Source organism: Saimiri boliviensis, chromosome 9 (assembly GCF_048565385.1).
Source record: "Saimiri boliviensis isolate mSaiBol1 chromosome 9, mSaiBol1.pri, whole genome shotgun sequence".
NCBI lineage: Eukaryota > Metazoa > Chordata > Mammalia > Primates > Cebidae > Saimiri > Saimiri boliviensis.
This window is the reverse complement of record NC_133457.1, coordinates 126,406,946-126,458,209: the sequence shown is the minus strand read 5'-3', so window position 1 is coordinate 126,458,209 and position 51,264 is coordinate 126,406,946. Positions and strand designations below refer to the sequence as shown.

The window sequence follows — 51,264 nt, the reverse complement described above, 5'->3', positions numbered from 1 at the left end:
TGCGTTCCGTGCGTGGTGGACGCGTCCGACGGCTCCGGAGCCCGGGTCGTCGCCAGCCGTGCGGCCGCTGCGCCGCGGGCTCCCCAGCCTGGTTTACCTGTCGTCAGCTCGGGCAGCTGTGGACAGACTTGGGTGTGCGCCTGTGCGTCTCCCCGGGAGGCCGACCCCGGGGGCTCTGCTCAGCCGTGGGCAGGGCGGGCGTGAGGTCAGCTCCGCTGGTAAAGGCTTTGCCAAGGCGGCCGCATGGACCTCGCCTCCACCCCGGTTTCCAGTCCTCCCTCCGGCCCAAGGGCTCTCAAGCGTTTCCAGTCTGCTGGGAATACTGTTCTCTCTCACTGGGTTTCAATTGCGTTTCTCTAACTGCCACGTAGAGCTGGGGCGTCGAATCGGGAGTTTATCGGCCGTTCTAGCTTCTTCTGCGGAGTGTCTGTTGTCTTCTGTCAGGGGTTCGAATCTCTATTTCCATTTCGGAGGTAATTCCGTGGTAGTCGGGAAGTTTTCCACAGAGTCTGCTCCACGTGGCCCTGAGGAGACGCATCTTCTGCTCGATTTCAGGGAACGTTCTAGAAATGCCAGCCAGGTTCTGCCTGCTGAGGGCGTCCCCCAGGCCTTCTGCACCCGGGCCCGTGTTCTGTCCACATGGGGTGGGAGGCTTGAGAGGGAAGCTGAGGCTGCCACGGAGCATCGCGGCTTTGCCCGCCTTGCAGGCCGGCTGGCGTCTGCTTCGCGTACTTGGAAGCTCTGTTGCGTGACGTTCTGGGCTGCCGGGCTCTCACGGCGGGCGCCCCTCACCGCGTCAGGGCCCCCCTGTCCCCGCGGCGTTGCTTCCACGCTCTCAAGTCCACTTTTCTCAAGATAATGTAGATGCTCCAGCCGTCTTTCGAGAGACGTTTCAAAGGACGTTTTCTAGCGTCTCATTTTAACCTGAATGCAACGTTTCATTTCTTGCAGACGACACGTAACTACCATCCTCGTCGCCCAGAAAGCTCCTCGCGTCCCCGTGTAGCCAAAACCCTCTGTGCTCCAGGAAGCCGCTGGCGCGATTCCAAGCGCTGCCGATCATTTCCGTTATGTTCTAGAACTTCATGAAGGTGGAACATGCGCCTTTGCGGATGGCCTCTGCCACGCAGCGTGGCGTTTGGGGTTGCTGACAAAGAGCCGAACTCTGTAAAATATTTTTAGAGATTTATTTTGAGCCAAATATGAGTGGCCATGACCCGCGACGCAGGCTCTGGGGGTCCTGAGAGCAGGTGCCAAGGTCGTCGGGGCACAGCTTGGTTTTACTTATTTTGGGGAGGTGTGAGACATCAATCAAACACATTTAAGAAATACATCGGTTTGGTTCAGAGACACGGGATGACTCAGAGCAGGGGCTTCCAGGCTGCAGGTGAATTTAGACATTTTCTGGTGCACAGACCTGAATGACAATGGTTGAGTTTATCTGGAGACCTGGGGTCAACAGAAGGGAATGTTCAGGTTACGGTAAAGGATTGTGGAGACCAGGTTTCAGTGTGCAGAGGAAGCTCTCAGATAGCAGACTTGAGAGAGAGCAGCTTGTAAGATATTTTTATTGCGTGTAAAAGTGTGCCTGGCTCGTAGCTGATCATCTCCTGGATCTGGGAAGGAAGGAAACGGGGAAGGGGAGTCGCTATGGGATGTGGGTTCTTCCCACCAGAGACTCTGTGGACAATTTTGAGGTATGTCAGGGAAATAGATTTTGGAGTAAAACATTTTGATTTCTTCCCTTGTCTCATAATGTTATGCCACAGTCAGGCTGGAAAGTCAATCATGATATACAGGGTCAGATGAAACCCAGCTGGTGAGTTTATGGTTTGTGGGGCATGACCCCCTACGCCCCTTGGATAGGAATTTGAGCAAGATCGAACACATCAGAGCTTGGTTGTCTGGGTATTTGTCCACGCTGCTGAATGTGTGTAACCCTCTCAACTTCATGGATACGCTGCTGTGTGTTGAGCAATTGATGGACACATGGTTGCTTCCAGTCTGGACGTGCTCTGAGTCAGCAGCCACGCACAGGCTTCCTGCGGACACCAGTTTTCATTTCTTTGGGGCAAATACCGAGTAGAGTTGCTGGGGCATAGGCGGGTTGTACTTTTCTTCTTCCTGTTTTGGAGACGGAGTCTTGCTCTGCTGCCCAGGCTGGAGTGCATTGGTGCCGTCTGGCTCACTGCAACCTCCGCCTCCCAGCTTCAAGTGTTTCTCCTGTCTCAGCCTCCTGAGTAGCTGGGATTGGAGGTGCACGCCACCACACCCAGCTAATTTCTGTATTTTTAGTAGAGACGGGGTTTCTCCATGTTGGCCAGGCTGGTCTCGAACTCCTGACCTCAGGGGATCCACCCGCCTCGGCCTCCCACAGTGCTGGGATCACAGGGGTGAGCCTCCAGGCCCAGGCCCTTCCGTTTTCTTCCTTTTGGAAAGTGTAGTTCTAGCTTTGGTGTTCAGGTGGATTCTTTGAATGAACGGTTGCGTTTGGCGTGGGATGAGGGTGCGGGCCGTTTCAGCACTGTTCCCGTGGAGGTGCCCGGAGACAGTGTCACGAGCGTGCTGCCCGGCTCTGTGGCCATCGCTGGCCCAGGACTGCCGCGTCACAGCTGGAAGTGGAAAGCTGCGTGGCGTCTTTAAATGCCATTTGGAGAATTCGTCCTCCGTCAGTGGAAGGTGCAGCAGTCTCTGCTACAGCGGGAGGTCTCTAGGCCATCTCTGTTGCTTTTTGTTGTCTTTTGAAGAAAGCTTTTTATTTTGACAGTATTACTTTTTCCTTTTTTTTGAGACAGAGTCTCTCTCTGTTGCCCAGGCTGGAGTGCACCTGCAGCCCTAATGTTTTCTTCAACATGGTGGAAATATGTTCCTTCCCTTCTGTGGGAGAAAACTGGTATAGTCAGCTGCTCTGGGAGCTCCACGTTCCCTGGTGACTGCTCCTAACTCAAAACAAGCATTTATGTTTTCCAAGAGCTTAGGATATTGATCTGAAAAACGCCTCCCACCTCCAAAGAAGAAATGTGCCCCACCTTGCCTTCAGGAATTCTGCCCTCCCATGCGCCAGCCACGCTGGAATGATCTAGAATTTCAGCTCTAGATTGCCACAGACATGGGTTGTCTGGGGTGAAGGGCTTGATTATTTGGCCCAGAGTAAACTTTGCTAAATTTTACACGTACGGTGGGATTTTCCCAGGTACTGGTACAATCTCTGATATCAGATTTCCCCTTTTTTGCAGAATTCTTCCTCCAGTGGTATTTTCAGAGAAGATCTTGTGTGTGACAGCTTCTGACGCTGTTTGGGATTCAGAACGCGTTTTTGCCTTATTCCCTTAAGTGATGAGTCTCCTGGATGTGAGGCGTGGGTGTGTTCCCATCAGCCCGGCAAGGACACCATCCCCGCCCCTCCTCTGCCGGCCCCTGGTTCCTCTGCAGTTGGGCTGCAGGCTTACCCCAGAAAGATTTCTATTGACTTATTTTCCCGCATGTCAGCCTTGCACTGGGGCTGTGCTCTCTTCTCTGTGTCTATTTTAGTATATGTACTGAAGATTTAAAAAAAATTTTTTTTCACTGTCATTATTAGCTATTGCACCGAGGGACCTCAGGGCACATTAAACGATTTATTCCATTTGACGTTCTGGGCCCTTTTAATGTGAGATCCTAAATCTTTCTCGAATGCACAGATCCTCAGGAAGCCAGGTATCTCAACCTTTCCCCTCTGCTGTTTCTTTCCTGGCAGTGCCCATCGTGTGGTGCCAACACTTAGAGTTTCTGTTCCTTTCCTCTTTCCCCGAAGCCTCCCTGGAGACGTCCCAAACCTGATCTTACAGCTCCGCTTTTTAAATTTCTCTTTTTATGTTCTATACACACATATTCCAGTTGGTTTTCCTTTCTATCTGCAATTCTGGCTTCATGTTACTGATATCCCTCTGTGCTGCTTTAAAGAGATTAAGATTTTTAAAGATTAATAGACCCAAGTGAACAAACGTAAATTCTTCTCTGCCTGGCGTGGATTCCCCGGTTCGTCTCTCTCAATGCTTTTGATCTCAGATACCTCAGTTTCCCCTGTGAACACCTCCCTCAACGTGGATGACAGCGTCGTGCGTGCGTGAACGTGTCAGTATGTGCGTGTACGGGTGTGTCTGCAAATGCATGCCTCACGTGTGTGTACATGGATCTGGCGAGGAGATAAGTCTCGTTTCCTGTGGGCTACCGTCACACACGCGTGCATCCAGACACGCACACGCACGCACACACGCATGCACGCACACATGCACACACGCACACACACACTTGAACGCACACATGCACACACGCACACACATGTACACGCATGGATGCACACATGCACACGTGCACACACACGTGCACACACGCACCCACATGCACACATACGTGCACACACGCACACACTTGCACGCACACACGCACACACGCACACACGTGCACACGCATGGATGCACATGCACACGTGCACACACGTGCACACACGCACCCACATGCACACATACGTGCACACACACGCATGCACGCACACATGCACACACACACACTTGCACGCACACATGCACACACGCACACACGTGCACACACAGTGGCCTGTGTCATCCCCAGGCGTCCACAGTTTCTGTGTTCAGATCCTGGCGTCTGGCCGGGCAGGAGCCTCTGCTAGTGGCCATCTCGTTTTCAGGAGTCTTTGTGGAGACTATTCTGGAAATGTTGATGTTTGAACCCATTTCACCTGGGCCTGCAGCTCTGTTGGTGTAAAATGGGTCACAGGCCTCTGGTTTTCAGCCTTTTCTTCATCTGTGGTTTTGTCCTCTCTGCCCAGGGCCGTGGTGGCCCTCGGTTTGCTGGCCAGGCGCTGGGGATTTTCCGACCTTCACTGCGCCCTGGCAGGCGTGGCGGCCACCTTCTTCCCTGTGTCTGGCCCACGGGTGGCCCACCCTCCCTTTCCCCTCCTGCCTCAGGGAGGAGCCAGAAGAGGCTCTACTCTTGCAGCTCGGCTTGGCCGTGGGACCGACGTCTGGCCACGGGGATGCAGCTGACAGTGGCAAGGACACTTCTGGGACATGCCAGCCCTTCTCCCTCTTCTTCCTGTGACCGGAACGTGACGTGACAGTGGAAAACCGGGGCGGTGTCCCGTGTGGAGGACGCAGAGCCATGGAGGAAAAGAGGCCTCTCCGTGGCTCTGTGAGGGTCACTGCCAGACCGTGAGAGCCTGCGACATCTTATCCTGTTGTTATTGTTACTCGAAGCCACCTCGAGCCCTACACAATCAATACATTTAATCACTTTTTGGGAGGTGGCAACGTGTTCAGCTTCAATGTCTGCTTCCCAGACGAGGAGAGCTGCGGTCTTTGTCACGAGCACAAACTGACGTCTCCCAGCGGGACCCCTGTTAACAATGTTGCTCTCCACCCAGCATGACCCCTGCCCCTTCCCCCAGGGAGGTGTGACTCTTGGGAGCAGCAGCAGCCATCTTGTGACGAAGGGCACCTACATCCCAAGGACGGCCACACAGACTGGGATTCCCGCCATGTCCTGTCCTGCCCACAGGACTTTACATGTGATGGCAAAACCTGATTTAGGGAAGCCGATGACGGTGCAGCTGAACGCGGTGCTAACGCAAGCACGCTGCTGCAGGGTTTTTCTATTTAAAATTCTTTGAGTTGGAATCTTTCTTAAAACCTGTGTTTACGGTGGGTACGGTGACTCACTCCCGTAACCCCAGCACTTTGGGAGTCCAAGGAGGGCGGATCGCTTGAGCTCAGGAGTTGAAGACCAGCCTGGGCAATGTGGCAAAACCCTGTCTCTATTTTAAAAAGTATAAAAACTTAGCTGGGCTTGGTGGCACACACCTGTGGTTCCAGCTACTCAAAAGTGAGGCGGGAGGATCACTTGAGCCCCGGGTGGCACAGAGGTGGCATTATTTAGCTTGCTATTGTCGGCTATTTTTCTAACTTCATCACAGTTGGTTGGTTCTGAACAGCACGATCCTTTGGAATGTGAGGTTTCTTTGTGGCCGAGTTCAGGGTTAGTGTGTGGCTATTCCATACATGCGAGGAGAATTTTTCTCATTGGGCATGGAGTTCTGTACGATGAGGGGCTGTATTATGCAATCGCTTCTGTGCCCTTCCCCAAGACACGTACTGAATCTGCAGGGCACCGGCTTCCCCCGCCATCTGCCCTGGTGTGTGCGCACGCTTGGGTCCACGTGTCCCAGCTCTGCCGTCCCCACCGCCCTGGTCCTTGGTGGATGAGGGGACTGGCAGCCATCCTTCACCCCCAGGTGCAGATGGCAACGGCGCAGGCTCTACAGTTGGGGCTGGGTTTCCTCGGCTCCCGTTTCTGACACTGGCTGGGCCACAGCCATCCTCTGAGGGTGGACACGCCTCACCTGGTGTCGCTGCGGGCACAGTGCCCCCCACCCCTGCTGTGCATTGCCCCAGGCCTGCACGGGCCTGCCTTCCTGTGGGCTGTGCCCATCACGGAGCCATTCTTCCCAGCTCCCCACCTTGCAGGTGGCTCTCAGCGGGGCTGTGAAGGGCTGGAGCTTCCAGGGTTGCTCTTGGGGACTCAGGCAGAGCCACCTGGCATTGCCCGCAGACCTGGGAAGGGCACGTTGGATATGCACGGCTGCACAGCCCCTTCGAGCCACTCGCCCATTCCGCCCTGTGACTCCAGCATGAGCCGGTGACTCCATGACCTCCTCACAACACCCATGACCCCACTGGCCTGGGCCTGGCACCAGATCAGCCTTGCCTCACACCACCTTCATGGCTGGCCCCTGCTGAGTATCCTGGGTGGCATGGGCATGGGGGTGAACCGGGGGCAGCACCTAAGGCCATGAGCTCTGGGCTAAACCAAGCATCCCCCTGATTACCTCCTGGAGCCCCCAATGTGTAGGGCTGAAACCGGGCTGCCTCTGGAGGGGAGAGCCTTGGCTGTGAAGGGAGCGGGGGAGGCATTGCCAGGAACCCAGCACTCTCCAGAGCATGAGTGTCAGCTCAGTTCCTGGGGCTCCTACTTTGCCCGGAGTGATGTGGTGGAGGTCGGCCAGGTCTCGGGGCGGCTGCCTTCCTGGAAGCAGAGGCGCGCTGCCCTCACCTCTGATCCATACTCAGCTCCACTGCACAGGCTGGGGCAGGTGTGGCTTCAGGAGCCAGTCCCCAAGCTGCCTGGGCACCAGCTGGCCCTGCCTTTACTGTGCCATTTTAATTGGCCTCTGGCATAAAGTCAGTTTCCTGAAGACGCCTGGACCCCCTTTTCGAGGCTGAGCATTGTCTTCAGCATCAGCAGTGGGTGGGGTTCGGGCAGCTGGGGGGCTGGTCCTGCCGGCCAGGCTGCCTCCTCCTGGCTGCGAGCTCATGTGGTCTTCATGAGCCACCCAGTCCCTTCATCAAATTGGAGAGCCCCAAGAGAGGGGGTCCTTTGGAAGGTTCTGGATGCCCTGTGGGTCTGGGCTTGATTCCAGCCCACTCTCGCCTCACCACAAAGGCTGCTGACTCCGCTGCTCAAAGAGCCTTCTCAGCTCAGCAGGGGACATTTAATTCCCAGCCCTGGAGAAGCCAAATGAGCCCAACCAAGCTGTGTCACTGGTCACACAACTGAAGCCAACTTAGCTCCTGGACAGACACCAAGTGACCTAGGTGTCCTCCCTGCAGGACACAGGGGCTGGCTTAGGTTGTTGCTCTCAACAGCTGTCTGATGCCTGCAATGAAGGCTAGAACTCAGCTCCAGATGCGGCTTTACCTGCACCTCCTTTGGCCAAATGCTCTCCTTCTCCCTCAGAGCAAAATCTGCCTTGATGCCCCTGACTTCTTTGACCTCTGCCTTGTCCACAGACCCTGGGAATTTCTGGTGGTCTGTTTGTATTCTCATGCTGCACTGGGGGCTGCTTCCGGGCCTCAGTCAGGGCTTGGCTCCCGTCCTGCTGACCCTGCCTCTCACTGTATTTGGTCTCCAGGTCTGGTCGGGTCCTGGAACAGGTGAGTCACGGATGAAGCGTTTGCTCTGAAGCTGTTTGGCGCTCACCTCTTTGGGGTACACTCTTGTTCCTTCTGTCAATATCAAGGGCCTCTCTTTGATCCATTTTAATACCTTTCCCCCTGTCCTCAATGACACGCATTCCCTCTTCACTTCTGGCACCTTTCTTGCTTAGCTGCTTAGGTGGGAAGGGGACTAGGTCCTGAATGCTCGTTTGGAAAGGAAGGAGAAGTTCCCATATCACCTCCATGGGCTACAGGGCCCAGGAGCCCACGTGTGTGTGCTGAGCTGCCCCCATGCTGTTTGGGATGCAGTGGGGATGAGGCGGGAAGTCCAGGCTCGCAGAGCGCCCGTGATGGCTGGAGAGACCTGGGCCGAGGTGCTGAGGAGCACGCAGGTCAGAAGCCCGCTGAGGGATGACCTCGCCCTGAGACCCTAAGGACCAGGGGCTGGTGGTGCCAAGTCTCAAAGTAATGTCCCTGCACGAGGAACTCCGCACAGGGCCGGGCAGGTGAGGGACGGCTGCTCACACACAGGATCTGAACTCCTTGGGCAGGGGACCCAGGAGAGGATGAGGCAGGCAGGGCCCTGCTGTGCCGAGGCGCAGGCGTTGGGGCTGGACGGGAGTGCTGCTCTGAGGGAGGAGCCAGCATGCAGGGGACCGGAGGGCCAGCAGGTGGGCCGCTGTCTGCGTGAGGCACAGAGTGAGGAGGGCCCCGGGTCAGGCTCTGAAGAGGCCCAGAGAAAGGGGCAGAGCAGCCGCTGGGCCTGCTGCCCTCCCGACCCGGAATCTCCGTCAGCCTGGCTCCTCCCCTTCTCCACTGGGGCTGGGGCTCCAGGGCCTCAAGGCGGGGCGCACAGAGCCAAGGTGGGGGACACCCTCTCAGGAAATGACTCCCGCCTCACGTGGATGGGCGAGTACTCGGTGCTTTATCTGAACGTGGAAATGCTACAAAGCCAAGGGCGTGGGGTGGGCCGGGGCCGCTCCTTCCCTCTCCTTCCACCTGCAGGCTCTCGCTGGGTTTTTGTCCCGGCTTCTCCAGGATGTGGTTGCTCCTGGTGTCTAGACAAACCCAGAGAGGAAGGCACAGGGTTCCGCGGGGCAGTGCAGAAAATGTCCTGGCAGGAGGGAAGGGCAGACAGACCTGAGAGGCTGAGTCAGCTGGGCACTGGCTCAGGGCCAGCGTCCGGCACTGTGGCCACCCCGAGCGCCCACGTCCTGGGTTTCCACACACCGTGTCCAGCAGGCCCGGGGGAGGCAGGATTGTGGGCAGAGTGGTGGGTGGGCCGTTCTCTGATGCGTCTGTGGAGGAGCAGCAAGGCTGCTCATCCCTAGCCCTGGAGTCTGACCTGACCCTCGGGCAGCTGCTCTCTGGCCCCATCCTGACCAGGAGCCCCTGGGTCTCCCGCCTGTGCTCCGGGGCCCTCCGAGCCCCGGCAGTCACCTGGCTCAAAGGCACTGGCCCTGCCACAGGCTCCAGGTCTCACACCCAGCACCATGCTCTGGCTCCTGAAGCTACGAGGCTGGAGCTGTGCTGCGCCCACCTGTGCCCTGTCTCCACACCTGCTCCCTGTCCCCACACCTCTGCCCTATCCCCACGCCTGCTCCCTGTCCCCACGCCTGCTCCCTGTTCCCACGCCTGTTCCTCGTCCCCACACCTGCTCCCTGTCCCCCGCCTGCACCGTCCCCACGCCTGCTCCATCCCCATGCCTGCTCCCTGTCCCCACGCCTGCTCCCTGACCCCATGCCTGCTCCGTCCCCACGCCTGCTCCCTGACCCCACGCCTGCTCCCTGTCCCCACGCCTGCTCCCTGACCCCATGCCTGCTCCGTCCCCATGCCTGCTCCCTGTCCCCACGCCTGCTCCCTGTCCCCCGCCTGCACCGTCCCCACACCTCTGCCCTGTCCCCACGCCTGCTCCCTGTCCCCACGCCTGCTCTCAGACCAGCCCTCAGCTAAGTTTGGACACAGGGGCCACCTGCCCAGGCTTCCTGAAGAAGGCAGAGGTTACCTGGTGCGGCCATCGCCCCCACCCTGCCTCTCTCAGCCACACGCCCGGGGCCACGCAGGCCCCTCCTGGGACTCCTGTGAGCCCTCCCACCGCTTGCCCAAGCGTCCACTGTGCGAATACCTGAGCTCCGCCCTCCCTGCTGTGCTAACCCTGGTCAGGGCCTCTTCTGCCCCAGGCTGCGACCCTGCAGCTCCTGGCGCACCGGTCCGTCTCCGGGGCCCCACACTCCCGTTGCTCCCACGGGGTCCACAGTCGACCCTGCTTTTCCTGGGGCTGCCCGCCTGCCTGTGCTGCGCCCTGTGCTCCCAGCACTGCACCCTGGACGACAGCACGAGACCCCACCCATTGGCCCTTCAGTAGCTCCTCTTTCCCGAATGTCCTCAGCTCTGGCAGGTACAGGCAGCAGGGGCTCACCTGCGGCTCCCAGCGGCCCTGGGTCCTAGCCCCTCTGCCGCCCAGGGCTGCCCGTCTGACTAACAGCTCTGGGCTCCCCTGCAAGGGAAGGGAAGTGTATGAAGTCAGAGGAACGCAGAGGCTCGGGCCCTGTCCTGACGGGGGAAGAGGGGGCAGGGCCCTCCCTGGGCACAGGCAGCAGGTGCAGTCCTAGGATGGAGGCTGAGAGCTGCGGGTGGGGGCAGCAGTGTGCCGGGTCCCTGTGCCCCACACAGGTGCCTCCTGGGCTCCATGACGGAAGTTGGGGGATGGCCAGGCAGGGAGGCATCGGGTGGGGGCCCCGTGACGGTGCCTGTCACCCTTGGCTACACAGGTGGGTACAGAAGGGACCATTTATTCTGAGCAGTGATGCGCCCCGCATCTGCCAGGCTGTAACCAGGCCACCGTGGGCAGCTCCCAAGGCCAGGGCAGGGGCTCCCACAACCCAGGGGGCTCCCTCCTGGTTGCTCCCAGTTTCCTGAGACGTCTGTGGGGTAAGGGGTAGGATTCAGCTGATGCCCGAGCAGAGCAGAGACGCCCCCGCTGCTGCCCCGGCCGGTGCAGAACTCAGCTCTCGTGCAGCCGGGTCACCCCCTGGTCCGTCCTCCACACGGACGCCCCTCTCTGGCTCCAACTCCCCGAATCAGCCTCTCCTCCATCTCAGCGTCCAGGCCACGACCTAGCACTGGACTCACGGAGCCTGCAGCTCTGCGCTGAGTGGGGAGAGGCGGGGACGCAGCAGCCGGGAGGACGGGAGGCGGGGAGAGGGAGGGAGGGGGATGGGAGGGAGGCTGGGCACTCGTGGGCGGCCCTAAGCAGGCAGCTCATGTTTCCTGAAGACTGAGAAGGGGTCACCTTGAGGTTCCCGGGAGGCCAGGCCGAGGCCAACCTCTGCACCATGGCTGGCTTTGCGTAGGCTCAGGAGAGCCCAGTGTCCCCGCCCCAGCACCCCAGAGGCTGGACAGTGGCGTCTCCAGCAGGGGCTGCTGTGGTGACACGGAGCGAGGCCCCAGCCCCAGGACCAAGGGACAGCTGGGCCCCACCCCCCACACTCCCTCCGTGTACTGGGGAGGCCGGGAGCCCAGTACCTCTGCCCTCAAGGTGGCGGCCACCACGCCCCCGTTCTCCAGGAAGCAGGGCCTCACGGCGGGTGCCAGGGGACCCCGGGGGAGCAGTACCCGGCTCCAGCTTCTGTTCCAAGATGGGCATGGGGGGCCTGGTGTTCTCGTGGAAGAAGGAGTCGAACTTTGACACGTGTGCTGTGGGGAGGAGGGGTATCAGCAAGACGCAGTGGGGGCCGGGGGTGCGAGGCCTCTGCAGGCCAGGCCGGGACACCCGGCGCAGGCGTGCAAACGGTGGGGAAGGTGGCCTCCCCCGGTCTGGCCAGTGGAGGACAGACAGGTGTGCTGGGCACAGGTGCAGGGCCGCCGGCCTCACTCACCCTGGATGGCGGACTCACAGGCCCGGCTCACGAGCTGGTAGACGGCAGCGAGGGACGCGGGCTCGCCCTGCAAGGGAAGACGGAGCAGCTCTGGGACCCGCGTGGCCCGCGCCTTCCCGGGAGGACCCGAGCTGAGCCCGAGGACTCCGCGTCGCGCACCTTCTCGCCTCGTTCTCCTTTGGGCCCCGGCAGCCCCTGATGAGGAGGGAGGAGAAGAGAAGTCAGCAGAGACGGCCCGAGGCCACGGGCGAGCAGTGCGGCGGCCCTGGGGGGTGCCGGCCGGGGCGGTGCGACCTCACGGGGCCGGCGGAGCCTAAGCCCCATCCCGGACTCCCCGATCCCAGGAGCCCGGGGGCCTCCCCCGCACCCCGGCGCGGGCGCGGGCGCGGTTCTGCCTCGGAGTCCCGAACTTGCGCCGCAAAGGACCGGCCTCGGGCCGCAGATTCCGTCCCCGGGGAGACACCGCGGAGCGCAGACCCTCCCCGCGCCGGGCACCGCCCCGCCGTCCGTCCCGTCCCCCGCCGCCCCCGCAGCGCCCCCGGAACCTGGAGCGCCCTGAGCGGGGCCCACGGGGCTGCTGCGGGCACGGCGGCCCCCACGTCCGTCCCCCACGCCTCGGAGCCGCAGCCGCCTGCCCTCCGCCAGCTCCGTCCGGGGTGGGGCCGGGGGAGCTGCGGAACCCGCCCCAGCTCGGAAGCGGCCTCCATCAGCGAATGGGAAGTCCCTGGGCGGCCAACAGGAAGTGTCCCTGGGCGGTCAACAGGAAGTCCCTGAGCAGTCAACAAAAGTCCCTGAGTGGTCAACAGGAAGTCCCTGGGCGGCCAACAGGAAGTGTCCCTGGGTGGTCAACAGGGAGTCCCTGAGCGGTCAACAGAAGTCCCTGAGCGGTCAACAGAAGTCCCTGAGTGGTCAACAGGAAGTCCCTGGGCAGCCAACAGGAAGTGTCTGAGCGGTCAACAGGAAGTGTCCCTGAGCAGTCAACAGGAAGTCCTGGGCAGTCCGGTCAACAGGAAGTCCTGGGCGGTCAACAGGAAGTGTCCCTGGGTGGTCAACAGGAAGTCCTGGGCGGTCAACAGGAAGTCCCTGGGTGGTCAACAGGAAGTCCCAGGGTGGTCAACAGAAAGTCCCTGAGTGGTAAACAGGAGGTTCCAGGCAGGCAACAGGAAGTCCTGGGTGGTCAACAGGAAGTTCCTGGTCCGTCAACAGGAAGTGTCCCTGGGCGCTCAGCAGGAAGCGTCGAATGTGGGACTTGTACCCTCCGCTCTCCCGCCTCTGGCTGGCTGGTGGGTGTTGGCCGTGGACTTACTGTGGGTCCCACAGCCCCTGGGGGTCCTCGGTCTCCAGTAGTGCCCCTGGCTCCCGCCATGCCCTGGAAGCCCTACAGAGACACAGAAGTCGGGGTGTGGCTTGGGTCCCCAGCACATCTGCTCTCAATTTAGCCCTGGTTCCCAGACATCCCGGGGTCCCCCTAACCTGACAAGGGCGAACCCCCGGCTGGCCCCAGCCTCCCTCAGGCCGTTCCTCCGACAGGCTGTGCCTCCCCTGCCTCCAGGCCCCGCCTCCCCCTGCCCTGCAGTTCTCCGGTGCTGTCAGCACCCACGCCGCTCTAAATGTCCCCAGCTGTGCCAGCTGCCTCAGCGTGACTGCAAGGTGGGCTTCCCCCGAGAGAGATGCTTGCAGGGAGGCAACTTGGCCTGCCCCGCACCCAGCCCGAGGCTGCTGCCAGGAGACCCCCTCCAAGGTCTCCCAGGAACTGAGTTCACAGCACAGAGCACTGGGAAGCAGGCCCCAGCCTTCCAGCAGAGACCCCAGCCCCAGGACCAGGGGACACAGAGCGAGCCCCCAGCTCTGTGGAGGGCTGGGGCTGCTGAGCCCTGACACCCTCTCCAGAGACCAGGAGGAAAAAGCAAGTCCCACAGGAGAGATCAGCAGGGACCGGGGCCACATCCCCGCAGCCAGCCTGGCCCGCCTGCCCTCCCCAGGACACCCAGGAGCCCTGGCCCTCCCGGCACCATGGAGCCTCATGTGCCTGCCGATCTGCCCCGTGGGTGCCAGATAAACCCTCGCCTGGGGGCAAGCAATGCTCCTGGGCAGACACCCACCCAGCCACCAGGCTCTGCAGAAAGTTCCAGCAGAACCAACTCCCTCCCTGGCCACTTCCTGGGGCGGCGTGGGTGGCAGCTGGTGTTCAGACTGGCCTCTGCCTGGCCCCTGGAACCTAGGAGCCCTGGGTGGGGGTGGGCTCACGGGAGGTCGGTGCTTACCCTGGGGCCAGGGGGTCCAGGAAGACCAGCAGTTCCCTCCAGGCCCCTCATTCCCTGATGGCAAATGAAGGGGCTAGCTGGGTGCGCTTTGTGATTGTACCCACCCTTCCCATGGTGACAGCCCCCCAGCAGCACCCAACACACCCTGTGAGCACCCCACCATGGTGATGGCTCTTGCCTGGGGTGGGCTGGAGCCCCCCTGCCTTCTGGCCATGCCACAGGCTGAAGGGGGTGAGGCACGGGGTAAGGCAGGCACCCCGGAGGAAGCACTTCCCCCTCCCCGCCCCATAGCCCCCATCTCCAAGACCCACCAGGCCAGGCTCTCCCACCCCGACAAAGCCCTCCAAGCCCACAGCCAGCACCTTTGGTCCCTGAAGGCCAACTCTCCCGGGGATGCCTTGGTGGCCGGGGTGGCCCTGGGAGAGAACAGAAGGGCCAGCCAGGCAGGGCCAAGGTCACATCCAGAAGAGATGGCCCTTCCTGTGAGCCTCACCCCGACACCTGTGCCCCCCCTGCACAGAGGCCTCTCTTTTCTCTTCCCCACCTCCATCCCTGTCCTTCCCCCACCCGTGGCTCCCTGGTCCCAGCCATGCTACCTGTAAGCCTGGGAGCCCGTGGTCCCCCTTCTCTCCTTTGACCCCTGGTGGACCCTGGAGCAGAAGATAGGCTGGGCAGCAAAGCAGAGGGGGCACAGGGCAGGGCGGCGGGGGCGGGGGTGGCACCTACCACAGGCCCCTGGACTGTGCGGCCCTGGGTTCCCGGCGACCCCTGCTGGCCTCCAGGGCCTTCTGGTCCCATCTGTCCAGGTGGCCCCGGCTCTCCCTAGAGACACAGGCAGTGGGAGGGCCTGAAAAGGGCACGCTGGCCGCCCTTCCTGTGGCGCCTCTGTGGCCCCTCCTGTGGCCCCTCTGGGTCACAGGCAGCCCTCATGGCCCTCTGGGCATTCAGACCTGTGGAGACGGCTCCATTAAAGGAGCAGGGGCAGCCCCAGCACCCTCACTGCCCACCCTAGGAGGGTCCGAGAGAAGCTGGTCTCCCAGCAGGCGTCTGCAGAGCTGGAGAACCACAGAGCCGAGCCTGCAAATCAGGTCCACCCAGCCCACCCAGCCCTCCCCTGCCCGACTCTGGTTCCAACAGGGGCCTCGGGGGTCGAAATCAGTGTGGAAAACTGTATGGAGGAGACGGAAGAGTTTCTTAAGCCCTGGACCCCAAAACACTAGACTGAGGCTTTACGGGAAATCCAGCCCTGTGGGGCAGAGGGAGCTGCTGCTCTTTAAACACAAATGGTCTTTTAAACAAAGCAAATCGAGGTTCCAAACACTGTAAAGAAAACTGCCACAGTCTTATTTATAAGCATCAATGAAAAATCCAAGATAAAATGTCCGCAAGCTGAACTCTGTCGCACGTTCGTGGATGACGAGAATTCAGCAGCCGCGTCCGATTTTCGGCGGACGCGAGAGTCACCCAGTATTTAGGGATACACCACAATCAAAGCTGAGAGCTGCAGGAGGCAGTTACTTCCCCGCATCCACAGCAGGACTAGAGCTTACTTAATGTCCGCTCTTGAAGTTTTAAATCTAATAAGCTTTAAATCTAATCTTGAAGTTTTAAATCTTCGCTACCACGTGACAAAATACATCTGCCTCTGCTACAGGACAGCCCCGCGGGGTCCAGGGCCAGAGGCACTTCCGTGAAGCCAAGAAGAAAATGAGAATATCTGCTATCGCCACGGCTCTGACACAGTTCCGGAGTGCTCACCAGCACCATCAGGCAAGAGAAAGAAATCACAGTAACCGAGACCGGAGAGCCGACCGCGAAGCGTTCATTTGCAGCGGACGCCACTGTCGACCCCGAAAACCCACGAAAATCAAATACGGTAATGGAGGAAGAGAGCTGGGTACCAAAAAATCACGCAGCGAGAGACAGCGTCCTGTGTGAAGAGAAGGAGGCCGAAGCTGGAGCGAGAGGAAAGACCTCACTTATAATAGCAACAAAAAGAGAGGCTGCCTACGGATGCAGGAGAGCGGAGCAGGCCTGCTGGAGGGACCGTCCCCACGCTGCTCTGAGGGCCACAAAAGGCCCTGGGGACCAACGGGAAGGTGGCCGTGGTTTTGGACGAGAAGATTAACACCATAAAAACATCATCTGTCCCTAAGTATATCTATAAAGTGAACGTGGTTCCGAAAAAAAAAAAAAACCAGTTGAATAGCTCAGGTTAAATGGATAAGTGGATTCTGTAGTTCACTGAACAATGAAATAAGCAGAGCCAGGAAAATTCCGGGAAGAATACAAGAGAGGACCAGCCCCCTGTATCGAAGTCTTAAATAAATAGGTCATAATTGAAGGAAGCACCACCCTTGCACACGAACAACAGACAGATCAATGGGACGGACTGGAGCATCTGAAAAACCCCAAAGCACACAGGGGCCTTGGACATCGCCCCAGCTGTGGCACTGAACTCCTGCGAGAGGCCGGCTGTGTCTGGCTCAGGTGACCAGAAAGAGCTGTGAAGAGGTGAAGCTGGAGTCGTCCCCGTCCCCCCGTCCTCCCCAGCCTGGTCACAAACGTGGAGTGTGGGAAAGGCCCCGGAGGTAGCGGGAGGAAGTGCACTCTCTCCTCTTGGAGGCTCAGGAAGACCCTTTAGAACAGGATACACAGTTCAGAAGCCACAGGGGAGAGCAGTAACTCCGACTGCGTGACATTATTTTAAAATCTGTATGGAAATGCAGATGGCAAACAAGGCCAAAACTCGCATCAGACACAGAGCTGGTTCCATCAAGTGAACCGTGAGCCCACAAATTAATAAGAAAAAATAACAGTGGGGAAGAAGTCAGAGGACGTCTCCAGCAGGAAAATACGGCAACTTTCAAAGGGTGTTCGCGGCGCTTGGAAGAGAAATGCATTTCCATCTACCGACGGCTCCCACGGCAGCCAGTATGCAGGGTGGGGGTGGGAAGCCACCGCTGGCTCCCCACCCGGGAGCGCCCTGCACGACTCTGCGGGGGCGTTTTGGGGCATCTACCCCACAGCACAGGGGCACACGTGTGCCCCCCAACCCAGACACTCTCCTGGGAAATCTGAGCCTGAGATGCGCCCTCAGGCTCCAGCACAACCGCTCAGATAGAGGAAGCGTGGCAGCCCAGGCGCAGCGGGGCGCGAGTCTGTGCTCACGGGGATGTGGCACTCTCTGGAAGGATGCCGGGGAGAGGTGGGCGTCGGGGGTGGGGAGGAGCAGCCACACCTCCGGCATCCTGTGCCGTGCCTGTGTGTGCTTGTGCGAAGTCTGGGTTAGGAAATGATTAGAATTGAGCCTGGAGGGCAGCCTTCCCACGCCTGGGGTGGGTGCTGCTGTCATCGCTGGGTGCACTGTCTTCAACATCCCTCTCTGCAGAACCAGAACCCACCCCCGAAACCCCTCCTTGTATGCTGCGCATGTGCTGAGCCTACACACATTGGAAAATACTCCATAGACCTGAGCTCCTGGGTCCAGCCCAGCACAGACGGCATCTGGCTCTCGCCTGCCCATCGGAAATCAAGGGCGGCCTTGAGGGCCAGCCAGGCTGCCGAATGGACAGGTGGACTCACCTCCCCAAGCCTCAGTTTCCCCACCTGGGCCATGGGGTTCATCCTTCCTATCTGGGTGGAAAGGGCACTACCAACATACCTAGGCCCAGGGCCAGGCACCCAGCAGGCACGTGGGGAAGGCCAGTCCAGACCCCTGGGCCCCTGGGGTGCTGGGGTTCCTGCCTGTCTGCAGCCTGGGGAGACCCCACCCTGCCTAGGGTGGCTCTGTGCCACTCCCTATGTTCTCAGGAATGTACTGGGAGGGGCATCCTCTTCTGGTAGCTATGACCCAGGCTCCCCACCTCCCAGGACTCCCCAAAACTTACCCTGGGCCCTGGGAAGCCCTGCTCTCCTGGGGTACCGTTCCTCCCTGGGAGGCCCTGCAGAGGCATAAGGAGGGCTAAGCCCCTAGAACCACCCCATGCTGGGCCCACCCTGGGCGCCTGGCCCCACCCAGCTGGACTGTCCACTACTGTCCGGGGGAAGGAAGCGGCTTCCAGGGCAAGGCACGCTGGCCTGCCCACCCTTCTCACAGGCAGGCAGCTCTGGGTTCACACCCCCGCCCCCTGAGTGGCCAGGTCTGTGGACACTGAGCTCCAGTGAGAGTGCCCGACTGGTCCCATGCAGCCAGCTCTGGAAGCCCCAGCTGTCACCTGTGGGGTCCTGGAAACGGGGTGAGCAGGTCCCACCCCATGGTCGGGTTCCTGGCCTGGAGAGCCGCCTCCCCGAGGCCTGGGCAGAGGCTCCTGTGGCTCCTGCTGCAGGAGGCTGGGCTGCCAGCATCCAGGACAGTGACCCACAGCGGCCCACGTCACACCCTGGGCCACGGCACAGTCCTGGATCCCCGCTACACCTGGGCCCCCTTCCCAACCCTGACACTGGGGAACACTGGACTCCATGCCAGAGGAGGGCTCAGGAGGGGGAGGCCCAGCGGCAGAGGAGGGGGCTGGTCCAGGCCTCGGCCCCACGGCCCAGGGCAGGCGCGGCAGGGAGGGGGCTCATGAAGTGCGTCCCAGCTCTGCGTCAGGACCGGGGGATGGACAGGGGCGGGAGGCTCTGGGTTCCACACTTGCCAGTGGTAGCACTACATCAGCCAGGGGTCCCTGGCCACCCCAGGGAGACACTGCTGGACTCACTGGGGGTCCTTCGGGCCCTGGGGGTCCAGGGGTCTCTGAGGAACAGGTACAGGCAGACGCGAAGGCTGGGCAGGTCTCTCCTTCCCTCTGGAAGAAGAGAGACTGCTCGTTAGAGAGACCCTGGGCTCTTGCCTGACCGCACAGCTGAGCTTAGCCAAAGACACCTGGGCTCCAGGGAACCTTCCAGACCTGCACCTGGAGGCGGGGGGAAGGTCTGGGGCACGAGCCCACGGGGGGCATGGCCCGAGCTCAGGCCACAAGCCCCTGTGTGTGCAGCCAGCCCTGGAACCACCCTGCCAGGCTGTCCGCATGAGCCCCAGGACGGAAGGGCACCGGGTACATGGAGTCGTCACCAAGGACCTGGCGGCGTGGGGAGGACTCTGTGGCCTGGCCATGGGCCCCCTCCTGACTCATCTGCACCTGGCTGGGCCCACAGAGGGGAACTTCCCCGCCTGCCAGAGCCTCAGGTGCTCTTCATCCAGCATGATCTCCCAGGTTCACCCTCTGGCCCTGGGGCCACCTCTTCTGAAAGCCTTCCCTGATTTCTCCCAGCACAGTGACAATCTGGACAGGCCAATGCACCCCCGGGCACTGTGACCTCAGTGGGCCCTTGCCCTTCCTTCCTGGAACAGGGGCAAGGGACTGGCACACCGAGGTGGGGAGCTCACAGCACCGGGGACAGGGACCGGCACACCGAGGTGGGGAGCTCACAGCACCGGGGACAGGGACCGGCACACCGAGGTGGGGAGCTCAAAGCGCCGGGGACAGGGACGGGCCTACCGAGGCGGGGAGCTCACAGCATCGGTCCTCATCGGCCCAGGTGTCACTGCACACGATCTGCAGCATCTGAAGCTGAAACTGCAGCGCAGGGGGCTGGCTCGGCCCCAGGGCTCAGAGAGGCCGCCAGCCCCGCCAGCCAGGCCCAGCAGGGCAGGACCCCACTCACCGCAGCGGAGCTGCTCCGGGGGCCCCTGGCCTTGGCCAGCCTCCCCAGCGTGATGAAGCCGGCAGCGGGAGGGCTGCCCACCTCCCCGAGGGGCCGCTCAGCCACCTTCCGGCAGTCCACGTACAGCCGGACCTTGGAGCGGCCCACAGCCACGTGCACCTGTAACACAGCATGGGCTTCCCCACAGTCCGGGCAGGGCCAGCTCCCACCTGAGCCCTCCAGCCAGGCCAGAGACGGGGAGCAACGCTCATCACCAGTCCTGGGGTCGGGGCCTGACGTCACCTCAGGTTTGGGGGACCCTGGGGGAACCCGCCTTGCCGGGCCTTGGCTTCCCCTCTGTAAAATGGACTGAACGGCACCTGCTGCAGTGGCCTCCCAGGGGGGTCTGCGGGCCCCAAAGACAGGCCGGGCGGCTCTTCCACTCAGGTTAAGACGGAAGAGCCGGGGCAGGCCCCGAGCCCCAGGACAACGTCACTCCTGAGGAAAGTCCTGCTGGCATCCGCAGGGCCCTGCGGGGGGCTGGGCTGTCCCGGAGCTGGGGGAACGGCGGGGTGGGGGGGCCGTGAGTTCAGCTTTCCAGGACCTTGTGGAAGCTCCCGAAGAAAATCTTCCTCACTTCCTGCGGGTCGAAGGTGGCCTCCTGCAAGGCAGCCCTGGGGTCTCGGTGGAAGTAGGTCAGGGACTTCCTCCCGGCTGCCAGGGAGGGGGCAGAGCGGGTGAGAGTGGGCAGCGGCCAGCTGGGCCTAGACCTTGAGCAGGGCGGCCCCCACGACACGCGCAGAGCAGCTGAGGGTGCGAAGCCGGAGGTGACCCTCAAAGCGGCCCACAGCCCCCTGGCCGGGACACCTGCCTTCCCCAAGGGTGGGCGCCAACAGCCCTGCGCCGGGGAGGCCCGAGGGCCTGGCCTGGAGGCTGGACTTCCTCCGAAGGCCTCCCAGGGTCTGGGCCTCCCTGCCCCCACTCCTCCTGACTGCGGGGGGTGGTGACTCGGGGCCCACGTCACCATCCAGGAGAACTCCGAGGACAGGCTGGAAGTCCTCGGCTGTCATCTGCCACAGCGCGAAGGCCTCGCGGGGTGTCTCGGGAAGCAGGCGCACGAGGAAGACGATGGTGTGCTCTGGCGGGAGCGGGGCTGGGTGGATGTCACTGTGGGAGGGTTGTGGGGGGAAGCACATGAGCAGACCCGGGGTGGCTAAGCCTGGCAGGACGAGCCGCTCACCGAGCCACAGCCCCAGTCCCTGAAGCTGCTCTGAGGGTCGTGGTGGACCCCTGCACCTTCCCAGCTGCAGATTGAGCATGGAGGCCGTTGGCTCCCTGAGAGCCTACACCAGTGGGACTACAGAGCTGAGGATCTGAGGCCACACTGGGGGCTCCCTGCCTCGGCTTCCCCATGAGTAACATGAGGTACCAGAAGGATAGAATCCCCTCCCACTGACTGCGGAGGGTTCAACAGAAGTACTGGGAGGTGTCAGGGGCATCCACACAGCCCAGGGTCATCCCAGGTCACATCCTAGATGACCCCAGCAAGGGCTCACCAAGACCTGCACTCCCGGAGGCCCCCGTGGGGGTGAGGGTGTGCCAGCCCAGGACACCCCGCAGGAGGGTTCCGGGGTCACAGAAAGGCAGCTCTGCTTTTGGGAGCAGCTCCCGAGACTCACGCTCATTGGCACTGCCCAGCGGGCCCAGCTAAGTTTGTTTGTTTATTTGCTGGCTTGTTTGTAGAGACGGGGTCTGGCTACCTGGCCCGGGCAAGTTCCAACCTCCTGGACTCAAGCGAGTCTCCTGACTCGGCCTCCCCAGTAGCTGGGCCTACAGATGTGTACCACCACACCTGGCTTTCGCCTTTATCATCTGCAACATTTTAACTTAAAGCATCACGCAGCGAACGTCACAGTTCAGGGTCAGGACTGACAATCCCCCGTAAATCAGGCAGGGCGGACGTGCGGAGGCAGGAACCATCTCGAGGCTGGTGCAGAGCTGCGTGAAAGCCACTCCCACACATCCAGCTACCGGCAGGCCCGTCGCAGCGCCGCAGGTGGGAGAAAGGGCCGCTCGCGGGAGGGCAGCCTGGGGCGCCGGCAGCCTGAGGAGTCCTCGGCCCGCGCAGGAAATCCCCCCGACTTGGCTGAAAAGTACGCCGGGGGCTGGCCACACTCCGCCGAGGAGATCTTACTAATTTTAAAACGTGAATTTCTGAAGTGCGAGCTCTGGGGTGAGTCTGCTGGTCGCTGACGTAGCTGTTCAAGGCCGGGGGCACTGTCCTGTCCCACAGCCTCCAGGGGGCTCCTGCCCGCACGTGCCCCGGGCCCTGCTCACCGTCAGAGGCCCTGGCACATGCGGTTCCAGCTCCACGCCAAGCCTTGCCCTCGCACCTGACTCGTCTTGTCAGCTGGGCGTCCTTGAAGAGCGTGAAGGTCGGGGTCGCACCAAAGGCAGGGGGCTCCATGGCCACGCCTCGGATGGAAGCATAAACCTTCTCCACCAGGCCGAAGGTCACCATCAGGTCAAACCCTGCGGGACGTCGTGGGGGAGAGGGCACTGAGGGACCATCAGAGACGGCAGGGGAGCAGCGGAGAGGCAGGAGCGGGGGCTCAAGAGGGACCCAGGGGCCGCAGCGTGGTGGGAGGGAGCGGCTGACGGAGCCGGGTGAGTGGGTGGGACGTCAGCACAGGGGCTGGGGGTGGGCAGGGGTCTGCTTCAGTCCCTGGGCTGGGCACCGCCCCCCCGCCCCCTCCTCAAAGGAATCCAGCACCCTGAGAAAGCCTCCCCCAGGCTGCCCTGGGAAATCACTGGGCCGAACGCCCAGCTTTGGAGACCCAGCGACGGACAAGATGGAAGCCCAGCCTCCGACCGGGAGCCCCACCTGCACCCGCGCTCCCCAGCAAGCACAGTGCATGGGGTCCGCAGCCCTCCCAGGGTCACTCTTCCCTCCGAGAAAGACTCTGCCCACGAGTTCCCCTTGGCTGGCACACCGCGTGCCCGGCTCGCTCCATCCACACTGCCTGGGGGCCCGTGACGGCCCCATTCCCTGGCGAGCCCCACCACGCAGGGCCGAAGCGCCACCCACCACCTGTGAAGCCCCTGCTCCATGTCCGGCACGAACTGGCACAAAGTGAAGGGTGAGATCCCATTCACACAGCTGCTTATCAGCGCTGCCAGCAGGCCGGGCAGGAGGCGGTCGGGGCTGCAGCCCCTTCCAAGGCCTGTTTCAAGTTAGCAGCCCCTGTCCCCACCGTCCCCACCATCCCACTGTCCCCACCGGCCCCACCGGCCCCGCCGTCCTGGCTTGTCCCCGCTGCAGGCTCAGAGCAGCCGCAGCCCCGCAGGCTCACAGCGCTCAGCACCCGCAGCGCCCCCACCCTCTGCACTGTCCCCCGCCTTGAGCCATCCACCTCTCAGCCCCTCTCTGGGGAGGGCCTCATTCTCAGGCGACTCACATGAGGACCCAGGCTCGGCTCCAGTCAACAGAGACTGTGGAATGGGGCCAGAAAGGACCCAGGGCCCCCAGCATTGCCTTAGCTCTGCTGGGTCCCGGCCGTGACCTTGGGTAAGCTTCAGTTCCCTCAGTGAGAAGCAGGAATAACCGCCGCCCAGCAAGCCACGGGGACATCTGTGGAGGCGCAAACCCGCCCAGACGTCCTCCGACCACACCACCGTGGGGCCCCAGGTCACGACACCCTTGGCCCCACGCCCAGGAAGAGCCCGAGAGAGCGAGGCGGGGCAGGGGGAGCACAGGACCCACCTGGGAGGGAGCCGTCGGGGCGGAGGGCCGGGCAGGTTGCTGAGAGGAGATGGGGTACATGTGAGGGGGCAGCCTGGCCCCCACGCCTGACTGACCGCTGGGGAGGGGCCGCTTCGTGGATGACGCCCCAGCCTGTGGTCCTCAGGTGGCACTATGCTATGTCCCATCTGCCACCCACGCCGTGGCCTCAGGACTGTGGTCCCAACACCTCCCAGACGAGGCCTATCACCTCTGGGATCTCACTGAGTGAGCAACTGCCCCCACTGTCCCCAGGAAGACAGCCTGGGGGGGCCGGCGCCATACCAGGTGTCCCGGGGGTGTGGCACCCTTTGAGGGTACTGGTCACCCAGGGGAGCCCTGAACTGGCAGGGCCAGGGAGATGGGGCATGTGTGTCCTGGGGCCAGAGAGATGCCTGGTGTGTGGGCGGGCCCAGCGGCACGCATGTCCTGGGGGCAGGGACATAGGCTTGTTCCATGGCAGGTGCTCGGAAGCCTTCATGGGCAGAGAAGGCAGGAAGGAGTACCCCTGACGGGAGAAGCCCCTCTCCCCTGGCTGGGGCTGGGGCTCCTTGGTCTGGGGTCTTGGTGCCCACTCACCCGTCTGGCCCGTGGCAGACACAGCCTCACTCTTGCCTGCTGTGTAGACAGCTGACACCAGGACCCTGTACTTGGTGGCTGCCTGCAGGTCAGGGAGTGTCACGTGGTTCCTGGGTCCTGGCACGGAGACCTAGGGGAAGGAGGATGCCTGGTCCCTTTCTCCTGGGCAACTCCGCTTGTCCACGCGGCTCCGCTGCCTCCCTCGGGTCCCACCGTGGCAGTGCTGCCGCCCTCTGCAGATGGCATGACCACGCCCCTTCCAGGAGGCCCCATGAGGGGTGGTGGCTTCAAGCTCTACCAACACTCACGGATTTCTCAGGTCCTGAGCCAGAGGCGGGCGCGTAGGTGAGCTGGTAGCGGAGCACGGGGCCACGAGGGGGTGTCCAGCTGACCTGCAGGCTGTCGGGGGTGTCCGAGGCCAGGGCCAGGTTGGAGGGGGGGCTCCTGCTCACCATGGCTGACGGAGAGCATCGGCTGTGTGGGGCTCAGACCCTTCCAGAAAGGAGGTGCCCGCAGCCAGAGGACCAGCCACCCAGCCCCTACCCTGTGTGTGCCCTGTCCCCACCACGCCACGCCACACCCACACCCATGTCACACCCACACCACACCCCACCCACTCCCCACCCCACCATGTCACACCCACACCCATGCCACACCCACACCACACCACACCCCTGCCACACCCACACCACACCCACCATACCACACCCATGCCACACCCATACCACACCCACATCCCTGCCACACCCATGCCACACCCCACCCACTCCCCACACCACACCCCACGACACCCACGACATACCACACCCAGACCACGCTCCTGCCACACCATGCCCCTGCCAGGGCCCCCACCACACCCCCAACCAGGGCTGCTGCCTGGGCTGCCCTTCCAGACACTACGTGGTTTGTACACTCAGCCACGGGGGAACACCTGTCCCCATGTGGACTCAAGGAAGCCCTGCGGACTCCAGTGACCAGGCCCAGTGGTCGGGGCTCCAGGAGCCTGCCTGCCAGCAGTTCTGGGAGTCCTGGACCTGTGGAGCGGGTGAGTCGGGGTCCCCCGGGCCCATCCGTGCCCCACACCACACCCGGCAGAGGGGAAGCAGAGGGGCACCTACAGGGGGCATAGCGGAGGGACACAGGGTCGCTGCGGGCCCCGTCCCTGTAGTAGGCCAGGATGGTGACGTCGTACTCCGCGTGCCTCCCAAGGCCAGGCAAGACAGCTGAGCCGAGGTTCCCCGGGACAGAGACCTGGGGAGAGAAGAGCCAGGGTCACCGGGTGCAGCGGGGTCCTCAGGCTCTGAGCCCGGACGAGGGACAAGCCCAGCCCGCCCACCTCACGAGCCCTGCCCTCTCCCAGAGGCGTCCACTTGATCTGGTACACGAGCACGCCAGACGGGGCTGCAGCCACCCATGACAGCCGGACCTCGTCCCCTGGCAGCTCCGTCACGGACAGCTGGCTGGGGCTGGGCACTTTCTCTGAAGGAAGCGGAGACAGAAGCTGGGGTGCAGCTCCTGAGCCTGGGCGCCTCAGAGGAGAGGCAGCCACACCCAGGAAAACCCACCACACCCGTCACACCCGCCCGGGTGCCCGTCCCCACCTGGCTCAGCCCTGGCCCAGAGCAGGCACCCGAAACACTTGATGTGAACTATCCAGCGGGGCAGAAGGGGGCAGGACCCCGCCGGACCCCAGCCCGACCGCTCCCCACTCACTGGTGGTGACCCGGCTGGTCAGCGTGGAGGAGCCACCCCCGGGGTAGAGGCAGGTGACGCGGACGGTGTAGGTGGTGGAGGAGGAGAGGGGCCCCAGCGTGGCTGAGGTGGCGTTCCCAGGAGCCTCTGTCTGTAGTAGGTTAGGTGGGAGACGTGGCAGGTGCAGCAGGGGCCTGGAGCCCTTGCTGGGTAGAGACCCAGGCCCAGCCCAGAGCTGCAGGGCGGCCTGCTGGGTGGGGCCCACCGCCTGGCCCCCCACGGCCCCCACACCCGCATCTGCTGCACAGCAGGTGCCTGCGGTGCGCCTCATGGCAGCTGTGGTTCTAAGCGTGTTATTTGATGGCTGGCTCCACCCCATGCCTGCCGACAGGGCCCTGTGGTCCCCCGAGGCACTCGGGCCCCAGCGAGCTCTGCTCTCACCTGCCCCGAGTGTCCGCCCTCGCTGGACGTGTAGGTGACCCTGACCAGGCGCACAGGCCTGGGGATGCGCTCCCAGAACACTCGCACCGAGTCATGGCTCACATCCGAAAAGCCCAGGTGTCTCGGGGGGCCCGGGGGCGCTGCAGAGCACAGCAGAGCCTCAAGGGCAGCACGCGGCCTCCGTGGACAGGGCAGGGGTGGGCAGTGGCTGGGACCGAGGGGGCCTGAGGCCCCCCACGCCACGGAAGGCTGAGGAACCTGATGAGGCACCTGCCCCGTGGGCAGGCAGCTGCGGTCGGGGCACTCACGCGTCCTGACATGGATGCCCCGGGGCTCGCTGGCCTCCAGGCCCCGCAGGCTCTGCACCAAGACCTCGTAGTCCCTGCCTGGCTCCAGGCCGTCCAGCAGCACCTCGGGCCGCCCCACCTGCACCTGCAGAGGCACGACTGGATACTCCCATCCAGGCCGGCCCCACCCCCTCTGCCCCACTCCCCTGCCTCCCCACCCCCGCCCCAGCTCACCTCTCTCTCCTCCTCCTCCCCCTTCGGGGAGGCAGGCAGCCATTGCACCAGGTAGTGGGTGGCCCCCGCCGAGGGCTGCCAGGTGAGGTGGACGGTTCTGGGTGTCAGTGCGGCCAGGGTCAGTGCCCGGGGCGGAGGCAGAGGTGCTGGGGGCCGTGGGGGGCACTTTAGAAAGGGAGCCCACAAGCAGATCACACCACGCACAGGCGACCCTCACACCAGAGTGGTGGGGGCGGCCAGCACGCAGTAGATACGTGGGATTCGAAGTGGCGCCTCTCAGGCTCCACCCTGGGCCGAGCTTGTGGCGCAAGCTCTGGGGACACAAGGCCACCCCACAGGTTTGTGTAAGGCCATCTGCCTTGGGGCCATGGCAGGAACGTGGCCTCCGGGGGTAAGACGGGCCTCGGGAAACAGCCAGACACCAAAGGCTGCCCGGTGTGACTTCGCCTGCACAAAACGTCCGGGACAGGCCCACCCAGAGACAGAAGCCGGGCTTGAGGTTGCCAGAGCTGGGCGGGGGCAGAGGAGAAGGCGCTTAGGGGTCCAGGGGCTCCTCTGGGGGCAGAAAATGATCTAAGATGAACTGTGGCTGTGGCCACTAGGCTGTGTACTTGAAATGGGTAGATGGTGGGATGTATAAATTCCATCTCAACAAGGCTACTGCAGCAGGGCTCATGGCGGTCCCCGGGGGTCCAAGAACCCAGCGAGCTACGCCACATGCTGGGGGCCAAGCAGGGTGCAACTCCATAAACAGTGTGGACAGGAAGCAGACTGGGCTGTGGTTATGGTTGAGGTGGTGACACAAACGGTCTAGCTGGTGTTCAGAAGAAAACACTGAGGGTCAGAGGGGCCCAGTGACAGCCTTGGTCACACAGCAAACGGGATGGTGCCAACTGTGGGTAGTTAAGACCCAGGGCTGCTGGCTACGCTGCCCTGGGTGCCAGGCTCCAAGGGGCAGCCGAGAGTGGGGCCTCCCACCCAGAACCTGGCCCCCCGGGCTCCCACCTACCTGTGGTCACCAAGCCCCGCAGGCCCTCGCCGACCCCGCCCCCGTAGACAGGGAGCACGGAGACCAGGTACTGTGTGTGTGAGGTCAGGTTGTGCAGCTCCACGGAGGCGGCCGGCCCTTCCACCACCACCTGGAACAGAGTGGGCGAGGGAGGCAGGAAGGGGGCGCGCCGGGGGCTGGGGCCGGGCAGGAACTCCGTCAGCTGGGGTGTGGGTTTGGCCAGGGCCCACAGGGTGCCCCCCCTTCCTGCAGGCCCGCACTCCCGGTACCTACAAGGGTAGCACCAGGCACAGCGTGGGCAACCCACTACGATCGATCAATCGATCGATCAATCAAGGGGAGAAGCCGCCCCGAGTCCGGCCCCATCCCCAGCGCCCCGGCACGTCCTCTGCGCCACCCTCCTCGGCCTCCAGACGCAGCCCTGTCTTGAGTCTCTTGGCCGCCATCCCCTCGCCATCCCCCTATCGCCTGAACCCAGTTATTTGTGGGCCTCTATTCCCGGCCTCCCCTTGGCTCATCAGACATTGTGATGCGGAGGACCTGCCCGGGGAACCCGCAGGCCGGCCGTCTCACCTCCCTGGGGGTGCCACCTCTGGAGGCCTGCCACACGATCAGATACTTGAGGGGCAGCTGCGGGGCCGGAGTCCAGGACAGGCGGACGCTGGAGGAGGTCACCTGGGTCAGGACCAGGCTGGTGGGGGCAGGGAGGGTGTCCAGGGCCGGAGCCGCCGCTGCTGGGGTGGTGGGTGGGGGCGGGGGTCAGCGCTGCGGGTGGCCACTCACAGGAGGGACAGGAAAGCTGTTCCCGGCCCCTCGGAGGGCAGATGTGGGGGGGTGGCGCAGACCCCTCAGAGCCACGGGAACCAGATTCAAGTCCCACACGGGAGGCACAGCACCCCCCACCCTCTGCCCCAGTGGCTAGGTGGGGCTGGCGGGGCTGCAGCCTGCGTGGGCGGCCCTGCCTCTCACCTGGACGCTGCCACGGGCCCCCACGCTGGAGCCTCTGGCAGAGGAGGCGGCTGAGCAGGCCGGCCAGCGCGCCAAGCTGTGGGAAGCCCAGCACGTTGTGGACGGTGATGTCCTGCGGCGGGGACGCCAGGAGCCTCAGCTCAGCTTCATCCGCGTTCTTCACACCTGCTCGTGAGAACGGAGGTGAGTCGGCCCGTGCCGGGGTCACCCGACGGGGCCACCACGCGGCGGCTGGGTCTCCGTGGAGACTGGGCCAGAGGAGGAGGCCCAAGGCTACCCTCCTTGGCCCGCCACCCGAGCTCGGGTCAGGTGCTCCTGAGGGGTTGGGGCATCGAGGAAGGGTCTCTACCCCCAGGACTCCCACCTCAACATCTGCGTTCCCTCCCTACAGGACGGAGTTGATTCTCCCATGAGTCCCAGGCCCTGGAGGGTGCCAGGAAGCTCCTCGCCAGGGGACAGCAGGGACAGCCCGGGCTCCTCGGTGAATATCGCACCAGGGAGGTTCAGGCCACGAGGGCAGGGGCGGGGGCTTCTGCGGACGGCAGCAAACAGCAGGAGACTGAAAAGGGAGTGGCCGCGCCCATGCTGCCCACCGGCCACATTGCCGCCGAGTGCCAGGCAGTGCCCGACTCTGCGTGCAGCCCGTGCCGTGGACGTGGAAGCTGAGCTCAGGACCAGGAGTCTGACGCCAGCTCCCAGCTGCCACCCCGAGCCCAACCTGGTGGTGAGGGTCCAGCCTAGGGCCGGGGGCCACACGGTGCTCACCCACCGCGAAGACAATCACACCCAGGTCCTTGAGGGCGCGGGCGGCAGTGTGCACGTCATCCTGCGACTTGCCATCCGTCACCAGAATCACCACCTTGGCCGCCTCTGGACGCATGCCGGCCGCCGGCTGCAGGTTCTGTCCCAGCACGTGGGTCAGGGCCAGGCCTTGGGAGCAGTGGGAATAAAGTGCCAGGCGGCCGTCAGCATCCCCTCCGGGTGCCCGGCTGGCAGCAACCGCACAGCAGGGACTCTCTCCTTCCTTGCAGGCTGCCAGGAGGCTGGGCGGCAGCTCGAGGGGGCAGTGCCCCCCAGAGGAGCCCCAACCCCCAGTCGGGCACTATCTGCAGGTAGCAGCCAGATGGGGCCGGTGCGGACCCAGCCAGAGTGTCGGTGGAACAGAGGAGCAGTGCGCTGGACATGGGCTCTCGCTTCCGTTGAAGGTAAACGAGGGGGTGACCGTGCCCTTTGCAAAGGTGCGGAGGGGGCGGGATTTATACACAAGCTTTTGAGGTCTGGGGGGCTGCCGAAGGAGGTCTACCCTCAGGATGGGGTGGGCGGCGGGCCGCACCTGTGAACGTGTTTCCCCCCTTGTAGCGGAGGTGGCGCACGGCTGCCAGCACCTGCTCCTTGGTCCCGAGGGAGTTCAGGTCCCACTCGGTCTGGGCGTCCCCGCTGTACTGTGTCAGGCCTGGGGGCAGGGATGTGGCTCGGGCTGAATGTCCGGGGAGCTGCACAGGCCTCTGCGGGGTCCCCAGGGAGACGCCGCTACAGAGTCAGGGCCTCCACATGGAGGGGCCCCAAACACCTCACATGCAGCAGGCGCCCTGCCCCCAAGGTGGGAGCCCTGGCTGCTGTGGGGACCCCCACAGGTCACAGCCCACCCCGGGTAGTCAGAGTTGTGGGGACCATGCCAGGGAGGAGTAGGAGGCGGGTGGCCAGAACCCACCTACTTGGACCTTATCCGGCCCGATTTCAAAGGGCGCGATGACGCTGGCCAGGAAGTCCTTGACCTGCTGGAAGTGACTGTGGCCGATGCTCCAGGACCCGTCCACCAGGAAGACCATGTCAGCAGGCATGGGGGGCAGGCAGTGAAACTGGGGGGCAGCTGGGACGGCAGGGAGCGGGCAAGGTGCCAGGTGAGGCCGGTCACTGGCCCAAGACCCCCAAACCACTCCAGGCCTGGTCCCAACCCCAGATCACCTTCCCTGGGGCTCCGGCCACAGGAGTGAGTCGGGCTGGGCCAGGTGTTGGGGAAAAGGAGCCCGAGACCCTCGGACCCCACCAGACTAGACAGCCTTGCATGGACCCTGCTGTGAGGTCCGCCACGGCTGACGTAAGGCCCCCGGGTGCTCGGGCACCTCCATCCTCCACGACCCCGGCGGCCGCTGCACACGGCTCTTTGCACAGGAGCCGGCCCTCGCTGCACACCCTGACACCAAGCCAAATTCCACCGGATGCAAACCGGGCACAGAAGAGAGGGTGGGCACTGCAGACAGCTCCAGCACAGACAAAGCCCTCAGCCCCGGTCTGGTGCTCCCCAGAGTTTTGCACAGACAGTGCCTGGTAGGGCATGCCCCAGAGCCAGGGCCAGACCCCGGGAGATGGCTGAACAAGGCCAGCAGCCATCAGGGCGGGCCTCCCCCGCCACCCCAGGGCTGACAGAAGAGGCTCAGCTGGTCTGAGGCCTGCACGGGTGGGGACATTTCCCTGGGGAGGGGGCCCAAGTCCAGGGTAGACAGCAGGGCCCAGCACCCTGTGAGGAGGACAGCACCAGACTGAAGGACCCCTCTCCTCTGGAGGGGGCGTGCCCAAGACTAAAGAGGGGGACACTTCCTTCAGTTCCAAGCCTGACGGGGGAGGCACGATCCTGTCTCTGAGGACCCTAATCTAACGGCAGAGACGAAGCCAGGCCCTTCCAGCTCTGTGGGGAAGCGCAGCCCCGCCTGCGGGGGCCCCGTGGGCAGACACAGTGCACTGCCCCCATCTGTGCCCACCCCTAACCCGGCTTCTCTTCTGTCCTGGTGTGGTTCTGCCCCTCCCTCCAGGGCCCCCGGACCAGCTCTGCTCCTCCTGATCCCATTCCTGGGGGAACATGACCCACTCCTTTCACGCACCCCCCCAGACCCAGGCTGGAGGTTCCCAGAGGGGTCAGAGGTCATGGGACCACCTGCTCCCAGTGGCCTGGCTTGAGTGAAGCTGGGCACGTGGCAACCTTAGGTTAAAGCTGGAGAGTGTGGTCAGGCGTGAGGAAGAACTTCCCGGCCTCATGGTGAGAAATGTGAGAAACCAAAGGTCACTGCTCCCCGAGACTTACTCTCCCTCCACTGCGACCCACCGGGAGTGGGCGGATCCCGGCTTGGCTGGAAGGCAACTCGGGGCTCCGAAGCCTGCTCAGGGCCTGGGCTCCCCACGAGGGAGGGGGTGGGCTCCGGGGCTCCAGAGCTGAGACTCCTCCGGCTGCTCCTGTCCAGGGAGCTCCTCTTCAGCTCCTCAACTGCAGGGAGAAGCCAGGGCAGTCGGGGTGGGAGTGGAGGGCCGGGTGCGCCGGGAGCTGCAGACACCCCCCATCAAGGGCGCATCTGTGGGTGCTGAGGGCCCAGACCCTGGGAGGCACCGAAAGGTGTCAGGGGCAAGGCAGCCTTGCTGGTGAGTCAGCCCAGAGCTGCTTCACACACACCCACCCCTGGGGCTGGAACGCAGCCTGGAGGAGGGTGAGGCACTGGCCTGGTAGACGGTGGGACCCGGCCCGGAGGAGGGGGTACCCAGCTGTCGGACGGAAGACTTACTCACAAACTCCCTCCGAGCCAGCAGGACGCGCCCAGAGCCGGTGAGCTCGAAGATCTGCACGGTGTAGCCCTTGGAGGGGCTCAGGCCCCCCACGGTGGCCTTGGGGGTCTTGGTGGTCAGTATCACCTCCTGTTCTGAGTCGCCTGGGAGGGGGCGGGGACAGCTTTAGAGGCCAAGGTGGGCACACGTATGTGCGTCTGTCATGCGGGGAGTGAAATCCTCTCGGCTCCTCCCCTTGAGGCGAGAGAGAAGGGGAGGGTCTGGTGGAAGGGACGCGGCTCCTGGTAATAAAGTGAGAGGGAATGGGTCCTGGTGGCAGTGAGAAGATTCACTTACTAAACCTGCCTGGAGGAATCAGTCACGTGGTGAGGTGAGAACCCATAAACCCTCAGAGACACTGTCCAGGTATGAAGACAGGGAGGGGATGGTGACCCCGGGGGGCCAAGACCGGGAAGGATGAATCCAGGGCCAGGCCCCGCCCCCTCCCACAGGCCCCGCCCCTCCCACAGGCCCCGCCCTATGCGCTGCACAGACCCACCAGCCGAAATATTTTCTGCTGTGTGACTCCATGATTCTAAAGTTTGGGCTGGATTTTCAAGTGTGAAAAGCAAACAAATGATTTTAAAGGGGACACTGTCATATTCTCGGAGGAAAGAGCAAGAAGAAATGGCCCGAAGCAGAGCTCAGGAGGTGTGAGTCAGACCCAAGGGGGCACTTTGAGCACGGGGTGATTCTCTGGGTCTCAATGCCAGGATGAACACAGTGAAATATTCAATGAAAGCACTGAAACATTCTAAAGGTAGGAGCTGCTCACGGCAGTGGGTTACCTTTGAGTCTTTTCTTTTAGAAAAACATAACTGAAATATTTACAGACAGTGTCGTATCACGTCTGGGATTTGTTTTAAGATAATACAGAATGTAGAGGGCTCAGGGAGAGGGACGGAAAACAGTACTGGCCGCACACTGACAGTCGCTGAAAGCCACGTTACGAAAACATGAGGCTTCATCACACAAGGCTCTTTCCTTCTGCGTGTGTTTAAGTTTTTCCATTAAAAAATCTGCTCAACCGAAGACAGCAGATAATAAAAATGCATAACAAGTATAACAAAAAAGGAAGATTATACATATAAACGCAAATATATCATTAATTTCATTAAATATAAATGGAAAAAATCTTTTAATAAAAAGACCGTCACGCTGGACAAAAACAATACCCAATTATACGAGGCCTAGAGGGCATATCTGAAACGGCAGGTAAAAGAAAGGTAAACAGTAAAAGCAGGAAGAAGAGATTCCACGGAAACACGACCTGGTGAAGCAGCAGGTGTATCACAGCAGCTCAGATGCAAGAAACAGGGGCGACGAAGAGCATTTCAGCCTGAAAAAGGGCCGCCCCACCAGGAAGACACAGCCATTCTAAGTGTGCACGCACCCAGCGACGGAGCCTCCACGCCCACAGCAGAGAGCAGTGTGACAGGCACAGGAGGGACAGATCTGCGATGACAGGGAGATTTAAAATGCTGTTGTCAGCCAGCGACAAGATGAGCAGACGCAGCACACACTACATAAAGGTCTGAGCAACACAGTAAATAACTTAACCAGAAAACTATACCAAACAACTGAAAATGGCACAGAGTTTCAAAGTCACATGGAACCCTGACAAAAATTGATCACATGCTGGGCCATAAGATGAGGTATGTTTTTGTTCTTTCTTTGAGATGAAGTCTCACTCTGTCACCCAGGCTGGAGTTCAGTGGCACGATGTCAGCTCAGTGCAGCCTCCACCTCCCCGGTTCTCGTGATTCTCCTGCCTCAGTCTCCCGAGTAGCTGGGATTACAGGCGCGGGCCATTAGGCCCGGCTAATTTTTGTATGTTTAGTAGAGAAGGGGTTTCACCGTGTTGGCCCAGCTGGTCTCAAACTCCCGACCTCAGGTGACCAATCACCTTGGCCTCCCAAAGTGCTGGGATTACAGGCACGAGCCACCGTGCCAGCAAGGAACTTTCCAAAGGACTGGAAGCATATTGTACATTTCTGGTCACAATGCAATTAAGGAAGAAATCCAAAACAAAAAGTAGGTAGAAAATCCCCCATGTTTTAAAACTAAGAAATCTACTTCTAAGTAGCCTATGGGTCAAATAAAAATGTCATGACAAAAATCAGTAGATATTTTTAACTGAATGATAATGAAAACTGCGTATCAAAATGCAGCTAGAGGCCGGGCACGGTGGCTCACGCCTGTAATCTCAGCACTTTGGGAGGCTGAGGTGGGTGGGTCACCTGAGGTTAGGTGTTCAAGACCAGCCTGGACAACATGGTGAAACCCTGTCTTTAAAAAAATAAAAAGAAAAAAAAATGCAGCTAGAGCTACTGCTTATAGGAAAAATTAATAGTTAACTTCAGATCTTATAAACGAAGGGCAGAAAATCCATGAACTTCAGCACCCACCTTAAGGAGTTAGAGCAGAAAGTTAAACACAAAGACAGTAGAAAGAAATAGAAACAAGCAATTAATGAAATAACAAATGTAAAATCAAGAACAGACCAACCAAGCCCAAAGGTGTTTTATTAAAAGACTAACAAGACAGACAAACTTCCCGACTGCCCTTCGAAAGCAGAGAGAAGATTCAGTCAATAGCAGGAGTGCTGTAACTGGAGAGTCCGGGGAAAATACGAACCACGCGATGCCAGCTCATCAGGACATTGACAGAAAATGCAAATTCCCATGCAAAAACTGACTTACCAAAACTGACAAAAAAGTTAGAAATCTGAGTAGGCCTATTTCTGTTAAGGAAATTGAATCTATTATTTCAAGTGTTCACACGTGCGCACACACTCACACCCCCCCCCCCCCGAAAGCCCAGAAGTCAGAGCCAGTGAATTCCAGCAAACATTTAAGGAAAAAAATACCACCACCATTACACAAACTCTCCCAGAAAATGGAATAAGAGGAATCCTTCCCCACCTCATCTTACGAGGTTTAAAGCTGATACCAAACTTAAAAAGGAGTTAATAAGAAAAAGTAGGGGGAGAGAGATCCAAGATGGCTGATCACTAGCAGCTCGGGATTGTAGCTCCCACTGAAAATGCAAAGAACGAGAGGACGCCACACCTTCACATGAATTCTTGTTGCTCACGCACCAGGAGGTTCCCAGCGGAGGAGCCCCACGGGTCGCCAGCGCGACTCTTGTGACCGGCGAGGCGGTTTTGCCGGCGCCTCGGAGCGTCGGTTCTCGGTGCAGAGTCGGAAAAGCACCATCAATCTTAACGCCGCTGATTTGGTCGGCGCAGTGGGTTGCTCAGATTTCGGCGCTGAGAATCAATAAGTTGGACGTTCACTCAGAAACCCAATTACAAAGACGGTAATTATAAAGACCACAGATGGATAAATCTACAACGAAGGGAAGAAAACAGCCAAAAAAGGCTGAGAATGCCCAAGATCAGAACGCCTCTCCCTCAGCAGGGGATCCCAGTTCCTCATCAGCAACGAAACAAGGCTTGATGGAGAACGAGTGTGTTCCAATTACAGAAGCAGGCTTCAAAATGTGGATAATAAGAAACTCCTGTGAATTAAAAGGACTTATGCTAACACAATCTAAAGAAACTAAGAACTTTGAAAAAAGGTTTGACGAAATGTCAACAAGAATACAAAATTTAGAGAGGAAAATAAGTGAATTGATGGAACTGAAAAACACAATACGAGAACTACGTGAAGTATGCACACGTTTTAACAGCCGAATTGATCAAGCAGAAGAAAGGATATCAGAGGTCGAAGACCAACTCAATGAAATAAAACAAGAAGACAAGATTAGAGAAAAAAGGATAAAAAGGAACGAGCAAAGTCTCCAAGAAATATGGGACTATGTGAAAAGACCTAATCTACGCGTGATAGGTGTACCTGAATGTGACGAAGAGAATGAATCCAAGCTGGAAAATACGCTTCAGGATATTATTCAGGAAAATTTTCCCAACGTAGTAAGGCAGGATAATATTCAACTCCAGGTAATACGGAGAACACCACAAAGATATTCCTCAAGAAGAGCAACTCCAAGGCACATAATCGTCAGATTCACCCGGGTTGAAATGAAGGAGAAAATACTAAAGGCAGCCAGAGAGAAAGGTCAGGTTACCCACAAAGGGAAGCCTATCAGACTCGCAGCAGATCTCTCAGCAGAAACCCTACAAGCCAGAAGAGAGTGGGGACCAATATTCAACATCCTTAAAGAAAAGAACTTTCAACCCAGAATTTTTTTTTTTTTTTTTGAGACGGAGTTTCGCTCTTGTTACCCAGGCTGGAGTGCAATGGCGCGATCTCGGCTCACCGCAACCTCCGCCTCCTGGGTTCAGGCAATTCTCCTGCCTCAGCCTCCTGAGTAGCTGGGATTACAGGCACGTGCCACCATGCCCAGCTAATTTTTTATATTTTTAGTAGAGACGGGGTTTCACCATGTTGACCAGGTTGGTCTCGATCTCTCAACCTTGTGATCCACCCGGCTCGGCCTCCCAAAGTGCTGGGATTACAGGCTTGAGCCACCGCGCCCGGCCTCAACCAAGAATTTTACATCCAGCCAAACTAAGCTTCATAAGTGAAGGAAAAATAAAGTTTTTTGTGAACAAGCAAGCACTCAGAGAATTCATCACCACCAGGCCTGCTTTACAAGAGCTTCTGAAAGAACCACTACACATAGAAAGGAACAAACAGTATCAGCCTTTCTAAAAAATACCAAAAAGTAAAAAACATCAATATAATGAAGAATTTACATCAACTAATGGGCAAAATAGCCAGCTAATATTAAATGACAGTATTAAACTCATATATATCATTATCAATTCTAAATTTAAATTGACTAAATTCCTCAATTCAAAGACAGGCAATTTGGACAAAAAACTAAAATTGTATGCTGCATCCAGACCCATCTCACATTCAAGGATACACAAAGACTCAAAACAAAGGATGGAGAGAGACTTACCAACCAACCAGAGAGCAAAAATAAATAAAAAGCAGAAGTTACAATTTTTGCCTCTGATAAAATAGTATTTAAAGCAACAAAGATCAAAAGAAGCAAAGAAGGACATTATATAATGATAAAAGAATTAATGCAACAACAAGAAGAGTTAAAGGTCCTAAATATACACGCACCCAATACAGGAATACCCAGACATACAAGACTTATAAAGAGACTTAGACTCCCACACAATAATAGTGGGAGACTTCAACATTAATATTAGACAGATCAATGAGACAGAAAATTAACAACGGTGTCCAGGACTTGAACTCAGATCTGGAACAAGTAAACGTAATTAACATTTATAGAACTCTCCACTTTACACAAAATATACACTCTTATCAGTACCACATCATATCAACTTAGAAGTTTAAACAAAATGTTCGTTGGCTCCTTGTTTGTTACTCTCTTCCCTCATTTTCTTTCATGTCTCCATTATTAAGGACAATTATAGGCATACCCATATTTAGACTGCATTCTAGCCCGGGCAGCAAAGCAATACCCCCATTCTCTCTCCCTCTTCCTCTTTCTCTTTCTTCCTCTTCTTTACTAAAAAAAAAAAAAAAAAAAAAAAAAAGTAGTTATTGGCTAATATTCCTTCATGAATAAAAACCTTAGATAAAATACCTGCAAATCAATTTAATAATATACAAAAGGGGATAGGCCAGGTACAGTGGCTCACCCTGGTAATACCAGCACTTTGGGAGGCCAAGCTGGGGAGAGTGTTTGAGGCCAGGAGACTGAGGCTGCAGTGAGCTATGACTGTGCCCCTGCACTTCGAAGTCCAGCCTGGGTGACAAAGGGAGACCCTGTCTCTTAAACATATACATATAGCCAGGTGCAGCGGCACACACCTGTAATCCCAGCACTTTGGGAGGCTGAGGTGGGTAGATCACGAGGTCAGGAGTTCAAGACCAGCCTGACCAACATGTTGAAACACTGTCTCTACTAAAAATACAAAAATTAGCCAGGTGCAGTGGCGCGAGCCTGTAGTCCCAGCTACTCGCGAGGCGGAGGCAGCGGAATTGTTTGAACCCAGGAGGCAGGGTTGCAGTGAGCCAAGATCATGCCACTACACTCTAGCCTGGGTGACAGAACGAGACTCCGTCTCAAATTAAATAAATAAATTTTATATATTTATATTATTAATATATTAAATAAATACATTTATTTATTTAATATATAAATATGTAATATTGAAAAAATCAATCACTGTAATTTACTGCACTAAAATTTACTGCATGTAAATTACTCTATTAACCATATAAAGGAGAAAATAATCTCTCCTCACTGAAGAAAGAATTTGGAACAGATAATCCACTCTCTAGATAAAAACTCAGTCTACATCGAACCGAACAGGACCTAATCTGATCAGGCACATGTATCTGGAAAAGGCAAAACAGAAAACCATTCCAGGGTTTTGGGGGACGGGGCTGAGGGCTGACCTTGGAGTCACCGAACTGTACATCAGTTGTGGTGGTGGTTACAGGACTGGATTCATCTGATAAAACTCACAGGCCTACTCCCAAAAGGGTGAATGTCTCTGCACGTGAATGACAGCTCAGTAAAGAACACAGGACACCACTGAGCACCCTGCAGAGTGGCTCAGGTCCCGCTGCAGGCACCGGGTGCCAAGGGCGTTGTGTGTCGGAGGCCGTGACACGCAGTTGGCGGGAGGACATGCTGGCACAGCCACCGAGTTCCACGTTTTCCGCTAGCATTGAAAACGCGTAACGCTTTGACGCTCCCACTCCTGGGTTTACACCCAACAGAACGGCATCCACGTGGACACCAGAAACACAGTGAACCCGGACACACGCCAGACGCCCATCGACAGCAGAACAAACCACACAACGGAATACTATACAGCAAAGAAAACGGACTGCGGAGACAGCGTGGCGAACCTCACAAATGCAAACCAAGGAAACACACACCGAGGAATGGCCACGTGTGATTCTACTCAGAGGAGGATCCAAAACTGGCAGGCTAGTGTACGCTGCTGGAAATCACACAGGGGCCGTCCGGAGCGGGACAGGGTGGACGCTGAGCAGGGCGCCGGGGACACCGGAATGGCCCGTTTCTAACCCAGGAGGCGTCTGTGATGGCCGTCACACTGTGCTGATTCACACAGTTGAGCATTTACCCCTGTGGCTTTTCCATCTGGGCTCTGAGAAGCTTTAAAATTAGCACCCATTTTCAGGTTAGGGCCGTTCCATGCTCTGCGAATGGGGTTCCCTGGAAAGGCGTCCTCAGGGCCCTGCTCCTATAAACGAGGATTCGCGTGGGGCGGGGAGGGCAGGCGCTTCCGGGGTTCGCTGTGCAGAGTTCAGGCTGTCCCGAATGCCCCTGAGGTGCTGAGACTCGTTCTGAGGAGGGAGTCATTTCTTTAAAGAATATGGGCCGGGTGTGGCGGTTCACACCTGTAATCCCAGCCTGTGGGAGGCCGGGAGCGTGGATCACCTGAGCCTAGTTCAAGACCGGTCTGGGCAACGTGGTGTAACCTCTTTGCTACAGAAAATACAGAAACTAGCCAGGAGTGATGGCTCACACCGGTAGTCCCAGCTACTCGGGAGGCTGAGGTGGGAGGATCTCCTGAGCTCTGGAGACTGAGGCTGCAGTGAGCTGTGATCGCACCATGGTCCTCCAGCCTGGGCAACAGAGTGAGACCCTGTCTTAAAAAAAAAAACAAAAAATTGACCAGGCACGGTGGCTCATGCCTGTAATCCCAGCACCGTGGGAGGCTGAGGCAGGCGGATCACATGTTCAGGAGTTCAAGACCAGCCTGGCCAACATAGTGAAACTCTGTCTCTACTGAAAATACAATTAGCCAGGCATGGTGGCGGACACCTGTAATCCTAGCTACATGGGAGGCTGAGGCGGGAGAATCACTTGAATGCAGGAGCTGGAAGTTGCAGTGAGCCAAGATCGCGCCACTGCACTCCAGCCTGGGCAACAATGTGAGACTCCGTCTCAAAAAAAGAAAAATTAAAAGTGTGTCCTGAAGGCCTTCTGGAGGGGCTGACATAGGGGTCCGTTCCCTGTTCTGTGTCCTACGTGACGGGGGAAGGAATTTGGGGGCAGCAGAGACCGAGGCCAGAGAGGTGCTGACTCACGGGCTAGAGCGGGAACACCGTGGGCCTGAGCGGGCTTGGTGGCCACGGCCGCCACGCCAGCCGCCCTTAGCACGTGGTGGGGGAAGGGGGCCTGGGAGGGCGCAGGTCCTCACCTGCCATGGGCTTCACCTGCACCAGGTAGCCAAGGCCGCTCCCCTCCGACTCTCTCCACTTCATCTGCAGCTGGTCCTCAGGCAGCACAGCCAGCCTCAGGTGGCCACTTGCTACAGAAACAGGACAGGGTGGACAGGACGGGCCCCACCTCCCCTCCACCTAACTAGCCATGGGGGTTCAGACGCGCTGCTCTCAGCACTTGGGAGGGACAGAGTCCTATCCCGGGGGACCCTGAAGGGATGCAACCTACCCTGGGTGTCTGAGGGCAGCCGCACGAGGGAGACGAGACCTGGGCTGGGGGTGAGCAGACCCGGCCCTCCCAGGGGTCTGCAGTGACAGGGCCACCCTGGTAACCTCAGTCACAGGAGTCCAGTCCCACCCAGGGATGCCCCACCCTGGCTCTTCGGGGGTTCTCTCCCACCAGGAGGAGGCTCAGGCCCACGTGTGGAGGGTAGCAACTGCCCCACGGGTGACCGGAGGCCCTGAGCCAGTGCAGCAGCTGCCAACCTGCGCAGGGCCTGAGCTGGGTCCCTGGGCGAAGGGGCCGTGTAGCCACAGACCCCTCGGCTGCCAAGGCCACTGCCAGGTGCACAGGCCCCTCGGTGGGGAGTGTGTGTGCAGGAGCCTACGCTGGAAGCATGTGCACCTCGGCTCGGAGAGGGCTGCGTCCTGCGGTGGAGGAGGGGGACCAGGCCATCTGAGAGGAAGAGGCGGTGGCAGGGGCCTGGCCAGCCTCCCAGGGCTCTGGAGAGGGTAGGTGCCCCCTGAAATCTTCCGGGGGCTCAGCAGTAGGGGCAGCTATTTTTAGAAACTGGGGACAGAGATGGGCTTCTTTGGGCTGCCCTCCCGAGAGCTGGGGCTCAGGGGGAAGGGCCGGGGCTGGGGGGCACTGGGGCAGACACAATGACCCATTGAGTGCGGGCAGCAGCTGGGCCGGGTCTCCGGATGGGGCTGGCAAGTCAGGAATGCGTGGGGGATGAGGAGGGGCTCTGAAGGCCAGCTGTGAGCAGGCCCCTCCCGCCGCCCCTGCTTGTGAACAGCCTTCCGTTGCTCCACTCCACCTGCCAATGTCGGGGAGCCCTTCCCCAGCTCCCCGCAGGGGGACAGCGGCTGGCGGGAAGGGCCTCAGCCAGGACCACGCTCCCCTCCTTGGATGGTGGCCGCGCCTGGCCCAGGCAGGCCATCCTGGGAAGGGCTGCCCCACGTGTGGGCTCCCACCCGTCCTGGCTGCCCTCAGGCTGCCCTCAGGCTCAATGGCCCGAAAGGCCCTCGTGAGGGCCGCCCGGTCGTCTGAATCCTGAACGGGACAGGGAGCATATGGCCTTTGCCTGACCCAGGTTATTTCTGTAGCATCAGTTCCTGATTTGGCTCAAATTGACAGCGGAAGCTTCTTTCAAACTGACCCGGGCTCCTGGTCCCACCTGCCCCTCTGCAACGGCGGCGGCTGGCAGAGGCTCCCAGCCCTCCCGTCAGGCCCCAGGGGTCGGCCCTTCAACGCACATGACGAGGAGGAGCTGCCACCTCCTGCCTCTCACCCCCGAGGAATCACCGTCGCTCGGTGGGAGCCCGAAACCTCCCAGGAGCTCGCAGGCCCCGGAGCGGCCGCGTGGGCCCAGCTGGGAACAAGCTTCCAGCGTGGCCGTGGCCCTGGCGCCTGCTCCGCAGACACAGACGTGTGCCTGCCTGGAATCCCTCTCACCCACGTCTCACGGGAGGAACAGCTGCTCAGACAGGTCGTCTGGCACATCTGCCACTTCCCTTTGCTGCCACGGGCGGCACCCCACACTCCCCAAACACCCCAGCCTGCTGCGGCCCTCTGCGGACGTGCTGTGCTGGCCCAGGGGTGCACACCCAGGCAGGGGTGCCGTGTGGGAACGCGGGCGCCACACGTGGAGAAGCCAGAGGAGGGCTACCCGGACACGCGGGGAACAGGCGGGCCAGACGGCGGCCCTGTCTTTGCGCCGGCTTCCCGCGGCTTCCCGGAGACTGCCCGGAAGAGGTGTTTCCGGAATGGCTCTCAGCCGAGCGCTAACGTCACGGAGGACTGAAGCTCACAGAAGCCTTCCCGAGGCAAGGCTGAGGGTCCGTCCCGACCCCTTGCCTTTGCTGTGGGAGCTGCTCTGAGTTCAGCACATATTCGACTTAGGAGGCTGGCCGGGCAGAGGGGCGGAGGGCTCATCCCGCATGGGCACTGGGCGGGCAGGTGGGGCCTGGGGGCAAGCGGGGCCCCGGCCAGCATCCTCACCACGTCCTTGCTCTCGTCCCAGGGTGGTCCCCAGCCACAGGCAGAGGCAGAGGCAGAGGCCGAGGCGTGCGGGGGCTCGGGAGCACATGGTGCTTGACCTGTGGAGGGGAAGAGGCCATGCCCTTCAGCTGTCCCCGTCTGTCCCCTCCCTGACCACAAAGCCAGAGCTTCTGCGTGTCCCCAAGGGCCAGGCAGGCTGTCCCCTCACTGAGCTCCGCCCCTCACATGTGGAGGAACTAGAGGCCTTCAACCCTGTTGTCTTGGGGACACCCCCAGCTGCCCGAAATCTAAGGACCCAAGGCTGAGCTGGGGGCTGCTGCCTCCCGATCCCGCCACCCTCCTTTGCATCCACACCAGAAGCACACAGCTGGGGTTACTCTGAGTGACAGCGGGATCTCCAGCCCCAGCTGTCCCCACGCCCAGTGCAGGGGTGGCTGGGATGGGCGCGTGGCCAGTCTCCTGCTCGTGGGGTTCCTGGCGGCTGTGGAGGGCTGAGGGCAATGTGTGAACTTTTCAGGCACTGTCTGATCGCTGGACACGTGGGGCGTCCGTCTGGGCCCAGCCTCGCCCTCGAGGAAGCAGGGGCATCAGAGAGCTGTGGAGAGCGAGAGCTGCCCGGGAGGGGTGGGAGCAGGTGGGCCCATGGGATGCCAGCTGGGGATGCAGGGTGTGGGTGCCACGCAAACGTGGCTCTGAGGCCGAGACGGGGAGGCGGCCAGGGCCACGGAGGGCCACGTGGGCCAGGGAAAATCTGGCCGGGCCTGCTCAAAGGGGCTGGGAGTGGAGGTTGGATCTGGGATGCTCTGAGGGGGACTTGGAGGCCAGGGTGACCCAGTGACTGCTGCCCAGAGGTGGCATTAGAGACGTGGTGTCATGTCAGCTGCCAGGCCCAAGTCCTCCGCCTGCCACCATGCCCAGGGCCGAAGGAGAAATGCCGTGAGCCCCCCTGCACTCCCACCCCCGGCACTGCGTGTACCACGCCCTCGCCCCACGCACCACCATTGGCCTTCAGGACACGGGCAGCATGCTCCCGGCTGGGACCCTGCCCTCTGTGTGGGGCCCCAGCTCTGTGGCTGCAAGTGCTGACCTCCCACACCACAGGGTTCCAGGGTCCTGAGTGACCCAGGCCCTCCTGCGCCCTCAACAGCTAACAGAGGCCCCCCCAGCACGCCCCTCACGATGTGTGACCCAAGTATCCCCACCAGGGAATCAGCTGCCCACAGGGGCGAAGCCTCCCCTACGGGGAAACTGCTGGCTGAAGTCAGGGACTCCGTGCCCGCCCGGCCAGCAGCATTCAGGACAGGAGGCCCCTGTGGGCTGGGCTTCCAATTCAATCGGGTACCCATGGGCAGCCCAAGTGCTCCCAGCTCCGTGGACCCCTGCCTCGGCCACAGGCGTATGTGCAGCCTTGAGAAGCTGCTCTCCGCTCGGCATCCGCCCTCCTCACCTCCCCATGCCCTGGAGGTTTCTGAGACCCCAGAAGTGGGCCCTTGGTGAGAGCTCAGGCAGCCCCGGGCTCCCACTGCCCCAGCCCCTCCCAGCCACACCCTGTGCTGGGCCCCGGGGTCCTGTGGCTCGCGGGCGCTTGGCCTCTATCCTGACTTTTCCAAAAGTCAAAGCCATCCTCAGATCACAGGCTGAGTGGATCTCCTGCTGGCCCCTTATCTAACCAGCCTCAGGACAGCAGGGAAGTCACCCACCTCCTCCTCCTCCTGGGACCCCGGCCCTCTCTCCTGGGGTGTGCTGGTCCCCTCTGGTCCTCCTGTGGCCACGGGAAGGCTGGAGCTTATGAAGGGCCTCTCCTCCACGGACGTCACTGCCCTACCCACCCCCGGCCCACCCCCCGGCCCGTCCCCTGCCTGCCTTTCCCTCTTCCCCTCCCTTTCCCTCTGCCCTTCCTGCATGCTGCCCTGGGCGTCTCTCCAAGAACGGGGACCACAGAGATCCCAGCATGGAGGGCCCCATGCACAGCGGAGCGGGGTGCCATCAGTAAGGAGCAGGGCTTTACCCACCCAACTCTTTCATTCCTTACTCCCAAGGGCCCACCCTGCAACAGGGAAAGCCACGCAGACACCAGGGTCACTGCGTGTGGGTGCTGGACACTGGGGAGCAGGCTGCAGCTGCGCCCAGACCCCCACCCATGTGGTCCCCTTTCCACTCCCGCAGTGGGCTCCCAGGTCCCATCCCCACCCCACCCAGGACGTCGCTGCAGTCTACTTCCCTACCAGCCGCCCCTCTGCGCAAGCCAGGCAAGCCCTGCCCTCGTGAAGCCCTCCCAGAGCACCCTGAAGGCTCCCACCACCGAACACACTGCAGACTGGTCCCGGTAACCAGGGCTTCAGCAGGTGCCCAGGCCTGGAAAACACGCCCCTGACCTGAGCCGACCAGTCCAGCCCCTGCCCGGCCTGCCCCTGCCCCACCCCTGCTGCGACTCCAACTCTGCCTAGCCCGGCACCACAGCCAGCCCCGCCCACACAGGCCCCGCCCAGGCCGCCGGCTGTAAAGGGCCCGCCTCTCTGGCCCGCAGCCCTCCCGCCCCAGCACTGCAGCCCTGCAGCCAGTGGGCAGCCCGTGCTCTGCTGGGCACTCCCCAGGGGTGTTGACGTCCCTGGAGCAGCTGCTGCTGGGCCCCCCAAGTCCCCTTCTCTGAGCTCAGCTCCCATCCCCTGGGGCTGGGGCATGACTGCCAGCTGCTCATGGCTGTCCCTGTCCCAGGACTGCCTGGGAGGTTAGACACAGACCCCGGTGGCCCCTGGCCAATGACTGGGGGATGCAGAGTGGACAACCTGGCGTCCGGAGAAACCCATGGTCCACAGCTCAAGGTGGATCTAGTCGAGGCGTCTGCTTCCCAGATACACCCCAGCGCACCCAAATGCCTGTCCCCGCTTCTGGTTTTAGGGACCCCAACCTAATGCCAAGCATCACATGGGCACTTCAGGGCCACTGGAGGCAGTCCTGAGTGACCCAGGCCCTCCTGCCCCTACACAGCTAAGAGACCACCCCCAGGATGCCCCTCACAGTGTGTGACCCAAGTATCCCCACCAGGGAATCACCTGACCCCCAGGGACCCAGTCCCCAAGCCCCTGCCTCGACTGCCCTCAGGACAGCGAGAGGACTGGCCCCTCTAGGCCTCTGGACCCTGGGTTGCCTGAGGCCTGAGGGAGATGAGCCTGCCTCTGCTGGCTCCTGCTTGCTGCTCTGGTAAAAGAGGAACCCCTTGTCCTGGCTCCCGGCTCAGCCTCCAGAGCAGGAGGTGAGCTGGAGGAGCTCTGTGGGAGGCCACAAAGGAAGTGGTGACATCTGCTGAAGGCAAAGGCCCAGACTGGAGGCTGCTGGAGGAGAGGGTCCCACCTCTCCGCCACCTCCCTGGGTCCCTGGGCCAGACTTGGACTCAGGACCCACCCCTCAAGGCTACCTTTGTTTCTTTTTTTTTTTTTTTTTTGAGATGGAGTCTCATTCTGTTGCCCAGGATGGAGTGCAATGGCACAGTCTCAGCTCACTGTAACTGCCACCTCCCCGGTTCAAGCGATTCTCCTGCCTCAGCCTCCCGAGTAGCTGGGACCACAGGCACATGCCACCACACCCAGCTAATTTTTGTACTTTTAGTAGAGACGGGGTTTCATCATATTGGTCAGGCTGGTCTCGAACTCCTGACCTCAGGTGATCTGTCCACCTCAGCCTCCCAGTGCTGGGATGGCACAGCCCATCCACCCACTGGCTGTCCGGGGCGGCAGCCTGGGAGATGGTGTCGGGTCGCACCCTGCTCCCACCCATGCTCCCAACGTGGCAGTCTCTCCACAGGGCCTGGGAGAGCCAAGAGGCCCGCAGACCCACCACCCCGCGGCCCCCACTCAGCCTGAATGTCGGGACCGGGAGTGGGGACCCCAGGGAGCTGGCGGTGCCTGCAGCCCTGACGGTGGCCAGCAGAGGGTGCTCAGCCTGGCAGGTGGGCATGGCCGCGCCGGTGCAGCTCACGGGCTCCGGGGAACACGAGTGTGCACCCCCATCCCTCACACGCAAGCCAGCAACCAGCTCATCACGGACCCGGCGGTCCCGCACTCGGCATTCCCGGCTCACAGGGTGTGAGCTCTGTCAGGAAGAGCGGCCCCGTCTGCCTTCTCACCCACCCCTGCTCCCGGATGCCCGCGGCCTTCACAGTGCCCCTTGGACCGTGAGGCCGTGCTCAGGCTCGGGCAGTGCTGGGGACCTGCCTGGATCACGAACGACAGAGGGGGCAGGACGGAGCCTGGGCCGGCCATTGCCTCTCCTCACCAGGGTGCTGTGGCCTCACTGAGGCCCCGACTGCCCAGGAACTCCCGATAGGAACCTCCCTTCGCATGCTGTGGCCAGGCGCACATCACCCCACTCCGGGTGGGGGCCCCAGGGCCAGAGGTCCCAGAAGTGGGGACACGGCCCCAGTGGCCTCCTGTGTAGCCTCCAGCCCCCCTCCCCAGAAGCCTCAGTGCTCTGGGGGCTGACCCCGGACCCCCATCTGCCTGTGTTGGCTGGGCCAGAACAGAGCAGGGCCAGGCCCCACAGCCGCCAGCCTCACCCAGCCCCCTCTGCCCATTAGCGATGGAGGCACACAGGGCAGGGCTCGGCCCCTGGGAGGCTTGAGGGAGACAGGAACGCTGGTGGGCGCGATAAGCGGGTGGCCACGGGAAGCCACGCACTCACAGAAGTTTCGGGAAGGACTGAAGCTGGCCTTAAGGGTCCACAGAGGTGGGGCCGGTGTCGGGACAAACAGCAGAGGCTGGCTCAAGAGGAGGGGCATGTGGCAGGTAACCAGGGTGGTCAATCTGAATTCCTGGAGCCACAGTGGGGGTGGCGCTGCATGCTGGAGGCCAGGGGTTGTGCCCCCCACAAGCTGGCCAGAGGCTGAGACCAGGCTTCAACCAAGAATGGACTCCAGGCCCACACCTGGCCTGGTACCTGCCACTTTAGTCTTCCCCATCCAGCCGCTCTGGCCTCAGCCCGCATGCCCCAAAGCACTGCCCCAGAGCAAGGCGACCCTCTGCGGGCCTCTCCTGGCTACAGCCACCCTCCCTGCACCCTGAACCCCACTATCAGATGGCACCTTGGGATTCCAGGATCCGGGCTGAGGTCCACCCCAGCGTGGGGGGTGCTGAATCTCTGGGAGGGGCAAGAGCCCTTCTAGACCCAGGCCCAGGTACCATCCTCCACCACAGGAGCCACTGCCCACCTCCCCAGGCCAAGGGTCACTGGACCCACTGGAGTCTTGCTGGCCGGCCAAAGGCCCATGACCTCTTCTCTGGCTGGGTCGCCAGCTGCCAGGCCTGTCTCAGACGGGGTGAGGCCAGGGCCTCCCCAGGAGGGCTGGGTAGGCAGGTGGTCTCTCCTTGGGTCCCGAAACACGCAGCGAGGGGCCAGGAGAAATGAGGGAGCCCAGTGCTCCATCCCCACTCCCTGGGGGTCCCATGACCCCACTAGCACGGCACTGGAAGCGGCCCCTTGGGATGTACCCAGACGTTCCGTGTGCTTTATTGGAATGCTGCCAGCTCCGTGCCTTCCACGTGGGCCCTCACACAGCCAGGAGAGGCCCCAGCGCCCGTCCCGGGACACCTGCCCGCACCTGCAGAAGGGAAAGGCCCTCACCCTCTGCAGAGGGGTCTCAGCCACCACATCCCCTTCCGAAGGTGGCCCCGAACCCTCCCTCCCAACACTGACTGCACTTCCCATCAGAAGGGACTGTCACGCTGCCCCCAAGCAAGGCACCTTCCCGGGGGGCGGGGGGAAGAGCTTGAGTTCGTGCTGCCAAGTCAAGGCGCCGGTGTAGAAATGGGCATGCGGAGTCCACCCCTCCTCAGAGTGATCAGCCCACCAGGATCCAAGCAGCCCTTGGGGAAAACCACGAGGCCGCCCAAGCCTCAGCTCAAGAGAGACATTCCAAGACCTCAGCTCTGCTCTCCAGGGTTGACTTCCTGGGACCTCTGTGCTGGCCACTTTGCCCTGAGGCTTCTCAGCACCCCGAGCCCCTGACCCCAGGCCCAACTACAGCAGGTGGCTGCTTTGGTGACCAAGTCTGTCCGTGGCAGCCAAGTGCACAGGCCCTCCACGTCAGCTACCAAGGGGGCTGGTGCCCACAGGGAGGAGCGGGTGCCAGGAGGGCCCCCTGAAATCTAGGGCCCATCCTGTGCCGCAGGTGGCCGAGTCCCTGAGGTGGGACGTGCACAGGGCTCCAGGAGCGCTGCAGACGGCGGTCGGAAAGCGGGGTGATCAGGGAGTGCGGCTGAGGCCACGGCGGCAGGGGAGGGCACCTCACACACTGCACAAGCTTCTGGCACACGCACGCTGGCCAGACGGAGGGTCACACGCGGCAGATGAGGGAGACTGAGTCACACGCAGCAGCACGTCATCCAGTCCTCAGGGAAGGTCGGCATGGGGCGGGCACCGGTCTGCAGGGCAGGTTCAAGGCAGCCAATCGGACTCAAAGGACGGAGAAGCCAGAAGGCGGCGGCGGAGGGATGCGGGCACAGCTGCGTGCTGCGGGCCAACCAGGAGATGGACCCTCCCCAGGCCCAGGCACTGCACACAGGTGACCCCAGCTCAGCTCCTGAATCCGGGCCCCTCCTACTGTCACAGCCCCTGCACCGCCCCCACACTCCTGTGTTGTAACAGGGGTGTTCCGGGACAGTCAGGTTCCAGCACTGAGAATAGCTCGGGCACGGCCGCTGGGAGGTGCGTCCGGTGAATGTGGCGACTGTGGCTGGACGAGGCTGATGCGGGGAAGCCACTGAGGCTGATGACACGGATTTGACGGCACAGGCCCAGGCAGGCGTGGACGCGGGAGCGAGGGCGGTCGGCGGCAGTGTGAGCGCCAGCGTCACCTTCGGCATTTCCATCTTTAGCCTCCACTCGCTTTCTTCAAAGAGAAAGATCTAAAGCAAACTCAGAGTTAAACTCATCTCCAGGAGACGTGGCTCCTCTCATCGCCGACAGCCCGGCACGTGGCTGCTCCCTGACCCCGGAGACGTGTCAAACCTGCCGCCGGAACGCAGTCGCGAGGGTCCGTGCCGCAGCCCACCTCCCAGTGAGCCACGCCAGGCCCTGCTGGAGTCCAGGAGCGCGGGACGGAGAGCAGGCCGCCCACGCGCCGACTCCCACGGCGGACAGGCGGCGCGAACCCGAGTCTCCCCGGAGTCCCGCCTCCCGAGACGCTGTCCTCACACTGCGGCCGCCGGTCCTTGGGTCAAATGGAAGGAGAACGAGGGCAGAGCGCAAACACGAAGTCACCCGGGCGCCGGGGACAGGGCGGCCCGCGGCGGCCCTACCAGTTCGGGTCATCCCAGCCGTCGTCGGCGGGCACGGCCGGCGGCCCCGCCTTCCTGGCGCCCTCCGCGCCCTCCCCGCCGTCGCTGTGGCTGTTCCTGTTGGGGGACGCCGAGCCCCACACCTCCCAGCTGTCGGAGCTCCTCCTCTCCGCGGACGTGTCCGCGCAGGTCCAGCTGTCGCTGCTCGGGGACTTCCGGGCCTTGGCGGACTCGGTGCTCCCGAAAGTCTCCCAGAAGCTCTGGTCTATGGCGCTGTTCTGGAAGTGGTCCGGACCGCTGTTCTGGTAACTGTGGCCCTCGGAGGGGCTTTCAAAGAGACAAGGGGGACTCTGAATGCCACTCAGCCCACCACTCAGAATTCCGCGCCCCCGACAGCTCTGCAGCTGCAGTGACCACCAGGCCCTGTGGCACCTTCCCAGGCCCGCATTCGGGGTCCACAGCAGCCCCGCCAGGCAGGAGCTGGTTCTCCTATTTCAGAGCAGAAGAAACTGTGCCAGGGACCCGGAGAACCAGGGCCCACTCTTTTACAGAAAATTCCCTTTTCTACCAGGTCCAACCTGCTGTATCATCAGTGGTTTAGCCACGTGGGGAGGGGGAGGGGCAGGGGCACTGGCCTCACACGGGAACCCAGGCTCTCCCCAGAGATGCCTCACGTGGGGACCCAGGCTCTCCCCAGAGATGCCTCACGTGGGGACCCAGGCTCTCCCCAGAGATGCCTCACGTGGGGATTCAGGCTCTCCCCAGAGATGCCTCACGTGGGGACCCAGGCTCTCCCCAGAGATGCCTCACGTGGGGACCCAGGCTCTCCCCAGAGATGCCTCACGTGGGGATTCAGGCTCTCCCCAGAGATGCTCCCGCTGCATGTGGGCCCTGGACCAGGCCCTGCCCTCTGCCCTCAGCTGGAGTCACACACACAAAGGGAGGGAAAGGGTGTAGCATCTGCAGGGCAAGTTCGGGCTCATCTGGGGGCAGAGCATCTGTGCCCACGAGGGCTGGTGTCTCAGTGGACAGCATGGGCCAGGCCCGATGAGAGCCCTGTGGTTACCGTTGGGGTCAGGGACTGAGAAGAGCAGCCAGCTTCCAGCAGAAATGCCCGGGGCACCCAGTGCCAAGGGCAGAGCCAAATATAGGACCCAGGACAGGTCTTGGGCGTCCCAGCCCTGCTGTCCCCTGGCCCCCCAACTGCTCCGCCCA

The 51,264-nt window shown here is 61.0% G+C and overlaps 2 protein-coding genes across 8 annotated transcripts in view; both read right to left on the bottom strand.

Annotated features, from left to right (window-relative positions):
• Positions 1-7,098: 7,098 nt before the first annotated feature.
• Positions 7,099-44,570, bottom strand: COL20A1 (collagen type XX alpha 1 chain). Of its 2 annotated transcripts, XM_074406766.1 has the most exons (37): positions 44,479-44,570; positions 42,779-42,876; positions 40,533-40,643; positions 32,302-32,445; positions 31,830-32,009; positions 30,462-30,620; positions 30,084-30,203; positions 29,516-29,680; positions 28,751-28,915; positions 28,355-28,515; positions 27,782-27,911; positions 26,773-26,918; positions 26,560-26,683; positions 26,252-26,391; positions 25,832-25,961; positions 25,455-25,597; positions 25,237-25,369; positions 24,427-24,575; positions 24,119-24,248; positions 23,522-23,560; positions 22,152-22,290; positions 20,783-20,925; positions 20,363-20,472; positions 19,780-19,938; positions 19,614-19,691; positions 18,834-18,920; positions 18,024-18,077; positions 14,860-14,955; positions 14,730-14,783; positions 14,496-14,549; positions 14,134-14,187; positions 13,176-13,247; positions 12,029-12,064; positions 11,870-11,936; positions 11,517-11,687; positions 10,411-10,488; positions 7,099-9,105 (listed from the first exon to the last, which is right to left on the bottom strand). In XM_074406766.1, the coding sequence occupies exons 2-36, from the start codon at positions 42,864-42,866 to the stop codon at positions 10,436-10,438; spliced, it is 3,984 nt and encodes a 1,327-aa protein (XP_074262867.1). In that variant the 5' UTR covers positions 42,867-42,876; positions 44,479-44,570; the 3' UTR covers positions 7,099-9,105; positions 10,411-10,435. The 2 variants fall into 2 exon arrangements, with proteins under 2 accessions (XP_074262867.1, XP_074262868.1); XM_074406767.1 differs by lacking the exons at positions 7,099-9,105; positions 10,411-10,488; positions 11,517-11,687; ... (5 more) ...; positions 14,730-14,783; positions 14,860-14,955 and adding an exon at positions 15,897-16,063.
• Positions 44,571-48,250: 3,680 nt separating this feature from the next.
• Positions 48,251-51,264, bottom strand: part of ARFGAP1 (ARF GTPase activating protein 1) — a 17,021-nt gene continuing 14,007 nt past the window's right edge. For all 6 annotated transcript variants that reach the window (XM_039479495.2, XM_039479497.2, XM_039479498.2 and 3 more), the window contains one exon: positions 48,251-50,376. In XM_039479495.2, coding sequence (XP_039335429.1) covers positions 50,067-50,376 — 310 coding nt within the window. In that variant the 3' untranslated portion in view covers positions 48,251-50,066. The remainder of the gene's footprint in view (positions 50,377-51,264) is intronic.

What these genes read in the sequence shown, in the direction of transcription:
- COL20A1 (XM_074406766.1), bottom strand. Translation starts at nt 42,866, where the DNA reads ATGTGCTCCCGAGCCCCCGCACGCCTCGGCCTCTGCCTCTGCCTCTGC. An exon ending in GGGAGGAGGAGGAGAGAGAG is followed by an intron (nt 26,684 to 26,772) that starts GTGAGCTGGGGC and finishes GTGCCTCTGCAG; the next exon opens with GTGCAGGTGGGGCGGCCCGA. An exon ending in AGGGCGGACACTCGGGGCAG is followed by an intron (nt 25,962 to 26,251) that starts GTGAGAGCAGAG and finishes AACCTACTACAG; the next exon opens with ACAGAGGCTCCTGGGAACGC.